The sequence below is a fragment of the Cupressus sempervirens genome, chromosome 2 (assembly GCF_028749045.1).
Source record: "Cupressus sempervirens isolate cs-2001-9-10 chromosome 2, ASM2874904v1, whole genome shotgun sequence".
In the NCBI taxonomy this organism is placed as follows: domain Eukaryota; kingdom Viridiplantae; phylum Streptophyta; class Pinopsida; order Cupressales; family Cupressaceae; genus Cupressus; species Cupressus sempervirens.
Genome location: NC_143119.1, coordinates 528,728,173 through 528,792,205, shown reverse-complemented (window position 1 = coordinate 528,792,205; position 64,033 = coordinate 528,728,173). Strand labels below are relative to the sequence as shown.

The 64,033-nt window shown below is 33.1% G+C and overlaps 2 pseudogenes; both read right to left on the bottom strand.

Annotated features, from left to right (window-relative positions):
- Positions 1-21,956: 21,956 nt before the first annotated feature.
- On the bottom strand, positions 21,957-23,349 carry LOC149573282 (RNA-directed DNA methylation 4-like; annotated as a pseudogene).
- A 5,589-nt stretch (positions 23,350-28,938) lies between these two features.
- LOC149573281 (RNA-directed DNA methylation 4-like) lies at positions 28,939-52,484 on the bottom strand (annotated as a pseudogene).
- Between the last annotated feature and the right edge of the window lie 11,549 nt (positions 52,485-64,033).

The following is a 64,033-nucleotide window of genomic DNA, read 5'->3' as shown; positions in this document are numbered from 1 at the left end:
TATAGGGTGGTTTTCACATCCATTGGAGCACTTCGAAAAAATTGGTCAAAACCTATATAAGGGCCCAGATGGTCAATTTCAAATCATTTGTGCATTTATCTTTTGTGAAGGAGATTTAAGGCAAAAATTGTGATCCCCATGCATACTCATCGATTTGAGAAATCCAAATGACATAACTAGCTGGTAGACTACGAGCTCTAATGAGTAGTTGAAAAATCCCTTGTAGATTTCAAATTTCATGCAATTAGGTCAATTTTTTTGTTTTCTCTTATGAATGTGAATGTTTTTGTTGTCAGATCCTCATGCGAGAGGTATTTTTCTTGCACGAGACTCTAGGGAAGTTCTCGCAAGGAAGTGACACTAGCAAATTTCTTACATGTAATGTGGGGTTTCCTCACATGGGAGGCACCCATCTCTCATGTGAGAAACCCTAGATTTGGTTTCTTTGGCATGAATAATAGTATTATGACTTGCACGAGACTATTTTCTCATGCGAACCATGGAGATTTCCTTGCATGAGATTATAAGGCATCCACAGGAGGTTTTGAGTGTTTTTATGTCAATTTGTGTTGAAAACGTCATGTTTTATTGTAGGTTTTGCACCATTGCCAATCATTGTAGCATGTATTTAAGATGTTTTGAGTGTAATAGTAGTAGCATATTTATTTTGAAAGAAAATAATGATCATGTTATGTTGTTTGCTTGTTAGCAGGTTAGTTTCCTAGATGTAGGATTTAGATCAAACCATCCCACCATCGAGGCACTCATTAGATAGTTAGATGTAGTAGAGTTAGTACACATTGATATATAGGGTCTCTTTCATCTTTTTGATATCCTTGATCTGTGGGTGAATTATAGATTAATGACAACATTGGTAGTGTGTTTCCACTTGGAGATGAACATGTTTCATTTGCATCTTGGAGAGATGACTATCACACCCAAAGACATCTACTAGATACTTTGGATTCCATTTGACAAGCCTTCGATAGAGTATGATAGACAACCACGACTAGGTACATTGGCACTAAGGGCCATATTTTAGGAGGATCTCATCATGGGTAGAGCTATCCCATGGGAGGAGCTAGTGCAAGTATATGGGCCTACACATAAATTGGTAGCGGTGCTTAGTAATTTCCTCAATTATTATCTAATGCCTAATAGAGGTTAGCATAGTTTAGAGTGTGGATGGGATCAGATGTTGTAGCCAATGTTGGAGTAGCCAACACATTTTGGGTGGGGTTAGTGCATGTTGGCCCACATGTTTCATGAGATTCAAAAGATTTCCTATAGAGAGGTGAAGAGCATGGTGGAAGGAATTTATGTTTTATAGGTATGGGCATGGGAGCATCTCCCCATTATGAGACCCATATGTGAGGATGATATGTGACCATAGGAGCCCTATATTTGTAGATACTAAGGGTAGATGATCCAAACTACTTTTTCTAAGGCTGAGTAGTGGAGAGCTTAGCTGAATGATTTGGTAGTAGTGATATGGAATCCTTGGAGAGAGACCAAGGCATAGGATGATGCCTAAGAACAACTCAGTTATATGTTTTCTTCATAACATTGATTGGTTGCTCAATCCATGTTATTGAGATAATTCCTTTGACATGCATGTGGTGGCAGTATGGTTGACCATAGGATATTTCATAAGAGTACTATAGGTATGCCTACTTCACCAATGAGGTGAAGAAGGGGTGGTCAGTGAGATTAGAGCCTAGGAGATTTGTGATTGATGCACATGCCTTTATGATGAATTGTTGTGATTACATGGAAGTAATCATAGATGGAGGGATGACTCTGGGGTATCGTGAGCATTATGTGAGTCATCCCTTCCTATGATTTACAAATCTAGTAGGGATGGTAGTGCTAGTGCAACCAACTTAGGCAGTAGTAGCCATAATAGAAACCATAGGTAGAGAGGTGTGGACTATATAGGTCCCTATCCCTCCACATCATATGAGAGTGGATCCAAGTGTTGGTGGTAGTGGGTCTGGGCATAGATGAGCTCAAGGTGAGATGTGCACCTTGGGTACAATTGGAGGTGACACACAGAGGCAGCAGATGGAGGATCAACCTGCTCAAGAGGAAGAGCATGAGAGTGGGTGATAAGGAGATGTAGGATCAACCTACTCCTAAGCCACAAGGAGGAGACATCTAGCACATATCCAAGACACCCTTAGGATATCCTAAGACCAAGTCCAAACAACATAGTGGCAGCTAGGAGAGTTATATATCTAGCTTGTGGTTAGAAACATGTGCTTAGCAAAGCAAGATAAAAAAAACCACAACCTCTAAGAGGAGGTGGAGTGCTATCAAGATGAGGCCCACACATACTTCAAGAGAAACATATTATTATGCGGCTTATTTTGATGTAGTTCCTAATGTAGCAAAGTAGGTGCCTTGATATTCAGAGTACGTGAGAGCATCAGAGGGTACACACCATCTAGCTAGAGAAGATGTTCCTTCTCCTCCTCCTCCACCCAGGGATGAAGGAGAGGGATGTAGTTAGCATACTTTCTTCTTTATTACATCATGAGCATGTATTATATGATGTATCAACATCATTGTTGTATCATTTTGAGATTGACAGTGCTCGCATAACACTTAGTTTTGGATATATATATATATATTTATTTATTTATTTATTTATTTATTTATTTATTTATTTATTTATTTATTTATTTATTTTAAATTTATTTATTTATTTATATGAGCTCTCATTTTATACCATTGCATGTTTCACACTTTGTTTCTTATGATTGTTCGTACATCAGTTGTATAGTTATATAATTATGAAGTATGAATATGTAATGTAGACAAGATAGATGTTGAGTATGTAAATGTGATTAATGAGATATAATGTATGCATATGACATGACATGATAATATGTAGATAAATGATATGGTATTACAAAATGTGTATGTACTAACATCTCATGCAGGATTCTCATCTTTTACTAATGACAGGTGCTTTGTGAAATGTAGAAGAATCAACCAAGGATCTGAATGCTTGAGTAGTATAGAATAAACATGAAATTGGAAGAAACCAACAACCTCTCAAGTTCAAAGATACAAGGAAATAAGTAACTAAAGATATGTCATTTTAAGGCAAGTAGAGTTTGAAAGGAAACCCTATGCTAAATGCAATCCCCAGGGCTAGTTACTGGACTCATAAGATAGTGTATCATCACAAAGCATATAGTTAGACCCACAAATGTCATACAATTCACACTAACATCAAAATAATTAGAATATGAATATGACATTGTCTTAGCCTTTTCAGGAGGAAATTTAAGCATTAAGGCACCAGAGGTTAGAATGACCAAAACATTTGTCCATTTTAATATAGCAATAAAACATAAGAATCAAAGAATGAACATTAGGAAGAATAGAATATTTCTTTCATGCAAACACACCAGATATGAGAGATATCCTTCTCATGCTAAATAATCAATAAGTATTTTGTCTGCAATGACCCTTGCATTCATAACTTGAGACAAATGTGTGCTAAGTATACTCACAATGACCCACATGTTCACATATTAGGATAATTATTAGTATTATACTGTAGCATAGAGAGTTTACTCAAATAGTCAAGGAGTAGAACCAACCTCACTAAAGTATCCATATAAAATGAGTTGAGGTATATGCAACCATCCAATACGAGATAGAGGCTCTTATAGTGGACACCCCTTTTATATGTATGCTTCAAATCATTCGAACTAAACCCACAAGATGAAAGTAAAGAAAAGATCATGCCTTCAGTCCTTACTTCTCTAGTCAAAAAAGACATCCTTGAGTTTCTTAAAGGGAAATGATCAAGCAAAAAAAGAAAAGAAGAGCTCAACATAACTCAAATAGTGCCCATGTTTCCATTTTAGTGTCAGTATTATTGGATTGATGTCAAGGGTCGATGTTCAATACATATAGTAAGAAATCTCTTTAGTAGAAGGATGATAGTAAACAAACTTAGTTAGGATAGCTGGTGACTAATGTCATAAAGAAATCTTTATTGAGAAGAATCTTGGTAGGAAACTAAGTGATAATAGATAGACATAGCTAGAACAACTGATGGCTGATGCAAAAGAGATCTTCTATGAGAGGAATCTCACTAGTAAAGTAAGTGACAGTAGAAAGATGCAAGTAGAACAACTGGTGACTAATGTGGAAGAGATCTTCTTTGAGAGGAATCTCGATAGTAAAGTAAGTGATAGTAAACAGATGCAGTTAGAACAACTGATGACTGATGCAAAAGGATCTTCTTAGTGAGGAATCTCAATAGTAAAGTAAGCCACAATAGATAGATGTAGTTAGAACAACTAGTAATTGAAACAAAAGAGAGACCATAGGGTGTTCCCCTCTAGATTCAATCCATGGATTCATGAGAGAAAGTAGCAAATTGAAGTAGGAAAGCAATTGTACAAGAGCCAGAACATGCACTGCTAGATGTAGCTTTTGAAACAAGGGACACCTATTTACTAAGTTTTCACCATCTTGGTAGAGATTCTATTTTTTCTACTGTGTTTCCTATTTTCTAGGCTTTCATTAATGACACTTTTCTTATTTTTTTGAATTTTTCAAAAAAAATAGTTTTTTCAATTTTTTTTAGTTTTTTTGACTTTTTCATATTTTTGGATTTTCCAAATTTTTAATTTTTTTGGTATAACCAAGGCACCTCTTGCTATGTTTTCACCAAGATAATATTTTTTTTTAGGACATTTAAGTATATACAAAGAACTTTAAAAGCATGTCATCTATAGAATCACTTTAGTTGAAGGGTGTTGATTGACTCTTTGAGTGATTCTCCCTCAGTTCTTGAAAGTTGATAAGCATCGGATCTAAACACCACAATGATTATGTATGGACCATGCTAGATAGGTTCAAATTTCCCTTTCTATAGTCATTATTGTTGATTCTTAGGGTTTTCCCTAGGGACAAGGTCACCCACTTGGAAGTCACATGGTTTGATTTTCTTGTTGTAGCTTTTAGACATTCACTTTTGATAAGATTAGAGATGATCATACACCACTAGTTGATGTTAATCTAGCAATTCTAGCTCTTGAAGTCAAGATATTCAGTAATAATCATCATTAATGAGGCCTTTCAGAGAGATTCTCAAAGTAGGAATCTCAACTTCAATAGGAAGTATAACATCTGCTCCATATACCAAAGAAAAGGGTGTTGTTCCTTTTGGAGTTTTGATGCTTGTCCTATAAGCCCATAGAGCCAGATTAATTTGAAGGTGCCAATCCCTTCCATCTTTATTTATTTTATGATATAGGATTTTCATAATACCCTTGTTGGATGCTTCTACTTGTCCATTACCCTAGGGGTAATAAATAGAAGATCAATTTTTCTTTATTTTAAACTTTTAGCACAACTATTTGAGATCCAAGTTCTTAAATTGTCCTCCATTGTCAGTAATGATGAAGGATGGTACACCATACCTACATATGATGTAGTTAAGAATGAATAGAGCTAAAGTTTTTCCATTAGCCTTAGAAAGAAGGAATGCTTCTAGCCATTTTGTGAAGTAGTTTGTAGCTATCATAATGAACTTGTGTCCATTCAAAGAAGACAAATGAATCTAACCTAATAGATCAAAGGCCCATTGTTGAAATGGCCAAAGCATGATAAATGGAATTAGCTCCCTGGCAGAAGCATGAATTAGATTTCCATGAAGTTGGCACTATTTGTAAGACTTGGCATATTTAATTGCCTCTTTCTCCATATCTGGCCAACAGTAACCAAATCTAATAAGTTTAAAAACAAGAGTCAAGTCATTATAGTGAGATCTACAAATGCCTTCATGTACATCAATTAATGTATGTTTTGACTCATCAAGTTCTAGATAGTTAAGGATTGTACTATCAAGACCTCTCCTAAATAATTCATTGGCAATGGTAACATAACATGATGCACTATAGATTAGGTGACATTTTTCATTTGGGGTTAGATCATCTAGAACTAGTTGGTCACTAATGGTAGCAGGAGGAATCGTGCCTATTACAGAACAAATCATCTAGGATTAAGGTAAATCATAAGAAGGATAGGGTACCATCTCCACTAGGAATTTATGTCTAAAATCATTTTCAAGAATCTGTAGCATTGAAGCAAGAGTAGCCATTGCATTAGCCACCTTGTTATTTGCTCGAGGAATTTTTTGAAAAGTGACATGTGCAAATTTTTTTTTTAAATCATCAACCATTCTTTTGTAATATGTCAACTTCTCATCCTTTGTTTGATAAAAATTGTTGACCTGATTGATTACCAATTGAGAATCACCAAAAATATTCAATTCATCTACTCTCCATTCAACTACAATCTTCATACCATTGATTATGGCTTCATATCCTACAATATTATTTGTACAAGTAAATAGAGTCTTGTATGCCTTAGGAAAATAATATTTTAGTGCTATTATAAATGAGAGTCTTGCACCAAATCCTTGTTGTGTGAAGAAGCCATCAAAGAAAATCACCCACATTTGATGTGTTAGCAATAAAATGAATTCATTAGGGAATTCAATATTTAGTGGTAGAAGACTTTGCATTGGTGCTTCTACTAATTGATCAATAATTGTGTATCCTTTGATATCCTTTCTTTTGACATATACAATATCAAACTCTCTTGGTATCATGACCCATTTAGCTAACCATCCTGTTAGAGTTGCCTTGCTAAGAAAATAATTCAATGGATCAATTTTCGTAACCAATTGCATAGTATGAGCAAGCATGTAGTGTCTCAACTTTTGGGAAGCAAAAATGACTGGCAAGCAAGGTTTTTCAATAATGGTATAGTTCATCTCATAAGAGATCAATGTATGACTAAGATAGATAGCTCATTCCTTGTTGTTATTATCTTCTTGATCTAGCAAGATGTCGAAAGATGACTCTATTGCAAAGATATACAAAATGAGAGGCTTCTCATAAATAGGAGGCATCAAGATTGGTGAATTGGCAATATACTATTTTATCTGCATTAAGCTCTTATCACAATCTTTGTTCCAATCATATTTGACATCTTTATGAAAAGTATTAGTAAAAGGTTGTGACTTATTTGCCAACTATAAGATGAATCTGTGAATGGATTGAAGTCTTCCTTGAAACCCCCTCATTTGACTAATATTATGAAGTGGAGGCATTTCCATTTTTTCTTGAACCTTTTCTAGGTCCATCTCGATTCCTTTTGTAGATAAAATTTAGCCAAGTAGATTACTTGATGTAACACCAAAACTGCATTTCTTATAATTTAACCTAACATTAAATTTCTCCATACGATCTTGGATAGATCCCAAGTTTTGAAGATGAGTGTTTTGTTGTGTACTCTTGAGCAACTTGTCATCAACATAGTCCTCCATCATTTTATGCATCATGTCATAGAAGATTGTTGTAATTGCTTGTGGATATGTGGCACCAACATTTTTTAGACCAAATGGCATCACATTCCAGCAAATAGTACCTATGCACATGTAAAAGCAATTTTTTCCTAATCCTTTGGTGTAATTTTACTTTTATTGTAGCTAGAAAAGCTATCCATTAGGGAGTAAATTTCATATTCTACCATCATATCCACTATCATATCAATATTGGGTAGTGGAAAGTCATCCTTTAGACATGCAATGTTTAGATCTCAAAAATCTATACAAACTCAAATAGACTTGTCATGTTTAGAGATTGGAACAATGTTTCAGATCCATTCAACATAATCAGTAGCACAAATGAAACTAGCTTTTAAGAGATTTTCTTGTTCAGCTTTAACAAGTAGTGCCACATGAGGATGCAACTTTTTTTCTTGGAAGAAGGCAACAAATTACTCTTTTTCTTCTATAGATAAAGATTGTGCAAGGTGTATTATATGAGGATATTCCACAGTTCCCAAGTTGATTGGTTGTGTTAGCTCTATTAACATTGATGATCTCTCTTGAAAATAACTTGGAAGTGCATCAAATATCTCATCCTTAGGCAACTCATAGAGGTTTTCACCTTTGGGTATGTGTTTTTTCTTCTACTATTTTGAGTTCTGATACTACTACAATGTGGTTTTCACCATTGGAACACTAATTTAATTTTCTTTTAATTGTGTGACTAATATATTTGAGATCAACTCTAGTCATATTGACACTCTATTCCCTGGAAAAGGATTTTATTCATTCCACAACATGCAGATACCAGGAAAGAGCATAGTCATTTTGGAACATAGGGACTTCACTAGATGTAGTATTGGAATTCTAGTCTATTACCTCAGGATAAGTGAGTGAGAGAGAAGTGGTAGGTTCAAAGGGGTTCATAGTATAGTCATCAAATGCTTGGACAAGTAATTTGAAACCTAAAATCATTTTGTCCAAAGTTATGTTCGAATGCCTTTGAATTCCAATGACATTAATGGAAGACTTGTTGACACTAGTAGGATGAGACTCATTCAACCAAGCCCTAGATTTCTCCCATATTTCAAGATGATTTTCATATATATATGAACTTGATATACATATTTATTTGAAGTTACCTTTGAGAGAGAATCAAATTTCCACTCTTGAGAATCTGTGCTACATGGAGTCAAAAAGTAGAATTCCCCAATAGTTATGGGGAACCATTCTCCACTTTCATTGTCATCTTGATTTTTACAAAGTTGTTCAATAGCTATAATATGACTAGACTTACCTTATTCTTGTTGAATTTTGGGAGTATTATTAGTGTTTTCAAAGGAACCACTATCAACATCAATAATACTAACACGTTGTACAAGGTCATCTAGTTTTTCAAAGAACTTAGAATGATCTAGCGGAATTGGATAAGGAAAAGTATCCTTATCATTATAGTTATTCGCTTGATTATTTGACTTAGTTTGTGACTCATGTTTAGATGAACTCTCAGATTCTATTATGAATTTATTGATACCTAGATGAAACTGAACCTTCTTGAAGCCTAGGCCCATTGTGTCACGAGGCCTCTTAGATATTGCTTTGATTGGATTAATTAGACCATTGTTGTTACATCTAATAGGACCATTACCTTTGTAGCCAAGGAATTTTATTAGTTTAAGACCTAGTCCATACCTTTCTAGACTTATCTCATGAGACTAGTCATTAAGATCAACCATGAATTCTTCTTTGTGTAACCACACAACTATAGCTCTATTTTTAGCTTCATCCTCTAGAGGTACAATATCCTTCACAAAGACACCACTAAATTTAATATGAGGTGATATAATCAAAGGTCACTTTGCTTTAGATGGTCTCCCATAATGACAAGGAGATTCAAGAAGAGATGTCAAAGATAAAATTGGTTCGATGTGATATTCACCCATTCTAGTTTCTGTTAACTTGAGAGTCTTCTCCATTTATTTTAGCTTGTTTACATGATTATCTATGGACTCTCTATTACTAGGGAAAAAACTATCAGTATATTTGAGCATGTTACAGGTGTAACTACTATTAGCAAGTATAGTAACTTTAGATCCTTGGAATGGAAACTTGATGCATTGATGGTATGTTAAAGATACTACTTGCATTTCATGGATCCATGGTCTGCCCACCAATATGTTATATGCTAGAGGAATGTCAAGGATTTGACAAGTAACATCCCTTTCTACTGGACTGACTCAAAGAGGCAACACAACAAGATCTAGGGATTTACGTTCTACTTTATCATATGCCTTGATGGTTATTTTGCGATGAGGATTGATAGACTCTTCAGAAAAACCTAATTGTTTAAGAAAAGTAGTAGATAGATATTTAGACTAGCTCCATTATCTATGAGAATGCAAAGAACATGTTTTTGATGTATCATGACTTCAATATGCATGGTTGATTATGAGGGTGAATCAATGAATTATCATCCTCTTTAGAAAAGGACAAATAATAAGGTGAGGTCAAGTGACCCACCATAGATTGAACTTATCAAGATTTGTTGATATAAGATTGTTTTGAAGAAAAGAACTTGTAATGGAATACTCATTATTTTTTCAATGATGTCAAACCTACTATCTACTAGTGAGACAATTGTTTTTTGGTCTGAAAGCTATCATTTAGTTGATTGATGAAGATGATTTGAAAAGAGGACAAAACAATAGCACCTAGAGAAAGGTTGAGTTATTTGGTATGTAAAAGAAGCACTAAGACCAAGTAAGACATTGATACTATAGTGTATTGCTTATCTACTTTAAGTTTGAAATGAAAGATTACTCAAGTTAAGACTAGAAGAAGATCAAGGAAAGTATCTATCAAGCCTTCTCGAGTAGTCAGTGCAAGCCAAAAAAAAATTAGTAGAAGCTGAGTGAAAAATAAGATGAGTAATTGTTAGTATATGCCAAGTAAATTTTAGTTGATGTCGAGCATTAGTAAACTTTATTGTTCACCGAGTGAACTAGTATTGGTCGAGTGAAAGAACAATATAGAAGTTGAGTGACAACATATTGATGTTGAGTGCCAGTAAATAGTGTTAAATCAAAGATTTTAAGAATCTAAGATGACTATTTTGTTTTCTTGAATTTTGTGTAGTGTGTGGAAGATAACTATGATGAGCTAGTGGCACAAAATTCAAGATACACCATTTTGAACCGAATACAAGGAAGATTGAATAAGAAGTTTCTAGAGGAACCAAATAGAAAAAAGGGTAGATTCATTGAATCCTACCTAATCCTACCTAACCATAAAAATGAGGATTAAGGTTAAGTGAAAAAATATCTTAATTATCTATTTATAGAGATAGCTAGTTAGAAGAAAAGGTTGTCATGTGCAAGAACCTAAGGAAGACAAGGAGTCCAGGGTATTGCTTCATTCAGTGGCCGAATTGAAGTGACTACAATTGGAATGCAAAGAAAGAAGGCTTAAGAGTATGAATTCTTGAAGGTTGAACAAGCTATCATAGATTAACTATGTGAATGTCAAGCAGGATGAAGGACTAAAACAAAGATCTGATATATGCAAGTGAGTTGTAATTTTTTATCAAATCAAGCCTTACTATTACTTTTTAATCATTGTATCAGTCTAGGGTAAATCCTTTGGATTAAGGTTGACCTAACAATCATTTGTAAATCCTTTAAACGGGTGACATTCTAATGGAATGGTCTAAAGTCCTTTGACAAGACTCACTCCTAATAGGGTGATTGAAATCCTTTAACCAGATTACATTTAATAGTGTGTATTATAACCTTTATTAGCGTTGGCCTTTCATAGGGCATCACCTTAGAACAGTGAGAATTAGTAGCATGTTACTAGTGGTTTTCCAAAATTTGGTTTCCATGTAAAATCCTTGTGTCAAATGTGTTATTGAATCTGTTATGTTTCATGTTTATATTTCTACAAAGTTGTTTTCACCTAAAATCCTTTAATAGGGTAAATCCTTGTAAATACTTTTTAATCATTGTATTAGTCTAGGGTAAATCCTTTGGATTAAGGTTGACCTAACAATCATTTGTAAATCCTTTAAACGGGTGACATTCTAATGGAATGGTCTAAAGTCCTTTAACAAGACTCACTCCTAATAGGGTGATTGAAATCCTTTAACCAGATTACATTTAATAGTGTGTATTATAACCTTTATTAGGGTTGGCCTTTCATAGGGTATCACCTTAGAACAGTGAGAATTAGTAGCATGTTACTAGTGGTTTTCCAAAAAGTTGTTTCCATGTAAAATCCTTGTGTCAAATGTGTTATTGAATCAGTTATGTTTCATGTTTATATTTCTACAAAGTTGTTTTCATGTTTATATTTCTACATTTAATAGTGTGTATTATAACCTTTATTAGGGTTGGCCTTTCATAGGACATCACCTTAGAATAGTGAGAATTAGTAGCATGTTACTAGTGGTTTTCCAAAATTGGGTTTCCATGTAAAATCCTTGTGTCAAATGTGTTATTGAATCTATTATGTTTCATGTTTATATTTCTACAAAGTTGTTTTCATTTAATATTGTGTATTATAACCTTTATTAGGGTTGGCCTTTCATAGGGCATCACCTTAGAACAGTGAGAATTAGTAGCATGTTACTAGTGGTTTTCCAAAATTGGGTTTCCATGTAAAATCCTTGTGTCAAATGTGTTATTGAATCTGTTATGTTTCATATTTATATTTCTACAAAGTTTAAGTATTGTATGATCTAATGGATACATGCATGACAATGTTTTATGGATATGGGTCTAATAAGCATTGAAAAGTTTTATTTGCACATCTAGACCTTGGATAACTAATTCACCCCCCTCCCCGTTATTCTAAAGAATTCCAACAATTAGTATCAGAGCCATAATGCTTAAGAGGACTAGTTTGAAGGTACTAGAAGGAAAAGATAAAGATTTCTAAAAGAGAGGTACCGAAGCTCAAAAAGGAGAAATTCACTGCATGAAAAATTCTGATGAAGCTACACCTAGGAGGTTTTGGAGACCGTGCACAATATACCATCACCACTGAGCATGTTGACCCTGTTGGAGCCCTAATTGTTGATGATCTAAAAAAGAAGAAAGAACACAATCAAACAATGTTGGAGATTGCCTTTTCCCTAAGTTACTCTAAGTTTGATAACATCAACAATTGTGATACTACAAAGAAGATGTGGAATGCTCACACACTATTTATGGAGGAGGCAAAGATGTTTTGAGAGCCAAATCTGGAAGTTTGAGAGGTAAGTTCGATGACAAGAGGATGCAATAAGGTAAGAGAATTGTTCAATATTTCTCTAGAATAAAAGATGTTGTTAATACTATAAGAGGAGCTAATGGTATCATTGATGATGACACTATATTGAGAAAAGTATTAAGGACACTACTACCCATATATGCTATTAGATTCTCTGCCATACAAGAACTAAGATGTATACCTAGTATTAATTTGTCTCTTTAAGGTTTGTATGTAAGCTCACTGCCTTTGAACTCTCTAATTATGATAACTTCAAATTTGAGAATGTTGAATATGCTTTCAAAGTTAAACTATCATTGAAGGAACCTAAAGAGAAGAAGAAAAAAGTAAAATGTGTTTCTAGTAATAGTGATACTAATGAGGAGGATGTAAAACAACTTAAAGCACCACTAGCAAGGAGATTCCATAGAGGCAAACACAAATTCAAAGATAAGCTACCTATCATGTGTTTTAAGTTCAATGAGGTTGGTCATATTCTTGCTAGATTTCTAGAGAAGAAGAACAATAGAAGTGGAGACAAGTACAAAAGTAAAAGAGATGAGAACAAAAAAGATTACAAAGATAAATGCAAGAAGTCTTGCTACATTGCAAAAGAGGAAACCAAAGATGACCATGATGAAGAAGTGGTGTATGTTGCAATGAAGGATGATTCTAGTGAGGATGAGGCAACTACACTAGTGTCTTATGTGAATAAGAATGGGAGATGGATCGTTGATAGTGGGTGTTCACATCACATGATTGGAGATAAATGTAAGGTCATTACCCTTGATTATTATGATGGAAATAGTGTAAGGTTTGGCAATGATACACCCTGTTTGATAAAAGGAAAAGGATCTATCAAAATCATAAGAAAGATCATGTGTGGCAATGATTATTACTTAGAAGGACTTAACTATAATTTTTTGAGTGTGTCACAACTGAATAGTTTAGGTTGTAAAGTTGAGTTTGAGAACAAGATAGCAAAGATCTATGACACTGTTGAGAAACTAATTGGGAAAGGTGATCAGACTAGAGGTAATCTATTTTATCTTGATATGAATTATGCTACTTGTCTTGCTATATAATTTGATGATGTGTGGCTATGGCACAAGAGGTTATGCCATGTTAATTTTGATAACTTGGTACTACTACTTGGATGTATGTATAATCAATGTCAACTAAGAAACAAATATCATTGATATGTTGATCCACTAGAGAATTTGGTATTTTGAGCCTTTGCTTCATAGACTTCTTAAAGTCTTCAAAATAGCTTGTCATTAAGGTTTCAAAATTGGCTCCCATCTGCTCTATATATTCATTAACTTGAACTACTATAGACCTATTTGTTTTCCAACTTATTTTACCAAAAGAGGGGAATTCATTCTGAATGTGGAAAAGTATACATATTAAAATTGATCCAAACTTACACTAAGAACTCTTGGATCTCCTTATTGCTCCTAAATTTTCCATAATCTATTGTAGTTACAATTCTACTAGATCATATGTATGATCCTTCTTGAAACTTTTGTATCCTAGATCAACTATAATGCATGGGACACTATTTAGTTGGCTTGACTAGTAGAATTTATGGGATATTATCCTAACATCAAATTCTACAAGTGGATCTCTAATTGTGTCTATTGTCATGCCCCTTTTGTTCCACTTAGCCCCAGTGTTCTTCTCTATGACTTCCTTTGAATCACTCCTCAAGTTTTTTTGGTCATTCTAATGTTGGGTACCCCGTTACCCTATGTATGATTCTCTTTGAGAATTTTATGGGTCCACCCTCCAACCATAGGCATCTATCATAAATTCTGCTCAACACTATTCTTATCCATTCAGTTTTAAAATTTGTGGGGAAATCTAGGGCACGAGTTAAGCCCTTTCTTTCAACAATTTGGAATTCCTCCTTTAATACCCTATATTCACAAAGTTTTTCATAAGCTTGCCTAATATCCATGTCACCTATTGCTTCAACTTTACAATTGTAACATTTTCTGACATCTTGTACCATAACAACCTTAGGTGGAATGATAGACAAAGCTCCAGTAGTCATTTTTGTAGGTGACTTTAGGAATTGGTCTAAAACCCAATAGTTTTACTTCATTGCTGACCAACCAAACCTCAAATAGTTCCTTATCCTTGGGGTTTCTAGAGCTAGATGCCATTTTTGAAAACTAGGGTTTCAAAATATAAAAATGTACGCAATTGTGTAGCTCAACACTTGAGTAAATACCTTAAATTGATGAAACAATGTTAAATCTTTGTTGGAATCTTCAAAAAAGCATCAATATCTACTTGGAAATTATTTGTGTGCTCTTCGTGCTCTCACTCTATGTTTGTAATGATGAGAAATGATCAAAAACTTGACCTTATACCCTTTATTTCATAGCATTTAATGCTTAGTGCATGTACAACTATCCACTCAGCTCCTTATGTAATTATGTTTCATTCGGCTTCTATTGATTTTCCAACACTCGACATCCACTGGAGTTTCCCTTACTTGGCTTCAATAAGAATTTTCCCTTTTACTCGACAACCATTACACACTCGGCTCATACTGACTTTAGCAGACAACTCGACATACACTAGGATTTTACTCGGCATCTAAGGGCACCTTTCCTTACTTGATAGCAGTATGAAAAATTTGAAGATTTAACCTTGCATCTTTATTCATGTTGATCTACCCTTTTCAGTGCTAACTCATTCTAGGAACTAATGTATGATAAAGCGTTTAAATATCAGTCCTACATATCTTCTTGCTTAGTTTGATGAAGTATGACCACTTCGCCCTTTAGGTGGCATGATCCCTTCATTTGATGTTTTTCTTCCATCTTTATTCTTCCATGTTTTATTCATCTCTCCTCTAATATGTTCAACATCTACCTTATTTTTTCGTTGTTTGAGTCAGAGTTAGGTGCCTTTGTCCTTGTTGGGTAGTGCTTGCTAATGTGACCAGTCTTTAAAAAGCTAAAGCATGTAGTTTGGCTCAAGCATCTACTATAGGTTCCACTAAAATATGTTCTTATGCAATTTTTAGGAATGTGTCCATACTCTTGACAGTAGTGACAACTATGTCTTGTGTTGTAATCCCAATTGTAGGAATTTTCATGGCTTCTTCCCTTGTTTGATGATCATGTAGGCTTGGATCTGCATTCAAAGGATTTATGTCCATACTTATAACAATTATAGTAGCATCCTTCAAATCTTGGTGCATGCATGGTCCTTGTTCTGCATTCATGTGCCTGATGACCTTGCTTGTTGCACTTGTAACAATTTTTTAGCTTAGCATTTTGATTGCCATTCTTGTTCTTGCAAACATTAGTTGTATGCCCTTTCTTACCACAAAAATGACAAGTGGGTTTGGTGTTCTTACCTTTTTCATTTCTTTGTTCAACAGTCTTGGATGATTCTCCTTCCTCAATGCTTCTATAGCCCAAACCTAATATGTCTTTACTGGATCTAGGGGATTTTCGTAGTTTCTCAAAGTACTTGATGGCTTCATTTGGCTTGTTGAAGCTTTCAAAAAACTCCTTCTCTCTTTTTAGGTCATTCTATAGTTCCCCATTTTGCAACTTCAATGTAGTTATTTCAATGTTCTTCACATTTAACTCATGATGTGCATTCATCATTTGGCTCAAGGTATTCAACTACATGTTTGAGATCCTAGGCAACTCTATTGACTTTTCTTCCAATCTATTTGAAAAAATTATTTTATCTTCTTCAATCATTCCCTTATCCTCAATGGATTTCTTCTTTTATTTAGTTACTTCACCTAGCAGTATTGCTTGTGATTCTTGCTTCAATTTGAGATTTTTGATCTCTTCAACTTGTGCTCTATTCTTGCCCATGAGATCTACAATTGTTGCATCAAACTCACATGAGTTACCATCTACAAATAACTTTGTTTTGGTGTCATTCCCCTTGTATCGAGTGTCATTCTCAGCTATGGTAATCTATTTCCTTCTCTTTAGCGATCTTTTTAAGGCATTTTTGGCTTCATCCAATTGTTACAGTAGGAGGTGTATCTCAATCTCCTGATTTGTAATGGTTTTTCCCAACTTATAGATTTCCATCTCAAGATCTTTTCTTCAAGCTATAAGGCTTCTCTTGATGAGAACTTGGCTCTATACCAATTTTTGGTAATTAACAAGTGAGAAGTATACTTCTGAGAGGGGAGGTAAATTAGAAGTATTAAACTTTAACCAATAAAACTTTTAACTTTAAAATATTTCATGCATAAACATATAAAAATAACATGTAAAGTAAATGCATCCACATAAACACTTGACACTAGATATGATTATCTAGAAACACTCCAATGAGAAGGTAAAACTAGGGTGGGGATGACACTCACAACTCTTCACTACTATAGCAATAAAATTCACCTGTTAAGGTTACATATTTTGACCATTCTCATGATCTGCCCTGTGAAAGGCCTACCCTATTAAAAGCTTACAAAGATTGTTAGATCCTACCCTATTAAAGGATTTAAGTGTACCTAGCTAAAGGATTTACAAAAGATTCACTTGGAATGTCACCCCATTAAAGGCTTTATTCAATGGTTATTAAACCAACATATCTCCATAGGATTTCATTCTACTAATACAATTGTTAGAAAGTATAGTAGAATGTTTGATCTAATTACTTGTAATCTGCTATTATTGACTTTAGATGCTTGTTCTATCCAATCTGATCCTCACTGATCTGGTATGAAACTGTTGTGACCTTAATTCTCTATTCTACTAACTGATACTACAATGTTGTCTGCCTTCTAAGTCAATTCACCCCTTTCACTTTCTTTAATTTTTTCTACTACTCTCTCCTTGCATGAATTCTCTTCTTGCACGCTCTCTCATACATTCTGAATTATGGAGTTTTGACCTCCTTAAAAAAGATTTTGTGACTTAGGGTTAGGTATGAATCTACAATTGAGATTCATCCATCTTTCCCACTCAAATCTTTCCATTTTTCTAATTGGTTGCATGTTGATTGCATTGGGAATCCAAATAGATTCATTCTTATCTTTTAATCCTTTGAGATTTATCCTTATGTCAACTCAAAAAATGGTTTACATCTAAGTTTGTGAAGGTATGAACTCTCATGATAATTCTACGTTACTCGACACTTACCGATTACTGATGCTCGATACATACTAAATTTTTCTTGCTCGGCACTTGGACTTTTCTTGGCATCTATTAGTCCCTTGGCATCTAAAACTTACTCTTAACTATCTGTTTGCTCAACATCTGAATGACTCAGCACTTGTTGAATTTTTGGCTTGGCACATACTATAACTTGACATCTATATTATACTTGGCATCAACTTAGAAAATTTCTTAAGTGTGTTGACACTCAATTGTCAAAACCAATTTGAGATCAACAATGATATCATATTTGGAGGTCAAGATACTTTATGTAAGGCATTTGCAATTAAATGAAGAAATAATTTGAGATGTCTATATTTGGAGAGATCAAGTTCTTTGTTGGTTTGCAAGTGCATCAAATGAAATATGGTATTTACGTCATTTAGTCTAAGTATGTGAAAGAAATATTAAAAACTTTTGATTTAGAGGATTCAAAACTAGTTAGCACACCTATGGTGATTGGATGTAAGGTCTCAAAGAATAATTATTCTAGCGATGTGAATCAAACATTGTACAAGTTTATGATTGAAAATAACAATATGTAGTACATAGCAGACCTAACATTGCATTATTTATTGAGATTGTTGCAAGATTCTCTACAAATACTAAGAAGAATCATTTGATGATTGTTAAGAGAATAATGAGACATCTGAAAGGAATAGAAGATTATGGTCTATATTATAAGAAAATTGAAAATTTGAGTTGAGAACCTACATTGATGCTGATTGGGCTAGAAAAATTGATGATAGAAAGAGAACAAGTGATGGAGCTGTTAAGCACTAGAATTTGCACCCAGTACTAAATTGAAACAGTTCAGTACTTCTAGTATAACATGGGAATCACTTCTTGGTGAGACATGTAGTGAAGTGAAACCTCCAGTTTCTAGGCCAACTCCTATTGAATATTGAGTGAAATTTCCATGAACTTAATCTAAACTTGTGGGAAAAAGGGGAGAAATTACTGAAAATAAACCTAAAAACCTACAGTTTAAACTAAGAGATGGGTGATACACCAAAAATGATATGAAAGTTTTGGTATAAATGACAGAGAAGGATTATTCAGCTACTATAAGCACAAACAAAACACTTCTTTTGTGTAAAGATTTGCATCAGTAATTTGTAATAAGGCTTAAAAAATAAATTTTTCAAAAGGAGAATATAGATACCTCTCTCTTATCAATTTCACCTTTAAGAACTCAAATTACAACCTGCAAATAGACTTACTCCTCTACAGCCAAGTGCTTGAATGAGACAAAATAACAAGGAACAATAATAGTTCACAAATTGTCTCACCAAATCATTCTGACACTACACACAGAATTGAAGAAAGAAAAAAAGTTCAAAAATTGACACAAATAGCATAAACTCAACTGTTGTCACCTATATTAAGTGATGGGAGACCCCTCCAACATGGCCAATCATGGCAAGAGTTTGCAATAGTGGAAAAATTTCAAATCTGGGAACCATGGGGTACAAATTGTTTATGAAGTAGCAATATTATGTTTTAATGGTGAAATATAGCATTAAAATGTATTATAAAGGCATTTCCCTTGTATTAGGAAAGAGATCTCCATGAGGAGACAATAATGCATTAAAATAGGAGGTATGGTTTTAATAACCAACCTTGTATAACCACCAGCAACTCTTTAAAAAGAAAGAGTGGGAACCGAATGGGCAGTTGAAGTTAAGAGGAAAAAGTGTGGAGAGGAATTGATAAGGGATAGAGACGATAGTGGAAAAGAGGGAGTGAATTGTAAAGGAATTCACATGGCTCTCTGGCGACAGCCAGAGAGCCATACTCTTACAGTTTGTAATTAAGCATTTAATGGAGTATGTGTCCTTGATTTTTAAATAATGTCTCTGTCTTTTCTTTATTGATTCTTGCTTAGTTAGTACTTCCTTGCATTCGGTTATAGATAGTTTTTGTGGGTAGTTTCATGGTGATGGCTTCTTTGTCTTTCATCGACAATATGCAAAGAAACCCGAATGTTGTTTTATGAATTAAGGATCGGTTAGAAACCGATGGCAAGTTCTTGCTTCAAAATGTTAATATGAGGAAGAAACATGTTGTTCTTTTTGTTTGCAAGTACATTTTTGTGTTCATGAAAGGGTAGCGGATGGAAGTTGCACAACCTAACTTCTATTTATAGTTTTACTCCTACTTCATGAGAGCCCGATAATGGAGAAAGAGAGTAGTCGGGTTCAAAGTAGGGAGAAGCCGAGTGTGGAGATAGCTCATTGAATTAGATACATCACTGAATAGATATATCATGGGATTTTTGGAGTGTAGGTGGAGGATTAAAAACCCAATATAATTTGGGTTATGAACCCGATTGTTATCACACCCTAGTCATAGCAAAAGGTGGCGGAATGCATCAAAGCTATAGGTGGCTTGGTAGTTAGGAATGGGAAGTGTTTGGGCCATGAAGGGAGACGATATGCAAGAACAGTAGTAGAGCCTGATTCTTGTAAATGGAAAGGTGGTAGAATAGACATTATGAACTGAGAACATCTCCACCATGCATGTGTATGTGGTAAGAGACTGGCCACAGGTGCGGCTTCATTATTTTAAGCCAGTAACTATTCAAAAGGAGACCACGACTTGGAGGGATGTATTGTCTAGTTGCAATGACAGCGAACCAGCTATGATGTGTGAGGAGCCTAATTATTATCAAATCTTGATAATGGGAGCAGCCAAAAACAAGAAGATGGTAGTCGTGGAGAGAATCAATATTGTGACAACAGTAAGTGACAAGCCCGTAAGGGGGAACACATTAGTGGCTAAATAACAGAATTAGCATGGGCATGAGTTGTGAAGTGAAGCCAAGCATGGCTATGTTGAAGAACCAGAAAAGTTGAAGTGGTCTTTTTAATGAGCATGGGTAACAATGGTTTCCTGTTACATCATTAAGCTTCCAAAGTGAATTACAAACTTTTGGAAATAAAAGCTAAGGACTCAAAAGTACTCACAAAACTTTCTTTGCATAATCAGAACTCTCTAAAATGAGTTCAAAAACTCACTAAATACAATGCCCATCTATTGGGTCAAATGCAAAAGGATAGCCCAAAAATGAGGACTTAGAAACTTCTAAAAATGAAGTCTCATTACTCATTAGATTCCACTAACTCATTATGAAACCTATAACTCATCTTCAACTATCCATAAAATGCTCTAACTGTCATCAAGATTCCCAAACTGACTTAGTAAAGACAAATCCAACCCATCAGTCCTATATCCCCTCCACATGTTTCCAAACTGATTCTAGCTTCAATCAAATAATAATATCAACAATAAGTCCTAGGATATAACTCCCTAAGACTTAACATTTCTCAACTATCAAAATTTTACCTATAAACCAAAAACTTGTTTTATTTGCATTTAAATTAACAAAAAATAAAAAATGATTTATAATTATCATTTAATATTTTTGTTTTACAAAACATTATATGCAAATAAAGCAATCATTAAAAGAAAACCCATCCCCTCTACACGACACAAAACACTATATTTGGGGACTTCAAAAAATATATATAGAAAAGCAAAAAGGGCAAGTTATATGGTTCGAAATCCCTAAAAAGTCTTCATTTTTGTTTGCATTTTACATTTTGCATTTTTTCGGTGAAGAGAGGAAGAATGAGGGTTTCATAAGGGTTTTGTTGGTTCTTTGCACGTTGCCATGCATATTTGCTGGTCTTTGAGGATTAATTTTTAAATGGTCACCATTATGTGAGCTCGCTCCCATCTACCTGCAATTTGTTTTGAGTCAGAAGTTACTGAGAAAATTAGGTTTTGACTAGTTTTTTGCAGCCACCATGAATGCATTTACAAGGTATTTTGAAACATTTATCATTTTGCTGTTCTGGGTTTCTTGTAAATTGCCATTGCTGAATCATGTCTTCATCCACATGTTTTTTTAAAGTTTTTCAATAGGTGTGCTTCATGTTCATGTAGATTTGTATATTGTTTTGTCAGAGCTTCAATCTCATCATCTTGTTGTATAGCATCAGGTCCATCCCCATCTCCCTTAAATTCAATTTCATCACCAAAAGTATCTTTAGAATCTCAATGTGTAGCACATGATCTATTCCTTTCGATCCCCTCTCCAAGCAACTGTCATTTTTATCATCTTCACCATAAGCTTCATTCCTATTGCTCTTCTGACTAGAATATTATGGTCTTTCCAATTTTATGTTTGGTCATAGCCTCAATTGTCCATCTTCTAGAAGAGAAGTAAGAATGTCAGTATCTACCTTATGACCATCTTCTCTATCACTTTCATCAAAGAAGTATTTTGTTTCTTCCCCAAAGCTTGCATCATCAACTTCATCTTCAATATTGAATCTCTTGGAAGCTGACATGTTACTCTTCAACAATCAATTGAAATTAAAATGATTCTTTTTTAATTCTTATTCCAGGTGCTTGTTAGATTCATAAAATCTCCTAAAAATGGAAGCATTGATGCAACAAGTGTGTTGATTTTCGGGTATGTCCCTCTTTCCCATTGTTGAGTCATGCTTACTTCTTCCTCACTTTTTTCAGTTTCTATATCAAACTATGCATTATCATGCTATCATTTTCTAGGTAAACATTTCTTGCTTTATTCGTAAGGAATACACAATATTTAGGGAAGGTGATAGGTCTTTTGCAATAGAAGGGTAGTAAAAATTGCCGACAACAATTATGATCAAGAATAAGTCTTTTATTTCCTTAATGGTAGCATATGCACATAATTTGATTTTGAAACATGCTTATCTAATTTTCCCTCAATCCAAAGACACCTCTTTGATATAATAGCCTTCATAATGAGTTAACCTTTCTTCAAGCTTTTCATTCGGATGCCTTCAATTTTTTGAAGCTATAGTCCCAAGATAAAACTTGCTAAATTTTAATGATGATATTCCTGGAGGATGACACTCTTCCAAGAGTGGGTTCCATAGATTCCTTAATCAACATTTCTACTACCTTACTTCCTGGAGTTTTGATATGAATGAAATCATGACTTTTAGCTCCTCTAAATCTTTCACATAGTGTAGACATCATAACATAGACATTTGTTTCACTAGTCTTTGATAGATACAGTTGAACTTCAAACTCAGCTATAGCAAAAGTAGATATTCTCTCATCAAAGGTAGATAATTACATAACACTTGATTTTCATTTAATGTAGCTTCACTTTTAGCTTTTTCTTGGCTTGAGGAATTTGAGCCCATTTCTTTCTCATTCACATGAACAACATAATAAAGATGGTATAATTCATTGATGGCACTCTTGATAAAGCATTCAGAAATTTCCCTGTGGCTTCTCCAAACTTGCTAAAAGCAGGCATTTTTGGCATCAACCTCATGCTTTTGCTTTGCCGATAACCATAATCACTCCTATTTATCCTTCGATTTCTTTATATCTTCCTTTTTTTCTTGCCCTTTTTTGAAACACCTTGTCCTTTCTCATATTTTGCAAAACTAATTCTAGAAGTTCTTTCTGTTCATTTGAATAATTCATTGTCTCCACATGTTGAAACAACAATTTCTTGACTATTGGTACTCCAGTTTTTAATGATGTTTGAAACTGTATTTCATGAGGTTTGAGCATGGGCTTGTGACACTCATAAACTATGCTTCTATGATTTTCACCTACTGCTTATGAAATCAACATGCTTGCTCTTGATTATAATGAAAGGTTTCATATCAGAATTAATATGTCCCTTTAACATGATATTTTTTGCCTTTTTGTCATTTAAGCATTACCATTTTTTATATGTATTTGAAATAGGAAAGATATTGCATGTGTGGGTACATAGTTGCAGATAATTAGTCATTTTTTAGATCTTTTAAGATCTAACCCCACCTTTTCCTATGTAGGAGAATGAAGATTAGGAACTGCCAGATCAAGAGCTAGACTAGGAACAACACCGAAGATCATGTAACCAGTCAAAAGTTGAAAAAGCAATGACTGGTTAGCTCTAACTCTACCTTCCTGTGTTATATTTTTCTTTTTCTCAATATGTATAAAAGGAAGTAGCTAGACTCACGGCTTGTGCAAGAATTTTTATTTCCAACATTTTCCATTTATTCCACACTTTGTAAAACTAAAAATTGTACATATCAATTGATGATTTATACAATGAACATTGTATTTCCTTTTGCTCATGATTTCTCTATGATTGAAAAATTATGAAATGTGGATAAATAGAAAATGATTGATTTAGATGTTTGCTTTTGCAATGTTACTATTAAGGTAAAATTCCAGCACATGTAGAATTTTAGTAACATTTTTGGAGACCTCTAATGTATGTCTACTTGCTAGATATTTGACCAATTTTCTTTATTCATTGGGCATTGAGTCTGAAATTATGCATCCCTAGCACGTAGACCTAACACAAAGCGACTTCTAAAGTTGCTAGTTAGTTTTGAATGCATGCACGTGAGCTTAATAAGACTCTTATTAGGTTGACGGATATGCATGACCAAACTCAAGTATCAACTTTAGAAGTCAAAACCATCATAGCTAACCATTTTGATTATGTGTGGAAAAATGCATGGATTTGAATAGATGCATGTATACGGTAGATATATAGATATGCATATATGTATGGTTAGCAACCTAACTTGTATAGCTACAGTAGTATGTATATGCATATGTATGTGTGTACTAGGTACAAGTAGACGTTCAAACACATATATTGATGCATGCATAAATGAAATGGGTAGAATATGATAGCTTAACAACATAAACTAGAAACTTGACTAACCTAAAACTAAAAAATAAGAAAACAAAAATTGACATGTGCTTGGACAGCACTTAGGAAAAAAAAAGAAACACCTAACCTACCCTAAACTAATTAGTACAAAAAATGGTCAAACAAATCCATTCACTTGATAGTTAAAATAGCTACCCTTCCTCTTTAGGATATAATACTTTACATGCATGAGGACAACTAATAAGAAATGAAGTACATGCAGTTGTGCAAAGAACTGATGCACTACCTCTTGAAAGACATGAATAAGTTGACTCACCTCCACCAATAGATTCTTTCTTTGCATTATCCAAGAGCAGATAAGTGAGTTGAACTTGTTGTTGCTGGACTATAAGTTCTCCTTCAGTTTCAGCATCATTTGAACATTCATGTTTGAACACAAATAGGACTAGTTTTTGTGGCTGGCCTCCATTCTTGTTAAGTACCTCAAAGGGCAACCTCTAGAAAGAATGAACTTGGTTCTCTTTTTGCTACTTTTAGGCTTTTTAACTACCATTTTGTGCTGATGAGCTTCCTCTTTTACAACATTTTTTTTGATCAAAGCAAGCTAACTCGAGTGCCTTAGGTGGAATAGGCCAAGACAAATCTCATCATGTTGATTACTAAGTAATAATTTTGGGAAAGTTGGTCTATTATCTAGATTTAGACAAAATTCCTCCAACTCATCCCAAAACTAGTCTTCCTCCTTACTTTCATGTTGAATGTTGAATGTTGTCAACATTTTTAGCAGCATGTTTTTCCTTAGGAAAATGTACTCTGCTCTGTCCTTCAGCAACTGAGAAATGAGACACATTATTAGAAGTATTGTGCCCTTTGACAAAATAAGGTAGCTCCTTAAAGAAATCAGACTTCAATATGATTGTCTGCTTGGCAACATTTTAAGATTCATTAGGTAACTCTGATATAGTTTCCTTCCTTTCTTTACAAAGAGCTTTTTCAAGTTGTATCTGATGAGCCTCTTTATCATTTGTACCCTTTAGAATCAGGAACTCTATTGTCACTCTATACTCTTGTAATTCTTTGTCATGAAATTCATCATGAGCTACTAATGTTATCTAAAAATCTTCTTTCACAGCTACAATAGCAGCAACTTTTATCAATTCTTCCTCACAAACTTTTTGCAGTATTGCAAGATTGCTTGTAAGGGTTGCTTGACTTTGTTGATGTCCTATAATGACCTCTTCATACTACTTCCATTTTGCATCAGATTGCTCCTTTGCTTGTGTTCGCATATGCCTTTTCTATGTCTCCAATAACCCTTCATAGTGTTTTCTTTGCTCTTGCATCTCTTTATGATGTTGCTTCTGAATAACCAACATCTCTTGTTGTTGGTTATGAGTTTGAAAACCAAGCTCTTATTGTTGCATGATAAATTTATGTTGCTCTTCCAATTAATGCATCTCTTCATGAGGTTGATGGTATGCATATTGATGCTGCCAAGACGCTTTAGTAGGGGTGGGTGGGTGGTAAGCATGAGAAGAACGTTATCCTTCAAATTTTGGCATCAAACCAACAATACAGCTATTTTGAGATGACTGAAATTCATAGAATGGAGGAAGAATTGGATGGTAATCCATTTTAAGCATTGAATCTACTTAAAACCAGTAGATATAAACTCGAAGTCGCTAGATGCACAAAATAATGACCTCTCAACGGTCTGCAACCTACTGAATGCATATCAAACTAGCAAGAACTATCAGAATTGTGCCAAAATTGTTAAGCACCAGAATTTGCACCTAGTACTGAACTAAAAGAGTTATTAATTCTGGCATAAAATGGGAATCACTTCTTGGTGAGACATACAATGAAGTGAAACCTCCAGTTTCTAGGCCAGCTCCTATTGAATATTCGGTGAAATTTCCATGACTCTAATCTAAACTTGTGGAAAAAAGAGGAGAAATTACTAAAAATAAACCTAAAAACCTACAGTTTAAACTAAGAGATGGGTGATACACCAAAAGTGATAAGAAAGTTTGGGTACAAATGACAGAGAAGGATTATTCAACTATTCTAAGTACAAGCAAAACACTTCTTTTTTGTAAAGATTTTCACAAGTAATTTGTAATAAGGTTTGAAAAATGAATTTTGCAAAAGGAAGAATATAGATACTTCTCTCTTATCAATTTCACATTTAAGAACACAAATTACAACCTACAAATAGACTTACTCCTCTACAACTAGGTGCTTGAATGAGACAAAATAACAAGGAACAATAACAGTTCACAAATTGTCTTACCAAATCATTTTGACACTACACACAGAATTGAAGAAAGAAAGAAGGTTCAAATATTGACACAAATAGCATAAACTCAATTCCTGTCACCTATATTAAGCTTCCAAAGTGAATTACAAACTTTTGGAAATAAAAGCTAAGGACTCAAAAGTAGTCACAAAAACTTCTTTGCATAATTAGAACTCTCTAAAATGAGTTCAAAAACTCACTAAATACAATGCCCAACTCTTGGGTCAAATGCAAAAAGATAGCCCAAAAATGACTTAGAAACTTCTAAAAATGAAGTCTCATTACTCATTAGACTCCACTAACTCATTATAAAACCTATGACTCATCTTCAACTATCCATAAAATGCCCTAACTAGTCATCAAGACCCCCAAACTGACTTAGTAAAGACAAATCTAACCCATCAGTTCTATATCCCCTCCACATGTTTCCAAACTGATTCTAACTTCAATCAAATAATAATACCAATAATAAGTCCCAGGGTATAACTCCCTAAAACTTAACATTTCTCAACTATCAAAATTTGACCTATTAACCAAAAACCCATTTAATTTGCATTTAAATTAACAAAAAATAAAAAATGATTTATACTTATCATTTAATATTTTTGTTTAAACATTATATGCAAATAAAATAATCATTAAGAGAAAACCCATCCCCTCTACACAACACAAAACATTATACTTGCGGACTTCAAAAATATATATAGAAAAGAAAAGAGGGCAAGTTATATGGTTTGAAATCCCTAAAAGGTCTTCATTTTTGTTTGCATTTTACATTTTGTATTTTGTTAGTGAAGAAAGGAAGAATGAGGGTTTCATAAGTGTTTTGCTAGTTCTTTGCACACCACCATGCATATTTGCTAGTCTTTTAGAGTTAATTTTTAAATAGCTACCATTGTGTGAGCTTGCTCCCATCTACCTACAGTTTGTTTTGCTTCAAAAGTTGCTAAGAAAATGGGGTTTTGACCAGTTTTTTGCAGCCACCATGAACGCATTTACAAGGTACTTCATTACGTTTATCATTTTGCTATTCTGGGTTTCTTGTAAATTGCCATTGCTGAATCATGTCTTCATCTACATGTTTTTTTAAGTTTTTCAATAGGTGTGCTTCTTGTTCATGTAGATTTGTATATTCTTTTGTCAGAGCTTCAATCTCATCATCTTGTTGTATAGTATCAGGTTCATCCCCATCTCCCTCAGATTCAATTTCATCACCAAAAGTATCTTCAAAATTTGAATGTGTAGCACAAGATCTTTTCCTTTCGATCCCCTCTCCAAACAACTGTCATTTTTATCATCTTCACCATAAACTTCATTCCTATTGCTCTTTTGACCAAAATATTGTGGTCTTTCCAATTTTATGTTTGGTCATAGCCTCAATTGTCCATCTTCTAGAAGAGAAGTAAGAATGTCAGTATCTACCTAATGACGATCTTCACTATCACTTTCATCAAAGAAATATTTATTTTCTTCCCCAAAGCTTGCATCATCGACTTCATCTTCAATATTGAATCTCTTGGAAGTCGGCATGTTACTCTTCAATAGTCAATTGAAACTGAAAAGATTCTTTTTTAATTCTTATTCCAGGTGCCTATTAGATTCATAAAATCTCCTAAAAATGGAAGCATTACTGCAACGAGTGTGTTGATTGTTGGGTATGTCCCTCTTCCCCATTGTTGAGTCATGCTTACTTCTTCCTCACTTTTTTTAGTTTCTGTATCAAACTATGCATTATCATGCTATCATTTTCTAGGTAAATATTTCTTGCTTTATCTGTAAGGAATACACAATATTTAAGGAAGGTGATAGGTCTTTTGCAATAGAAAGGTAGTGAAAATTGCCAACAACTGTTATGATCAAGAATAAGTCTTTTATTTCCCTAATGGCAGCATATGCTCAATATTTGATTTTGAAACATGCTTATCTGATTTTCCATCAATCCAACGACACCTCTTTGATATAATAGCCTTCATAATGAGTTAACCTTTCTTCAAGCTTTGCATTTGGATGCGTTCAAGTTTTTGAAGCTACAATTCCAAGAAAAAACTTGTTGAATTTTAATGCTATTATTCCTAGAGGATGATACTCTTTCAAGAGTGGTTGCATAGATTCCTTAATCAACATTTCTGTTGCCTTACTTCCTAGAGTTTTGATATGAAGAAAATCATGACTTTTAGCTCCTCTACACCTTTTCCATAGTGTAGACATCATAACATAGACATCTGTTTCACTACTCTTTGATGGATACAACTGAACTTCAAACTTAACTGTAGCAAAAGTAGATATTCCCTCATCAAAGGTAGATATTTACATAACACTTGATTTTCATTTAATGTAGCTTCACTTTTAGCTTTTTCTTGGCTTGAGAAATTTGAGCCCATTTCTTTCTCATCCACACAAACAACATCATAAAGACAGTATAATTCATTGATGGCACTCTTGATAGAGTATTTAGAAATTTCCCTATGGCTCCTCCAAACTTGCTAAAAGTGGGCACTTTTGGCATCAACCTCGTGCTTTTGCTTTGCTGATAACTATAATCACTCCTATTTATCCTTCAGTTTCTTTATATCTTCCTTTGTTTCTTGCCCTTTTTTGAAACACCTTGTCCTTTCTCGTATTCTACAAAACTAATTCTAGAAGCTCTTTCTATTCATCTAAATAATTCATTGTCTCCACATCCTGAAACAATAATTTCCTGGCTATTGGTACTCTGGTTTTTAATGATGTTTGAAACTATATTTCATGAAGTTTGAGCATAGGCTCCTGACACTCATAAACTATCCTTCTATGATTTGCACCTATTGCTTGTGAAATTAACATGCTTACTCTTGATTATATTGAAATGTTTCATATCAGAATTAATATGTCACTTTAACATTATATTTTTTACCTTTTTGTTGTTTGAACATTACCGTTTTTTTATATGTATTCAGAATAGGAAAGTGTTAGAATTCTTTAGAATAATTGAGAGGGGAGGGGGGGGGGGGGGGGTGAATTAGTTATTCAAGGTCCAAAATGCCCTATTAATACCCTTTTAATGAATCTATACCCTTTTTATCTGTTCAAACTTAAATCATTCATGTAAGAAAATTACTGCAAATCAACATGCAAAGATTAAACATTCAAGATCAACACATGACACAATGATTTACATGGAAACCCAATTTGGGAAAAACCACCAGTAACATGCTACTTGATTCTCACTCTTCTGAAGTGATGCCCTATTAAGAGCCTGCCCTGTTAAAGGCTTACAACACACTATTAAATGTGACCATGTTAGAGGATTTCACCAAACTGTTAGGAATGGGCCTGGTTAAAGGTCTTTAGAACATCCACTTGGAATGTCACCCTGTTAAAGGTTTTATCTAATGGTTGTTAAACCAACCTAAGTCCATAGGATTTATCTTATTGTTACAATTGCTAGAAAGTAACGATAATGGTCTTTTGATCTGACATAACTTACAACATACTTTGCAGATTTCAGATCACTCTTTCAGTTCAATCCTTATGCTTGGCTTCAATCACTTCAGCTCTGACTTGCTTGTCTCCCTCTCAAGCTTCATCTCCTTGAGTCTTCTTACTCATTCTACCAATGCAATCATCCTTGTGGTCATCTTATCCAAATAGATTTCCTGTGTTATCTTCTCATTCTTCAGCATTTCATGCTTTTTATGCTTAACCACAGCTCTTTCTCTCACTATCCCCTCTTTTTCACTCTCTTCCACACTATTTTCCATCAACTTATGTCTTCTTATATATAAGTTTGATTTGCCTTTGCCGCTCAATTCTCCCTCTCTAATTTTAGGGTTTCAAAATGGATTAGGTAGGATACAATGTATCTACCCCATATCTTGTTTTCTTTACCAACTGTATCTTGAAAATGTTCTACATGGTGTTTTGTGCAACCAGTTCATCATTCTTATCTTCCTTTTAATTTACAGATTTCTAGATAATAACTTTTTCGGCTTAGATCTGGCGAATCTTCGATTTCTTAAATAATGCAGCAACTCGGCATTATTGAGTTACTGGTGCTCGGCACCTCTGTGTTACTTGGCATCATTGAGTTACTGGTGCTTGGCACCTCTATGTTGCTCGGCACCTATACCTACTCGGCACTTAGTTCTACTCAGCACTTGAACTTGCTCGGCACTTGGTTCTTTTCAATAAACTTAGCTAAAACCTTAGATCTTTGATATGTTTCAATGTGCTCATTCTTTGTATCTTTTAGTATGTCATCCAATACATTGTTTCATTAATGGCTTGACTGATCCTTGTACTTCATTACAACATCATAACTTCAACCTTTCTCTAGGTGTTCTAGTTACATCTTATTGATTGCCTCCACCTTGACAATCAACTAATTGATAGTATTTGGATCACTAAAGCAATTGTCATCCCTGCAAGTAGCAAGTTTGACATCAATGAAAAAACAATGATTGAGGACATTCTTTACCAGTTCCATATATTATTCCAACAATTGTTCTTATGATCATTTCAATCATTTCCAACAGAAAGATATTGCATGTGTGGGTACATAGTTGTAGATAATCAGTCATTGCTTAGATCTTTTAAGATATAACCCCACTTTTTCCTATGCAGGAGAACAAAGATCAGGAATTTTCAGATCAAGAGCTAGACCATGAACAACACCAAAGATCATATAACTAGTCAAACAATAAAAAGGCAGTGACTGGTTACCTCTAACTCTACCTTCCTGTGTTATATTTTTCTTATTCTCAATATGTATAAAAGGCAGTAATTAGACTCATGGCTTGTGTGAGATTTTTCATTTCCAACATTTTCCATTTATTCCACACTTTGTAAAACTAAAAATTGTACATATTAGTTGGTGATTTATACAATGAACATTATATTTCCTTTTGCTCATGATTTCTATATGATTGCAAAATTATGAAATGTGGATAAATAGAAAATGAATGATTTGGATGTTTTCTTCTTCAATGTTACTATTAAGGTAAAATTCTAGCATGTGTAGAATTCTAGTAATAGGAGCATTTTTCTTAGGAAAGAGATTGGTCACCTTGATGAAGGGTACTCCCCTTAAGACCATAAACAATAATAGAAAACAAAGAAACAACAACAAATACAAGAACAAAATATGGACTTCTTATTTGCTCCACAAATGTAAAATTATAGAATTCACAAGTATAGTATGCTAACCCACATGAGCACCTTCATTACAATAATCTGTAAGACAAGCTACGAACTATCACGTAGAGCTATTCTAGACAATGTTTGGGCCTTTCTTAAATAAGCAATTTTATGCTACTAGAGAAGGTTCTAAATGCTCAAACTTAATACCTAGGGCCAATAGACCCTAAAAATACATATAGAATCAGTTCAATATATTTTTAACAAATTATTTTAAAAAAATTGGTAGCCCGACTTTGGAAGGCCATAACTCTCATATTGTTGCTCTGATTGGCTATTATAACCACTTTTCAAAAATGCCAACTCTTGATCTATAGGATTAGAAATTTGCAAGCACCCTTCTTGTTAAGTTTTCAGACCTCATCTAGGCACTCTAAGGCCTCCAACAGTGAGCTTGAAGAATTTTTTGCAAAATTTTCCACCAAAAATCGGCAATAACTTCTTTGATACTAAAAATGGAGAAATGAGATTTTTATGGTAGGCTTATAACTCTAAAATGAACCTTCCTATAGAAAATGAGAACATTCCAAGCTCATATGATGTAATGTCCCCATTTTAGCAGTTGACCAAGTGTGTGCGCGTTAGCCTTGTTCTACATGGTCCCGAGGGCTAACGAAGGGTTTAATGGGATCTTGGAGTGTTTTGGCCTAGTCATTTCCAGTTTGGGCCAAAACGAAGTTGATTTACTCAGTTTCAGGCATACTTACTATTTTTAGTAAGTCGGCAGGACACAGTGCAGGTCAATTTTGGGGATTGGATTCGATACTCCTCAGTGAGAGCTTTCCGATGAGCTATCACTCACATTATTTGGAGTCCGATTGCTAATACATTTTAATGCCTGAAGTTTTATTAAAGTAACGTCTAATTTAATTGTAAAATATTAAAGTGTTACTTTAATATTTATTTTATGGTGATGTGTACCCAAGAGAGACATAAGGGGTATTTTAATATATGTTTTATATTACACATCTTTTATCCCACATTGCCCATATGAGTTGAGGGGACCCGTGGGAATAGAATAAAAGGAAGCATTTGTGGCTTCATTAGGAAGGTTGAATATGAGAAGAAATTGGTGTGTGAGTTGCAGTTTTGTTCTTGGCATTTGAGGATGTCTATCCTCTCTTGTAACGTTCTAGACGTCATTCCCTTGGGGTTTGGCCTTTGGAATTCTTTCTTATTGGCTTTAGTATCAGGCAGTTTAGTTGCATTTCCGGCTACAGGCAGATTTGATATTTTGCTCATATCTTCTTCACTACTTGTCTGACGCTTATGCCGCTTGAAGGGAATGGTATTATGAAGGTAGTGGACTGATTGGAGGACAAAGTATTGTAGCAGCAAGTTCGTAAGCATGGGCTGGAGTATTATGACAATATTGCTGAAGTAATTAGTGAGTTGATAAATCTGCCATGTATTTGGTTTTATGAATTCTGAAAATAACATTTTATTAGCAGCAGTTCATTTCCACTTTGCATATTGTTGTAGTTTCTCTCTTGTTTATGTTGTATGATACCAATTCCATGCACGAAACACAACAAACAAATAAACGTTTGATTTCCAGAGTTATAAGGGGTTTTAAGAGGTTGCATGCAAACTGTTTGACAAAATTCATTTCAGCAAATTGGTTTAGTTTTATGGGACATCCAGGGGTGTCCATTACATATGAAAAACTTACTAAAATTAGAAAGTTCCCATAAATAGTAGCCACCCTATCTACTAGCCCTTACAAAAACAAAAAAGACTGGAAAGAAAATATTTTTGGGTTATCTCCTACCAAACATCTCAGCAAATTTCCCAAACTCATATTCACCACTTCTATTTGTCCATCAGTCTATGGATGATGCAATGAACTGTACTTCAACTATGTCTTCATTTTCTTCCATAATGTATGCTAGAAATACCCAACATATTTGGTATCTCAATCTTAAACTATACTCTTTGGCAGATCATGTAGTCTCACCACTTCTCTAAAAAACAACTCTACCACATGAACAACATCACTAGTCTTCTTGCAAGGATAGCTATCATCCAATCCTCTCTAGTAATTTTGTCCTTTCCCTTTTTATTTCACTCCAATTAAACCTCCTACCACAAGATCTTTGCATGTCCCTTTAGTTTTGCCTTTGCAATCTTGACCCAATCCAGATCCTCAATACCTTCATACTCAAAGTACTCCTCCAGTTCATTGATCCAATCTATCAGCTCCTCTAGGTAAAAATTTCTTGAAAATGTGGAAAACTCAAACTTAGGTCTTTTTCCAATCTTAGAGATGGCCCTAAAAAGCCTTTCTTCCTCTGGTTTTAGAACTGCCTCCACTTTGGCATTTTCTTCTACTTTGTCCTCATCCTTGCTTTCATCTCTTACAAGAAGATTTATTCCTCTACACATTTTTTCTGCCAATTGTTGCATGTGTCTTCAGAGGCTCGAAAACCCTCAGGTGTAACACCTACAACTCTTTTTCCATGCTCTCTTTGTGGAGGCATTTTTGTGCTTTAGCTAAAATTATAGTGCAAACTACCTCACAATCAATGATCTATCTACACACTTAGCCCAAACCATGATCCTAGTGTGAACTACCTCACAGTCGGTGATCTATCCACACACTCAAGAACTCTAGCTCTGATACCACTTGATGAAGGGTACTCCCCTTAATACCATAAACCATAACAGAAAATAAAGAAACAACATCGAATGCAAAAACAAAATATGGACTTCTTATTTGTGCTACAATTATGGAATTATAGAATTTATGAGTACAATATGCTAACCCACATGGGCACCTTCATTACAATGATCTGCAAGACAAGCTACGAATTATCACCCATAGTTGTTCTAGACAATGTTTGAGCCTTTCTTAAATAGGAAATTTTATGCCACCCAAGAAGGTTCTAGATGCTAAAACTTAATATCTAGGGCCAATAGACCCTAACAATACATATAGAAGGTTCTCTTTGGAGCTTGAATGAGAACCCACCTTGGGAAAAAGCCTGGTTACTTGGCCTTACTCCAAAGATTAATATTTTTTCCTAGCTTTGGTGCTACAAGAGAAAATTATTACTCAAGAAAATTTGATTAAAAGAGGACATTATATTGGAAGTAGATGTATATTGTGTAAACATCAAATGGAAATGGTCAATCATATGTTTATCCATTGTCCTTTTTCCAGGGAAGTTTAGGACAATATTACTAAGAATTTTGGGGTTGGTGCAAGCCAAGTAATGTGGTTGATTTCTTTTTTCAATGAAATAACATGAATAAAGGTTCAAATTTGTAGGATTTAAGTACTTGGTCTTTTCCTCATTTCTGTTGGGGAGTTTGGAAGGAAAGAAATAATCAAATTTTTAGGGATAGAGAGGAACCTACTTTTGTTTTGGTGGATAAAATTTATAGTAATATAAAGGAAAATTACCAAGTTAGAAAGGGGGGAGACATTGAAGATGGTGGTAAGAAAAAGGAGAAGGAAAAGAATAGGAGGGCCAAAAGATAGGAGGTGAAATGGATGCTCCCTCCTGAGGGATGACATAAAGCAAATTTTGATGGTGTGACTAAGGGAAACCTTGGTCCTTCAAGATGTGGAGGTATCATTAGAAATTGTTATGGTGGAGGGATTGCGGATATATCTCACCCTTTGGGATATCAGACTAACCACTATGTAGAAGTTAGTGCAGCTCTCCACATAGTGAAATTAGCTTTAGATATGGAAGTCAAAAAATTATGGTTGGAGGGGGATTCAAATAACATCATAAGGTGTATTAAAGGGATTACCCAACCAACATGGACCATATCTAATATCATTGAAGAAATTCATTCTATTCTTGGAAATTTTGATAGATTCCATGTCAGCCATGAATACAGGGAGGAAAGCTCTATGGCAGATTGGTTTGCCAATGAAGTAGTTAAGCTAGAAAAGGTGATGATTTAGAACTTAGGTGGGGACATCCTAAAAGATGTGAAAAGTTTTATTGAGCTAGAAAGAATCTGAGCCAGTATGGGGAATATCTAAAGTAAATTGTGGTTATTAATGTGAGTAAGGATTTGAGTAATTGTAATAATGGAGATTACAGAAGGTGAAGTCAGGTGATGTTATCACTGTCAAATCGACACATTTCTTGGGTCAATTTTTTTCTTCTTCTTTACCATTTTTGGGGAAGATAAAGACAAATCAGTGATTATCAGAGAGGTTTCCATCAGGGTTTTTAGAGGTTTAAGAAAGGTAATCAGAGGATGAAGTTTATGAGAATCTTTAGTGTTGTAAATACTAAAATGGTGGGAGAAAGAAGTAGGAAAGAACTGGTTGGAGAGGTAGACAAATGGAAACAAAGGGCTAAAATATGGGAGAAGTTAGAGAAGGGAGGTATAGCCAATTATATTGCTAAACTTCATGGATTCAACCCTGCGATCACTAACAATATGGTAAATTCTTGGAAGAATGAGAGGATTAAAGTGGATGGAGTTTCATTTCAAGTGACTGGGGATATAATTAATCATGTAACTGAATTCTAGTTGAGGGGTTGAAGTTTTATAGAGATAAGAAGGTGTTAGAAAATGCTATGAAGGACTTTGCAAACAATATAGAGGAGAGAAAGGAACTGGTTAAGAATGAAACTTACTATGAAATGGACTCTATCAAGAAATTATTGAGGTATGTTTTGAGGGCTATTATAGAGTATATATCTTTGGACACTAGATTTGATAGAGTAAGAACACACCATTTTGTTTTACTCAATCATTTTTGCTATGGTGTCAAGGTTTCTTTCCCTTTTTATTTATATATTTCCATGTGTAAGGGTATTTCTGGGCACAAGAAAAAGCCCTTTGCTAATCCAACCCTACATGAGGGCTTACTAATTCTGATATTTATGCATTTCAAGGCTCAGACCATAAGCAAAACCCTCACCTAGGTTGTGGATGCTTATGTGGAAACAAGAAGTTCTAGCTTCTATCTGACTCAGAGAATATTCAGAGTATTAGTTCGAAGGATGAAAAAGATACATTTCATCTAGTAAGAAGACCAAGGTTGAGGAGAAGAAATCACCCTCATCATCAAAAACCTTGTGCAAGAAAAGCCTAAGAGGGCTAGGGCCAAAAACTTTAGGTCAAGGAGATGAAGAATACAACAAAGAAGGGGAGGATATGAATACTGATGATGAGAATGATGAGGATGAGGATAATATGATGGAGGATCTGGTGGCTAAAAAATAAAGGAGGTCTATAGAGAAGGATTCTAAGGGGAATTTGGATTCTTGGCCAGAGATCTCTACCATTCCTCTTTCCCCTATTCATCCTCAGGAACATGACAAAGAGAAGAATGATGGTGAGGGTGGAGAGGTGGTAATTAAAGACAAGTGCATGGCCTAGAAAAATTTCAATGCTAGAACTTCCAAAATGGGTATTTTTAGAGAGGTAATGAACCCCTAAATTCTCAAAGAAAAGAAGGGTTAGCTCTAGATGGAGGATCTCATTAATCTGGCCATGGTGGCCATTACAGATAATGCAAGGGAAATGGGCATGAATTTTCTTAATAATGCTAGAAATAGTATGATTGACAATTTCAGGTCAATAAAATGGCTATACTATGAATTGGAAAAGTTTAGAGAAAGAATGAGCAGCTGGAGAACAAAAGGAAGAAGCCAAATAATGGTGATTTGAATGACCAGGAGAAGTGCCTTAGCTTGGCGTAAAAGAGAATTTAGAATTTGGAAAATTACAACCATAATCTGGCTAATCAGATGATTTCCATTCTAACTTCTATAAACGATAACATCTCTTCCCTTGCTAGAATGTTGAAAGCCAGAGGTTTACTAGATGAAAATGAGTAAAAGGATAGAGCTAGAGATAGAATGGAAGAGGACATGATGACAGACATTACCTTCAGCAGCTTGGATCGAACTGGTCAAAAAGGAATTACACAAAGCCTATGAAGCGGTGGAAATGATGCAAGAACTTGAGAGAAAGACAAAGGAACAACTTAGGTTTTTCTTTTCCTGTCTTCTGGACTATTATACTTTTATAGTTTTTTGATAGTTGCTTTTTTGTCTGTCTATTATTCTAGCTTTTTGCTTGTCTGTTGTACTGGCCTTTTGGTTGGCTATTGTTCTTTGGCTGGGCTTTTGTTGCTTATTATCAACCATTTGAAATGTTTTAACTTGTGGGTTTCAGGATCCCTGTAAACCTATTTTTCTTATCAAAAATAATACATATAGAGTTGGCTAAATACATTTTTGACAAATTATTTTAAAAATTTTGACAGCCCAACTTCGAAAGGCCATAACTCTCAAACTGTTGTTTTGATTGACTATTATAACCACTTTTCAAAAATGTTAGCTCTTGATTTACAAGCTTAGAATTGTGCAAGCACCCTTCCATCAAGTTTTTGGACCTCATCCAGGCACTCTAAGGCCGCCAACAATGAGCCTAAAGATTTTTCTGCAAATTTTTCCACCTAAAATCTGCAATAACTTCTCTGATACTTAAGCTGGAGAAATGAGCTTTTTATGGTAGGCTTATAACTCTAAAATGAACCTTCCTGTAGAAAATGAGAACATTCTCATCTCATATGAAAAACTTACCAAAAATAGCAAGTTCTTATAAATAAAAACCACCTTGTCTACTAGTTCTTATTAAAATAAAAAAGATTGGAAAGAAAATATTTTTGGGTGATGTAAGATTGCTCTTACACCCAAGATGCTCCTGCATCACACCTAGACTAACAAGAAACAAAATTGCATATCTTAATCTAATATTGAAGCTAAATATGTGGCTACTATAGTGAATTGTATAAATGTGGTATGGATCAAACAACTACTCAAAGGTATGAAGGAGTAAATCACTAAACTTGTGGTACTTTATTGTGATAATACAAGTGCTAGAAATATATCAAAGAACCTTGCAGTGCATACAAAGACGAAGCACATTAAAATCAAGTATCATTACTTGAGAGAGTTAGTTCAAGACAAAGAAGTGAGGATGGAAAAGAACAAATAGTTGATATCTTCATAAAAGCTTTACCTAAGGATGCTCATGAGTATCTAAGAGGTAAACTAGGGGTGACACCCCTATCCAAAGCTAATTAAAAAGCATAAGTAGTGCCCTATATCAATTGAGATGAATGTTGACTCTTACATCTTGATGTACTGGATATTACTTTAGGAGCTGCCTAAAGTAATAAAGGAGCTAAATTAGAAGATTTATAGTCACATGAAATGTGACAGAGGGAGAATTTGAAATTGATTATATCTACATACAAAGATGAAAAGTCTTTGGCATTGTTGTCAAAGAGGGATTATTAAAAGCATATACCTGGTAAGAGGAAGAAATAATCTGAAAGAGCAAAGTACATAGAGATGGATACAGCTGAATATTAGAAAGAGGGAGAGATACTCTAAAGAGGGAGGTATAACGGAGAAGAAGTAGTAAAGGAACTTAAAAAATCTCACATTACTCTACACAGAGGAAGGACATATACTACACTATAAGAGGGAGAAATTTCAAAGATCTATTTTCTTTTTGGTATTGTTCTTGGTATTGGTTTACCATCAATGCCAAAGAGGGAGATTATTGATATAAGATTGTTTTGAAGAAAAGAACTTGCAATGGAATAATCATTATTTTGTCAATGATGTCAAACCTACTGCCTATTGGTGAGACACTTTTTGGTTTCAAAGCTATCATTTAGTTGATTGATGAAGAGGATTTTAAAAGAGGAGATAACAATAACACCTAGAGAAAGGTTTAGTTATTTGGTATGTAAAAGAAGCACTAAGACCAAGAAAGACATTGATATTATAGTGTATTTCTTATCTGCTTTAAGTATGAAATGAAAGATTACTCAAGTTAAGATTGGAAGAAGATAAAGAAAGATAAGTGTCTACCAAGCCTTACCGAGCAATCAGTGCAAGCCGAGCAAGAATCAGTGGAAGCCAAGTGAAAAATAAGATGTGCCGATCAAAGATGAAAAATAGTGCAAGCCAAGTGATTTTTAGTATATGACAAGTAAAGTTTAGTTAATGTCGAACATCAGTAAACTTTAGTATTTGCCAAGTGAACTAGTGTTAGACAAGTAACATAAGAATATAGATGCCAAGTGACAACATATTGATGTTGAGTGTCAAAAAATATGTTAAATCAAAGATTTGACAAATCTGAGCCAACTATTTTATTTTCTTGAATTGTATGAAGCATGTAGAAGATAACTATGATGAGTTGGTGGCACAAAATTCAATGGTAAACCATTTTGAGTTGAGTTCATGGAAAATTGTAGAAGTTTCTAGAGGAACCAAATAGAAAAGTGGGTAGATTCATTGAATCCTACCTAACCCTAAAATAGACAATTAAGGTTAATTGACAAAAGATCTTAATTCTCTATTTATAGAGATAGCTGGTCAAAAGAAAAGGTTGTCATGTGTGAGAACTTAAGGAAGAAAAGGAGTCTAGGGTATTGGTTTATTCAGTGGCCGAACAAAAGTGACTGCAATTGGCATGCAAAGAAAGAAGACTTAAGAATATGAATGCTTGAAGGGTGAACAAGCTATCAGAGTTGAAGTGTGTGAATGCCAAGTAGAATGAAGTACTAAAATAAAGATCTATAATCTGCAAGCGAGTTGTTATTTTTTATCATAACAAGCCTTACTATTACTTTCTAATCATTGTATCAGTCTAGGAAAAATCCTTTGGATTAAGGTTGACCTAACAGTTATTTGTAAATCCTTTAACCGAGTGACATTGTAATGGAATATTCCAAAGTCCTCTAAAAAGGCTCACTCCTAATAGGATGATTTAAATCTTTTAACCAGGTCACATTTAACAATGTGTATTATAACCTTAAATAGTGTTGACCTTTCATAGGGCATCACTTCAGAAGAGTGAGAATTAGTAGCATATTATAGGTTTTTTTTCTCAATGTGGGTTTCCACATAAAATACTTGTGTCAAATGTGTTATTGAATCTATTATGTTTCATGTTTACATTTCTACAAAAAAAAATTGACCTAGGATAGTAACCTACAAAGTTTAAGTATTGTATGATCTAATGAATGCATGAATGACAAGGTTTTATGGATATGGGTCTACTAAGCATTGAAAAGTTTTATCTATACATCTAGATCTTGGATAATTGATGCACCCCCCCTCTCAGTTATTCTAAAGAATTCCAACAAGGGGTAAGTGCAAGAAGTTGGGACTCACTTTTGGGCAAAAAGTGGAAGTGTTTTTCTTATTTTTGAAATTTCTTGTCAATTGATGTCAAAATTTGACACACTTTGATATTGAATATTAAAAAAAATTTAAAAATAAAAATTGTAGTTTTCAAAATCTACTTTTTGAATATGTAATTTATTTGTGTACCCATATGATATTTTTTTTGGTGTGGATCTTTAAAAACCACTTTTTCAAAATGCTTGTTTCAGGACCATACCACACTCGTGTATGGACACCATAATTTGACACAAATAAATATTTTTTTGTAAATCCTTTTAAACAAAGTTACTTAACATACCAAAGATTGATGATAATATTTTTTCCTTAATTTTTTATTGAATATTTTTTTATTATTAATTTTTAATTGGCTATAAATGTAAATTTTAAAACCTCTCATGTATGGACACCATAATTTGATAAAAATTTCACTTTTTCAATTTTTTTAACTTCAAAAGAATTGGATGTAGATTGATGACATAAATTAATTTAAGAAAAATCATAAAATAAAAAAATTATTAAAGTTTTAGTGAACGTTGCTATTTTACATTTAGGTACCACATTTGATTAAAAAATAATACAAAAATAGTAAATAAAATCATAACACTGTAAAATTTATATTTCTAAAATTAGGACAGTGGGAGCTCTAATGGGTTTTTGTTTCGTAAAAAAAATTGATCGACAAGACCCTCTAAAAATTATGGCAAGGCATGAATTTGTCAGTTCAATGCCTTAGCCAAATCTTGAGAGGCCAAGGCATAGGCTTGGTCTCACCAAGCCTATCTCAAACCAAAATCTGAGGCAAGAAAAAAAAAATCCCACCTCATGTTGTTAGAAATGGGCAATCATTATTTGAAATTAAAAAATGGGTACCCGTTTTGAAAATTAAAAGCGACATTTAAAATCCCCCCAAAAATTTAAAAAATTTGAATTTTTTAGAAATGTGTACTCATTTTTTACTTTAAAAAAATGGGTACCCAATTTTTTTAAAATGGGTACTCGTTTCTAAAATATTCAAATTTTTTATTTTTTCAAAAATGGGTACCCATTTTTTGAAAATAAAAAATGAGTATCCGATTTTTTTAAAAATGGGTGCCCATTTTTTTAATTTAGGGTTAGGTACTAGAGCCAAAAATAGGTGCCTATTTTTTTAAAATCGGGTACCCGAGCTGAAAATGGGTGCCTATTTTTTAAAATCAAGTACCCATTTCTAATAGGTCTCATTCCACGGATTTGACTTCCGTGGAATTGTGACCCATCTTTGTGCATTCACCCCAAGATCAAGATCTTGAGGTATGCTTACCTCATTGAGGGCTTTGTCAAGAATATACCTATGAGTAGGTGATATTTTAAGTAATTCGAAGATTGTTATTTGAGTATTTGTTCGTTGCAATTGGTCAAGGATGCTATAGTTGGTAACTGTGGAGGATGTTGCAATTTTTTTAAATTTTTTCCTAGATGGACCATCAATAGGTTTGTCTTTATGTTGATTTACCTTGGGGGTAGAAGGCATAGGGCCTTTGAGTACTATCTTGGCATGAGAATGTGTAACAACATTGGCACAAGATTGTGATTGTTCGTGATTAGATGTAAGAGATGTAGCACCACTTAGGACAAATGGAGTCTTAGGTTTTGTATTGTCATGTTTTATTTTAATTGTGATAACATCACAATGTTTAAATTCTAAAGGTTCAACCATGTTAATAATGTTATCACCATATGTATATGTATAGTTTACCTTGTTATTGGTTTTATGTTTAGAGTTTTCTACCTTGTCATAATGTGGAAATGGTTCCTTAAAAGCTTTGTGATCTAAATTCTTGTTATGTCCACCCACAACTATTTCACCATCATCAATGAGGTCTTAAACTTTATGACGTTGACTAATATAGACCACATCTAAAGGTTCACCCAGAGGTGTGTATTCACATTTGGGTTGAGTAACCCAAGATGAATTCGTTGTTTGTTTCCAAATGTTTTGTTATCTAGATTAGATGTGTTAGTAATTTTAGATGCATTGATATTATCTATGATATTAAAAGTCATCTTAGAGGGTTTGGGAGTGATATTATCTACCATGCCATCGTGTAGTACCTCACAGTTCTTGTTAACATACTTGGATTTGTCTTTGTTAGAGATAAACCCTTGTTTGATGTCTTTTTGGAGGGTTAATTCACCCCTTTTGACCATGAATTTTTGTATTCAAATGGATTGTGTAATCATGTTTCCAAAGGTATGTGGACCTTGAAGTTGTATTCTATACCTAAAATTAGGTAAAAGGTTATCCATGAAGATATCAAGTTTTTCAGTTTTGAGAATTTTACATGAGTATTTGGTATACAATTGTCACCATCTTTGGAGAAGCATTAGGAAAGGTTCTCTAATTCTTTGTTTAAGGTTACATAGATCTCATATGTTGACTAGATGTTGTATATTATGTGAGTACTGCTGAATAAGCATATTATAAATCTCATTAAATGTTCAAATACTAGTTGGTAACCGTGAAAATCACTCCATAACTTGACCACCTAGACTTCGTGGGAAAAGATGCATAAGATATGTTTGATTGTGCATGAATTCCATAGACAAAGCACAAAACTCCATCAAATGATCTTGGGGATCAAATGTTCCTAAGTGCATGTCATATTTGGGTAGTTCAACTCCTCTAGGAAAAAGGAGGCATGTAAAAATCCTTGTCAAAATGAAATGGACAAATAGTGTCTAACGTGTATTGTTTAATTGATTTATCTTTTTCTTTCATCATTTGGGCCAATTTCTCTTGCATGGCTTGGAGTTGTTTTTGTAACTTGGAAGTTTTAGATTCTTTCTCTTGTTTTACAATTGTTTCAACATTGAAATGTTGAGGTAGTTTTTCTCCTTGAGTGAGTTTGACAAAATATTTTTCTTTTTCATCATGGAGCAATATTTCCATCATTTTTTGGAAGTTTTTATCCTTACAACATTTCTCTATGTCTTCTAGGGGTATCTCTTCAGTATCTCCATACTAATTCATGTAGGTGTAAGGTTCTTTCATCCTTTCATTTCTTTGGGAGTCTTCTTAGTATTATCTCCTACTATTTTCCCCTATTTTTGGATCTTGATCTACCATTCTAGGGGTGTAGAAATTTTCAGTTTGTTTAGGTTGTATAGGTGTTTCAATTGGAAGTTTAGCTATTTTGTTTAGAGATGTAGGTATCTTGTCAATATTTGGATGTTCTTGGAATAACAGATTTCTAACTTATTACAAGTTTATTGAAAAGACTCTTCAAGCACTAGGTGGACCAATGGGTGAAAGATATCATGACAACCCTTCACTAAACTTAGACTGTATATGAACCTGGGAACAACCTCTATCATGGTTTCCACCTCGATCTCTAACTCGTCTCGATTTATGGGGAGTAAACACATTTCCACTCCTAGTCGCAATAGTCATAGACAATGACTTATGACAGAATTTGAACAAGGATCACATGGTACATTGTCTCAAAGTAAGTAAGATTCAAAAAGTGTGTTGTATATCTAGGTACAAATAATCAAAGAAATAGCTAGAACAACCAAGAGTTTTTTTTACTATCTTCACACAAGATAATACAAACACAAGAAAGAAAATAGGACAACCAAGTAAGGAAATTAATTCATACATGGATCAACTGATCAACTAAGCAAAATGTCTAATTTTTAGACTATTGTAGATAGAGGAGCAACTTAATGTTTTCAAAAAAAGACCAAATTTGGATCTAGTTTTGATAAGAAAGCTCAAAATAGTTCATTATTTTTAGCCAATTCCCTATAGACTCACATTAGAAAATTGCTTTGATGTGAGTAAATTTTGTTAACCAGGTGAAGAAACAACAATTTTGATAATTTATAATCCAAAGCTCGCACAAGGATTTAGGCTAAGCCGTGCGAGGAAGTACAAAGACTCATGCAAAGATTTAGGTCAACAAGGATTTAGGGCGAGCTATGTGAGGAAGTACAAAGACTCATGTGAAGATTAAGAACAACAATTTTCTTGCCATTTTCTCATGTGAAGATTCGGCTAAAGCCATTTGCAGAAATGACTGACTTGGTATTTTAGCAACTATTTTGATAGTTTATACCAATTGGTAGTGTTTTGGTATATTCTCGTGTGAGGATTCTCAAGTTGTCATGTGAGGAAGTACAGAGGATCATGTGAGGATATGTAGATTGAAAAACTTATTGGTAGGTGATCACACAAAATATTGTAGATGTGTAGGTGAGTAAAGGACAAACTAACAAGTTTTGACTATACTTGAATAGATTCTGATGGATATTGACAGTTTCTACATAGAGTACTAACAATATTTTGTAGTTTTTAGTCAAATATGAACATTGTTTTTAGATTTGGACATCATATCGAATTACAAGTAGATAGTTGATTTTTAGACAAGGGATGCAAACAATAGTCATAAATAATCCAACCGAGGACAAAGCAACTCAGAGGGATGGGGGAGTCTTGCCCTTTTCTTGTTTGGACATTTTGGACAATTTTTAGACTAAAAACGATAATTTTATCCCTATAACTAGAAATGGTAGAGACGGGAAAATCTTTGTCTCACAACTTATGTGCATGCATTCACATCACACAACCATGTCACCCCACTAGAGAGCACCCATTTTTTGGGTGTATTCTAAGGACTTAATAACATATATTTCAAAGGTTACCCTTGAAGCAAGGGCTAATGTCATATACCACCTTCTAGCATCCAAGTACATGCCTATGGTGAGGATCTACAAGAGAGATTCTTCCCCCTCATTGCACAAAGATTCTGCCACCTTTCGGAGGTAAACTGGGTAGCAACTTACTACAAATTTTTTAATAGGATTCCATTAATATTAATCTCCAATGGCCCTGCAAGTGAGGTTAAGGCTAGTAGCCCACACCGATATCTAAAAGTGCACACATTTGACTAGCGAGAATGGGGTTGGCCCTGCCTAGTGCAACAGATAGAGCCTGTTCTTGATATGTGATATCAAAATCAAGAAGAAGAAATTAACATGGATTTGGAGTCTCTTGCTTTGCAAAGCTTCTTTATTATAGTGAGTTGGAATCACTGGCATTAAGTGTGTGCTTGCTTGGGTCATTCTCAAAGGTTGGCTCACTTTGATAGGCCCTCTAAAGGTTGACTCATACTTAGCTCAGATTCAAGGGTCCAAATTTTTTATTTTCTCAAAGGTAAAAGAGCATACTCCTCTACCTCTTCACCTTAACCAAATACACAGAACATGATAATCATAGAGCTAGCTTATCAATCCCAACGTGTCTTTTCCAAGATTTTGATTTTCCTAAAAGGAAAAGAGCACCATCTCTTCATAAAAATCTTTACTTGGGAGAACCACTACCTTTCTTGCCTCCCTCAGGTACCATCTTCCAAGGTGTCTAGGTTTCTGATTTACTCTTGGGAATCACTTCAAAGTAGCAAAAAGCATACTCCCTTATTCATTTGTCTAGAACCCTACAAAGTTCACAAGCCCTATTAAACTATGTATGTAGGAAAGTATTAAAATAACACATTGTTTGAGTGGGTTTCAATTTGTGCTTTGACAAGCGTATCTTTGACAAACTGTCCTACAATCAAACTGTTAGCATTGTTTGTATGTTTATGACAAGGTGTCTTTGACAATTGATCTGCAAACCATTGTTAAGCTACATAAGAAATGAGAAATCATAAAACATATGCTTCAAAAAAGAGGTTAGATGAAAGAAATCATGAATTCAGACTTAAACAAGCAATTTTTTAATTTTTTTCTAATGTCAAGTTCCACACAAGATTTCGTAGCTTGTCGCGCGAAGATTCTCTTTGTGTCGTGTGAGAAAGTACTTTCTTCATGTGAGCATATGAGTTTCCATGTGTGAAATCCTCTTGCTGCGTGAAAATTTTCTATTTGTATGAACATAGAATACAAAATGAAAAAAATGAGGCCAGAAAATTTGATTTTTTCAAGTCTCACGATGGGCGCCAGAAATGTGAGTGTTAAATATGGGCCTCTAAATCCACACACACTTCAACATGATCATCATTTGTGATTAACACCTGAAGATGAACATGAGATTTTCCATTTGACATGTATGCACAAAGTGATCTATTGCCTTCTAACTAGATGAGATTTGACTATTCCCTCTCAGAATTAAGAATTTAGTAACTAAACCAAACTAGTACGAAGCATTTATGAATGCAAAATGTAATCTATTATATATTTTTGATGTTTTTAAAATGTAAAGATGTAAACTAATCTAAATTAATTTTAGATTAATATAAGAATATTGAATATTAATTTAAACTAAATGAGTTCATTTTAGCCTAAATAATGAGCATACACAGGCAAAGTAAATTTGAATGCAAGAAAGCTTTGAACAAATGATTCAACAAGAATTTGATACTATTCATGTGTCCTCTCAAAATGAGAGATTGAAGGATTCTTTTATAGAATATTGGAAGTGATCAACGGTCAAGATTGATTTAAGTGTATGGTCCAAATCAAAGGTGATATTTAGTCTTCCATTTTTTATGGGGTTTAATGTGATGAAATGGGAGATAACCTTGATCCATTCAAATATGTGGTCATAACTATTTTTCTAATTAATTAAATAATAAATTTCAACAATTATTAGCACATATTTGATTTAATCAACATTTTAAATTCCTATTCCATATGAGATGAATTAGCAAACAATATTGATCCATTCAAACATGACATCATAATTGGGTTTTCTAATCAATTAAATAACTAGTTTCAATAATCATGATATATATTTATTTAAACCAAGGTATTTTATTTCCTTTTTTATGTGTATTAGCTAAAGAGGGTGGATTTAATTTAATTAAAGTACTTAGGACTTATAATTAAACTAATTCAATTAGAAGATTCCTTTAGCTAATTTTAATCAATATTTAGGAATTAAATAAAGCATGTGATTAATATAGATTAATGATTTCCTACATTTGACACTTAAGTCAAGTAAAGAGGATAAGAATCAGAAATGCCTAGTACAATAAGGCTTAGTTGATTAACAAATAGATGTTGTGAGATTGATGCACCAAAATTGGTTCAGAATGTTGATGTGCCAATTTTGGGGTATTACACCTATGTGTCTTTGTTGCTTCTGGGATTAGATATTACTTGTGTTTTGGTACCTTTGAGATAGATTTCTATTAGGTTTCCCTTGACCTAGATGTTGGTTATGACTTTTGGGATTGATATCCATATGAGACTTGAGATTATCTCCTTAGCACAGTGGAAGTGGTCCATTTAGGTTCCACGAGGTCGAGTGGTAGTGTTTCTTATACAATTGAGATCCAACAGTTGGATGTCATTGCTAGATGTAATTTTGTAGTTGTTCTATTCCTTATGTTCTTTGGTCATACTCTAATGTATTGTACTTGATTATTATAGATCTTGTGAGATGTGGTATTTATTCATGATGTATATTCTTTTAGCATTTCATACCTTGTGACTTGTACATAGGATGATTATGCATTTTGGTTATGTCATGTGGCATCTTATGTAATTGTATATTATTTCATTAGATTTGTACTTGTGATTATTCTATGATGCAGATTTGTTATGTATCGAATTTAGTATTAATAAAACTTATATATGTGATTCAACATCATGGAACCCTTAAGAGATGTTGTCTATTTATAGTTTGTTTGTATGTATGTGAGTTATTGCTTCCACTATATTATCTTTTGTTATAATATTTCAAAAAGAAAAAAATTTGACAAACTTAGTTAAAATTTAGTTTAATTTCTTTTGGGTTTCTTTGTGGGGCATTATATCTGGTATGAGAGCCCAAGTTTCTATATTGGTAGCTCTAGGTATATTGGAACATCATTAGATGACAAGTAGTTAATTGAAACAAAACTTAAAATACTATATGTATCCATTACAACTTGAACACTTTTAATTTCATAATCAAATACTTGAAACATAAAAAAAGACAAAGCTTGAATAACTCTTGAGTTGGTTTTAAAACATGTTTTCCAATGAATGTTCTTTAAGGTTGTATGGCTTTGTTGACTTTGTGAGCATTTGTTTTATTTTTTCTTGGGTGTTGTAGGAGGATGGTGTCTAAGACTAGATCAACTATTAGAGGTCATAATGTAGGATGAGGTAGAGTTCATGGGAGAGGTAGACATGATAGTCCTCTTTCGACTCATAGAGAGATTCCTATTCAAGAAGAGAATAAGGAGGAGATCCATAGAGAAGATCATGCTAACTTAGATGAGGCTAATATGAGACAAATGATGAGGATGAGCTTACAGTGCCTACCTCCTCCAAGGGGTATTGAGAAGGAGGAATCACATCATGCTAGGAATGAAGAAGGGTGGAGATCTAGGAGTCCTCGACTAAGGCTACTCAAATGAGGGATCTATAGAGGTCCAAGATCAAACCTTTTAGTAGAGTTGGTATAAGATATGTGGTAGAGCAGTGGTTAATTTCATTAGATAGATTTTTTGTTATGTAGGACTTTGACTCTAATGTCAAAGCAAGGTATCTCATCACAGACCTAGAACTCTTTGGGGCTACATGGTGGAACATTTCAAAGAAAAGAAATTGGGTTGAATATGAACACTGTTACTTGGGAGTTGTTCCTTGAAAACTTTTGTGATCGCTTCCTACCAAAGGAGTGACACTAGTAGAGGGAAAATGAATTTCATATTCTAAGACAATATATCATGACCGTGGTAGAGTACGAGCATAAATTCTATGAGCTCATGCCTTATGTAGGGACCAATGATAGTTCACCACTGATGGTTTAATACTTCGTTCAGGGTTTGAATAACCATTTCATTGGAGGTGTAAAAGTATTCTAGCCTAAATCCCTCAAGGATGCAGTACATGAGGCTATTCTTATAGAGAAAAATGTCACTTTGGGACATGGTGGTTTTGTGGGAGCACCTACAGCATCAGGGTTCAAAGGTAACCAGGGAACGAGTAGTAATAGGAAGCCTCATTCTTCTGGAGGCAATCAACAACAATAGCAACATGGAGGATCTTATCCTCCAACATGGAGTGGTAGTAGTGGTTCACACTCTAGGGATTCTCAATACTCTTAATGCAATAGGAACAATTAGTACGACCAACCATTACAGAATACTCTTTATTTTGCTAGTGGGTGTAGTTTTCAATAGTCTAGTGCACCTAAAGTGCAGGAAATTTTGACGGAGAATGTTTTTCATGTGGACAATGTGGGCATAAGTCATCCCATTCTCCTCAATGGAAACCACAATTCTCAAATTAGAAAATTATAGTTTCAGAACCCATAGTTGGAGATATGGGTAGATTGCAAAGGGTGTTTTCAATGGAGTCTTATCCTCTTACAGGGGGAAATGGTCCAATGGGACCCACACATTGAGTGCTTGAGTTTTATCTTCTTTGTAGGCTTCTAGAAGTAAGCCTAAGTCTAGGGAGGTGGATGTAATGCCTACCCCTAGTTTACTTTTCATGTTATTTTGTTGAATTCTTTTAGGCCATCTTTATGGTTATGTCTTATGATTAGTGGTACTTGGTTACCTGATTTTTTTGGGTATTATCATGCTCAATTTATATATTTGAGGAGTCACTTGATACTTAGTTATTTCAGGTGTTTATGATTATTCTTTCAATGATGATGCTTGTATATAATGATTTTAGTTATTTCATGATGATAGTTAGATGGATGATTCATATGTAGTTTCCTATGGTTACTTACCCCATACTTGCATGTGTATGGTGTACATGCATGTTTTACTTTATATTTGACATTTCTAATGTGGTTGAGGGAGGGAGTCATAAGCACTTGCTACTCGAGATCTATACAATGAATCACTCCCCACCATTTCTTGTTTAGTTTAGATTTATATGTATATGTACATGCTCGACTTTTATGCAAATTGTAGGTACCAATCATCGACTTCCCTAAATTGCCAAAATGAGTGTGCCCTATTGCAGTATCTCAATGGTAAAGAGGGGCAATAGTTCTTGAGTCCAAATCCTAACCCTAAGCCAATTGTCCTAGAAAGCAGGACAAGTATTTGAGTTATTTACACTCCCAAATTTGTCAAGTGACATGAATTCGAGATTTTGACCCTTGGATTTGAATCTATACAATTTCTTTAAAATGATTTTTCTTATTTAGTTTTTTGGGTTTGTTATGATTTTCAGTTATAATTAAATCAAACAAAAAGATTATTAAATAATTTATTTAATAAAAATTTTACAAAGAAAAATTAAATTATAATTATATTTAATTAATTAAGAAATTAATTAAATAGAAAAAATAATTTAAAAGATTTAAGGTCCAAATTTGGCATGATAATATTTATTAATTTAATAATAATTAATTTAGTAGTTTCATTTTAAATTAATGAACTCTAAATATTATTATTTAAATTAATAAATATTATTAAAGATGTCTTATGATTTAATAAAAGAGAGAGATAATAAATTTAATAAAGTTTATTTTAATTTAAAACACAAAAAATATACATGAAATTAAAATAAATTAAAATAATAAAGAAAAGGGTGTGCATGATTGCAAAACTGAAACCCTAAACAGAGAAAGCTCTTAATTAAGAAATTAGAGCTCATTTCTCTACACATAGGTTTGGAGGAGCAAATTTTGAAGAAAAGGGTTTTCAGGGAGAGAAATTCTTGCAACCTCAAAGCATTCATTTGGTTAGCATCAGATTGAGGTAAGAATGTTGCTTATGGTTATCGTAGTAGTTGTTTGTGAATCTTTCCTCTATCTTCTTCGTGCTTGTGTGAGAATATTCTTTTTAGAAATGGAATTTTTGAAACCCTTATTTGAGAAATTTTGTTTTCGTTATTGAATTATCTGTGAGAGAAATCAATTGAAAATTCTTATTGGAAATCAAATTGTTTTAGTACAACTAAGATCAAGGTAAGGTTTGGAAAAGAATACCAAAAATTAAATTAGCAAATTTGATAGTTTGCATTTGTTTCCCTATCATATCTATACTAGGTTCTATTTAAAAATATATATATTATATAAAATTTTCATAGTAAATATATTATTGTGGTAATATTTATATTAAAATGAAATTTTATTATGCTCGAAAAGTGGGTTTCATATGCATTGAGCGAGGGTTTCGTTTGTTTGAATCACAATTGTTTTAAAAAATTAAATAAAAAAATTAGGAGGCGAGCCATTACCCCCACCTCCCCCCTTACCTCTCTTGGTTGTTGTTGTAGCTCATGTTGTACACACCAACCGTGAGTTTTGCAAGCAGCAGCTCATACTACTATATAGTAACCGTGAGCACTGCAAGTAGTAGCTCACACTGCTTAGCAATGGTGAGCGTTGCCTTGCAACCTCACGCCTAGCGTGCAAGCCCATTGGACTAAAAAATAATAATAATTTATTTTTATTATTATTAAAAAATTATTATTGTTATTATTATTAAAATTTATAAATATTTAATTAATTGGCCATATTAATATTTAACAAAGTATTATTTTATAATAGTAAAGTTAATAATTATTGTTATTAATAATTTAATTAATATTATGTTATTAATAAACCAATAATAATAAGTATTATTGATTTAATATTTTTTTATTATATCTTAATAATGTTTAGATAAAGATTTGTATAAATGGTTTACTTTTTTATATAAATATATAAATTAAATGGATAATTGTAATTCAATTGGAAAAAAATTGATTGTTTTTAATAAATCTCAGATTTTGTTTAGAGGGTTCATTTTATATGAAATATGATTTTAATACTAAGGAATTTTTTATACTTACGAACTTGAGAAACTTTGTCAAATGTGACACTTTGAAAAAGAAACCTTGAATCCATTTGTAAAATTGAACTTTTATGATTTCAAATCAAATGAACTATGAAACTACACTTATTATATACTTGATGTGATGTTGGGTTCAAGTTTGACTTAGTATGTTGGCTAGTTAGGATGTTTTTACTAGAGGCTTGGGAGATTTTGTTCTATGATGATGTTATGTATAATATTTTTGTCGCGATCTTTTATTTCCAACTAGTGTTATGCATTCACATAATTTTGTGATGCATTTTGATTAGTTATTTGCTAGAGCTTTCTAGTTGCTTGTATAGGACTAAGGTGAATGGTGTGATTTTCTTGGTGTAACCTTTAAGTTTGGATCAATTATCTGTTGATACTTTCAAGTTGCTTGTATAGAACTGAGGTAAATAATGTGATTTTTCTTGGGTAACCTATGAGGTTTCAATTAGTTATCTTTTGGTGCTTTCTAGTTGCTTGTATAGGACTGAGGTGAATATTGTGATTTTATGAGTTATTATATTTATGAGCTTAGTGTAGGTTATCTGTGTGTATATTGGGAAGTGGCTTGCAATGGAGCCTGAGGCCCTAAAGAGGTTTTCTGGGTAACCCATTGTAGGTTGTATTAATAAGCAATAATATTTCATTAAATGTGTTTAAAATGAATTAATATGAGTTAGTGTTTTACCTTGTCCATGTCTCGAGTGATAGTATAGGATAGGATGGGAGTAGATAAGATGCTCGGTTGTGATCTTGCCTCGTTAGAATGCCTTTTCTATATGGAAGGGTATTGATGCCGCATAGAGTCACCAGGGAGACAGAGTCAAGAGAGGTTGCCAAGGTAACCTTAGAGTTGACTCATGCAATGACACTTGCCCACTTATATAGTAGATTTTGTATGTGTCTTTGCTGCCTCTGGGATTAGATGTTACTTGTACCTTGGTACCTTTGAGATGGATTGCTATCAAGTTTTCTTTGACCTAGATGTTGGTTATGAATTTTGGGATTGATATCCATATGGGACTTGAGGTTATCTCCTCAGGATGGTGAGAGTGGGCCATTTAGGTTCCATGAGGTTGGGTGGTAGTGTTTCTTATACCATTGAGATCCAACGATTGGATGGCATTGTTGGATGTACTTGTGTAGTTGTTCTATTCTCCCGATCTTGTGATTATGTTCTCTAGTCATTATTTGATATACTATACTTGATTATTAGAGATCTTGTGAGACATGATATTTATTCATGGTGTATTCTTTTAGCATTTCATACGTTGTAACTTGTATAGAGGATGATTATACATTCTGGTTATGCCATGTGGCATCTTATGTAATTGTATATTATTTCATTGGATTCATACTTGTGATTATTCTGTGATGTGCATTTGTTATGTATCAGATTTAGTATTAATAAAACTTATATATGTGATTCAACATCATGGAACCCTTAAGAGATGTAATATGTTTATAGTTTGTTTGTATGTGAGTTATTTCTTCCTCTATATTATCCCTTGTTATAATATCTCAGAAAAAATGTTTGGAAAACTTAGTAAAACTTTAGGTTAATTTCTTTTTGGTTCCCTAGCAAGGCATTACATTTCTTGTCCATATCTCTTCTTTGCCACGTCTCTTCATTTTGATCTCTTATTGGCTGATTTACACACTTTCACTTTCACTTAGCACTTCCTCTTGTTTGATCTTTTCACTTATTTTATACTTAGTTCATCTGTTGTCTTCCTTTTTCACTTTAATTTGCATAATAAACAACAATCAACAACCAAAAAAAATCTTGTTCATCTCCTTAAATAGATAAATTTTTCCTTCTGCAATCTTCCATGATTTTACCACTTAATCATGATCATAGATCTCAAATTTATTACATTTAGTTACTCAAAAAATAGACTTCCCTGAACTTTGTGATATTATTCATTTTGTTAAATATCCTTCATCATATCTTTATTACATTTTTTCAGTTGTAGACCTCATTAGTAACATTTACTTTATCCTTTGAACTTCTTGAACATTCTTAATTTTTATCAAATGTCAACCTTAGATTAAATATTTTTTTAACTTGTTGTTCATGTTCAATCTCAATGAACATTACAACTTTTCTCGAGCAATACATCACTCAATTAACACTAAACTTAACCTCTTCTTTGTCAGGCACTTGGTGAAAATTGTAGTGTCTTGGTTAATATTGCATTTCTTCTTTCACCAACCAAATTGTCTTGCACATACATGATCTTAATGACTTAATCACAACATTACATTATTGTAAAACAATCGATCAACATTATACTATCATAGTCCAACTCATTCAAGTACCCATTGAATACCATACACTTATCATCATACTTTCTTCAAATCCTCTTCATCACTCAAATGATATGGTACTCTACTAAATTAACATAATTTCCAACCAACTAAGGCTTGATATCAATGACAACATAATGATTGATATGACTCTTTCACATACACTACCCAAATTATCATTTGGGGCTAACATGTAACTCTAAGAAAGGATAATTGGGAGGTTCCTTTTTACCAACTAGCCTTGCATCATCAATTTGTAGGAGCATTCAAGGAGAAGGCATGTGGAAAGAAGTTTCATGGATAAGACATCACTTATGGTGTTGGGGATTAATAGAGAAATGCAAGGATATGCAGAAAATGGTTTTAAAAAATAGGGTTGGATAGTCCAACAATAGATTGAAGAATAAATTTCTGGTAGGGAACATATTGTCTCCTTTAGTTGCAGAGACAAAGAGTAACAAAGGGTCATAGATTGGGAAAGTGGAAGAGAGGCTAAAAGATCAAATAAAGGAAAGAAGTTGTACCAATAGGATAACAAAGGTTGTCATGGAGAACAAAAAGGAACAAGTTTTTTGAATCTAATTTCTTGTCTGAGATGATTGTTGTAATGCCTACCCCTAGTTTACTTTTCAAATTATATTACTGAACTCTTTTAGGCCAACTTTATGATTATGCTTGATGATTAGCGATATTTGATTTCCAGATTGTTGGATATTGTTTCATGCTCAATTGATTATATGATGAGATTACTTTGGTACTATTTATTTCATGTATGCATGATTATTCTTTGATGATGAGGATTTTATACAATGATTTTAGTTATTTCATGATGTTAGTTAAATGGATTATTTATATACATTTTCTACAGATACTTACCCCATACTTGCAGGTGTATGGCGTACTTGTATGTTTTACTTTATGTATGAGGTTTTTGATATGGTTGAGGGAGGGAGTCATAGTTACCTGCTAGTTGGGATCTACACAATGTACCACTTCCCACTATTGTCTATTTAGTTTAGATTATATGTGTATGTACATGCGTGAATTTTATGCAGATAGCAAATATCGGGTATCGACTTCCTTGAATTGCTAGGATGAGCATACCCTATCACAGTATCTCAATGGTAAAAGATGGGAGATAAATTCTTGAGTCCAAATCCTAACCTTAAACCACTTGTCCTAGAAAGTAGGGCAAGTATTTGAGTTGTTTAACTTTTGAATTCGTCAAGTGACGTAAATTCGTGATTATAACCCTTGAGTTTGATCTAGTTTTCTGTATTTTCTTATGGGTTTTCATATTCAGTCTTGTGGGTCTGTAATGATTTTCTATTATAATTAAATCAAATTAAAAGAGCTTTTAATGATTTAATTTAATTGAGATTTTATAAAGAAAATTCAATATTTAATTAATTAAGAAATTAATTGAAATAAAAGAATTAAATTTAAAGATATAGTTATAATTCTAATTTTGATGTGTAATCATATTTATTTAATTTAATAATAATTTATTTAGGAGTTTCAATTTTAAAATAAACTCTAAATAATATTATTAGTTAAATTAATAAATATTTTATTAAAATGTCTCGAGAGTTAAATAAAGAGAAGAAATAAATTGATTTAATAAAAGATATTTTAATTTAAATTGCAAAAGGTTGCACATGAAAATTAAAATATAATAAAATAACAATGGAAAAGGGTTTTTCACATGATTGCTCAATTAAAGCCCTAAATTTGGGGGAAAACTCTTTATTAGTGATAACATTTCATTAAATGAGAGTGAAATAAATTAATAAGAGTCATTATTTTTCCTTGCCCATGCCTCAAGTGCTTGTACAAGCTAGGATGGGAGTAGAGAGGATGCTTGGTTGTGACCTTGCTTCATTAGTATGCCTTGTCAGTATGAAAGGATACTAACGCTAGATAGAGTCACTAGGGGGTTAGAGTCTAGCAAGGCTACCAAGGTAACCTTAGAGTTGACTCATGCGATGACACTTACCCACTTACATAGTATATTTCCTATGTGTCATTGTTGCCTTTGGGTTTAGATGTCAGTTGTGTCTTGGTACCTTTGAGATAGATTGCTTTCAAGTTTTTCTTGACCTAGATGTTGGATTTGTCTTTTGGAATTGTTATCCTATTTGGGACTTGAGACTATCTCCTCAGTACAGTGGGAGTGGACCATTTAGGTTCCACGAGGTCAGGTGGTAGTGCTTTTTACTTTTACCATTGAAATTTGATAGTTTGATGTCGTGGCTCGAGTTCCCTATTCTATATTTCCTTTCATTTTGTTCTTGTGTACTATGATGGATGATTATACCTATTGTATTGTATTTTATTTCATGGATCTTAAGAGATGATGTAATCTATTTTATGATGTATATTCTTTCAACCTTTCATACCCTGTGACTTGTATAGTGGATGATTGTGCATTCTAATTATTGCCACTTGGCATTTGAAATAATTGTATATTATTTAAATGGATTCATATTTGTAGTTATTCTTTAATGTGGATGTGTTATATATATTGGTTTTATTATTAATTAAACTTAAATGTGACTAAACATCATGGGACCCTTAAGAGATGTAATTTGTTTTATGTTATGTGTTTATGTGTATGTTATTGCTTCTATTATATTGTATCTATTATTGTTAAGTTCTTATCTTTCAAAAAAAAAGTTTGGAAAACTTAGTGAAACTTTAGGTTAATTTATTTTGGGTTCCTTGGCAGGGCATTACATTTGCAGGTGGAAGATCAAATCATAGTAGGCTATCATTGCAACAAGTGTCTAGAAAGGGAACACATATTAAGTTTTCATTAAGGAGAATTAGTGGAGTGAAGGCAAGACATCTTACCTCTTGGGGCAAGAGTTTTTTTCAGGTGGGATGTATGGTGCAGGAGAAACTAGAAGAGTAAAAATTCACATGAAGGAACATTACATGGAAGACTACTTGAAGGCATTAGTAAATTCTAATTGGGAAGTCTTAAGGCTAATCATGGCCATCTATAATGATCAAGTTGATGTAATGTTGAAAAGTCCCAAAGGTCCTTATAAGGACCTTAGTACCAAATTGCTTGTAAGGGTGGCCAATAATTCCTAAAGGGGATCTAGATGGATAGAAGGGTCCTAGATAGGATAATTAGATCTTAGAATGAAATCAGAACAAGATTTATAAGTTACAAATCAAATGAAGTCATTAAGCAAAGGTTAGAAATTCATTTTTTTGAAATCTAACAGTTAGCTTGGTTCTAGAGGGAAAATATATTTAAGACCTTAATTGAGTTTTTAATGCTTTACAAGTAACTTTGATTAGTTGATATAATTGGGAGGTTCCCTATATAGTTGGGTCAATGCATGGGGCAATAAGTAGTGTATGGGTTGGAACAACATTTGTAGAGACAAATATATCGAAAGGAAATAAAAGAAAATTATTTTACAATTTCCTTATTGATAACTGATTGATCTTACATTTCATGCATTCCTTTAAGGACATCAATAAACCATTTTAAGAGCATTGTGCATGATCTAATTTCATTTTGTGTTGATTTTTTGTTGGTCTCTAAGTTCTTCACAAATCCTTGACAGTTTGAGTTTTCACAAAGGACATTGATCATTCCATGGATTTTTTGACCTATTTCCCATGGAATAACCATGATCTAACATGTATTATGTGATACTAATCCTAATTTGTAGATAAGGGTTGGAGTATTGGTGACCACCATAAGGTTGGGTGTTTGAAGGAACACTAAATTTGATGCAAGGGTATAAAATTAGAGGTTTTAACCAGTGGAGGAATACGTTTTATAATTGAATCAGTTAGGATGTGTCAAGGAGATGGTGAATGTACTCTTGTTTGGTCATAGTTGATTTGGGAAGGGCAAAATTGAGAAAGCCCTAGGTTTGTGAGGGTTTTGTGGAGTGATTTGGGGCTTTTGGGTATAGGAAGTTGGTAACACTAAATTGACTTGATTTTCTTCTGATTGGAACCATAATAACATTATATCCATAGTTTCAAGATCAAGTGATGAGTTCATGATAGGGTTGCTTTGTAAAAGTGCCCTCATTTTAGCCTAAAAGTAGTCATAGTTGACTGGTTAAGGAGATCGGTCCCAAGTATCCTATAGTGAGTTTGGAATATATTGAAGAAGATCCAAATGGGTGCTCAAATTTGTAAAAAAATTTAGACTTATTGGAATTTTTAGAGAAAATAATCAAATTCTATCTCTAGGGGCCTAGTAGGACAACATATTGGGTTTTTTCCTTGTAAATAGACATTTTAAACTTTTCAAGTTAATCATTTTAGTTGTATTGGGGGATTGGAGACCCTCAAAATCATTTTTGGGTCCTTGGGAAGGCTAAGTGCATGGTTTAGGTGATTTCAATCAGTGTATGTGAAGGTATTATAGAGCAACCCTTGTTTTGAGATTTGAAAAAGTTGTAAAGCCCCAATTTACCTCCTCATGACAAATCTATCTTAATACTTTTCATTGTGATGTATTTTACAAAAAAATAAAAGACTTCACAAAGTCTTCAAATTTGACACTTCCATAAGCATATGTAGGGTGTATTTGTTATTTAGTATTTCGTTGATCTATTTTGCACTCCAAATTTCTCATTTAAGTCATACTAAGGGGCTACTACCTCATACTAAGTCATAAAATGTTATGAATACCTTGTACAAAATACTCTAATCTATATAGGGGAAAGTATTCGATAGCTACTTAGGCTAACTTCACACACTTAGAACTTTTAAACTTAAGTCAAAATTAGTTGTTTAGGCTAACTTCACATATTTAAAACTCTTAAATTGTAAGTCAAAAATAGTTAATTTTGTTGACTATCTTTGAATGTGAATTAATAATTTAGAGTTAAAGTTGACACGCTTTCTTGACAACCAATACCACGATTTAAAGTTTATTTATATAAAAAAATATTATCTTTATGTGTACCAATATAGTTATTATGTAAACATTATCATCACATGTTTTCTCAATGAAATAAATCAATGAAAAATAAATGGTTCAAATTCATTTTAATAGTTGTTGAGTGGATATCTCCAACTCTCAACCATACGTAAATAACTTATGAGTGGGTGAATGGCTAAATCCAAGGGTAAAAAAATGTTTGATTGTCTGACCTAGTTTGTTGGAGATAGTAATCCCAGCTACCAAGTAGTAGAATTATCTTGAAAACCTCTGTATACACAAAATTAAGACATATTGAAAGAAGGAAATTCATATTCTCTTGAATTAATTAAAGTTGAACCAACAACCAATGATACAAACAATACATTGCCAAACAAAAGTACGTTGTGATAAAGATTTATTTGGATCTCTTCCAGCCTGGACACAAAGTATGAGTAGCATCTTATATAATTTTATATTTTTGTTCTAGAAGTTTCTCTATGAGTTGATTAAAGAAGTGGTGGAGACAAAAAAAAGGTGTGTATCTGTAAAGTTTGAATATTGAAAGAAATGACCTTTCAGCCATTATTCAAAGGAAAGACCCAAAGAATATCATTCAAAGGAAGCATTGAGCCATCACGACATAGAAAGGTAAAGAAGGCACACTAATTATGCCGAGAGGCATTCTATACAATGGCAGCACAAATGCCCAGCACAGGAATATGCCAAGATTCCTTGTCAATAAAAAAGAAATGGCAGGAGTTACAAACTTCTAAATTAAATATTAAATTATTAAATCATAAAATAAAAAATACACCCGAAATAATAGCTGGCCGAAATAATAGGATGTCAAATGGAGGCCGAAATAATAGGCCCGAAAAGATAGGGCCCAAAAAAGTAGGACCCGAAAAAATAGGCCCAAAAAATATGCCCCGAAAAATAGGGCCCGAAAAAATTGGGGCAAACCAATTTCAATATGATTTATTTTTTTGTTAAATATAATATTGCATGCAGATTCATGCTTCTTTTTTGTGTGGAGTGGAGGAATTTGAAATAAATTCGTGGAATGTGAAGAGATGTCTATTGGGGGAGATGAGGAGTCTCTCACAAGCTATAAAACAAAGGCTCCTCATTTCATTTTCATTTTATGTTTTTGCAAGAAGGAAGAGGTGGAGATTATTGGAGGATTAGATTGGAGTTTTTGAACAGGAATAGATTGAAGTTTTGGAGTAATTTTTTTGCTGATGAGATTTCTATTTTCTATTTAGAGTTAGATGTAGACATAGATTCAGATTCAAAATTAGTTATAATATTCTACTTTGATTTAGATTTCAATTTCAATTAGTTCCATTTAGATTTTTAGAATTATATTCGAAATTGTTTACGCTTACATTTAATAGTTTAATCTTGCATGTTTGATTTAGATTTAGATTTGCATTCAAAATCTTTTGAGTTATATATTTTATAATACTTTTCATTTGCATATTTTAAAAGTGCATGTTTCAAATTAGTTTTAGATTTGCATGTTTCATATTAGTTTTAGATTTACATATTTCAAAATAGTTTTAGTTTGCATGTTTTAGATTTGAATGTTTCATAATAGTTTTACATTTGCACGTTTCAATGTATTTATATTTTCATATTTCAAAGTATAATTTTATCATTTATGTGGATGACAATGTCACCATATCAATACAATTTATATTTTATTAAAGATAATGATTTATTTAAAGTACACAAATCATATAGTTGGTATATATTTTATCATTATTAGATTGTAAAATATAGAAAAATTCTCCAAATAATAGCTGGCCAAAATCATATGAAGCCAAATGGATGCTAAAATAATAGAGCCCGATAAAAGGGGCCAAAAATAGGACCCGAAAAAATAAGGCCAAAAAAATAGGGTTGAAATAATTTCATTAAATTTTTAAATATATAATATTTTCTTTTTGTTAAATTTATTTTTGCATGCACATTCACACTTATTTTTCGTGGGGAGTGGGGGAATTTGAAACAAATTCGTGGAATGTCAAAAGACATCTATTGGGGGATATGATGAGTCTCTCATGGGTTATAAAACAAATGCTCCACGTTTTATTTTCATTTTGTGTTTTTATAGGAAGGAAGAGGTGGAGATTATTGGAGTGGATTAGAGTTTTTGAAGAGGAGTAGATTAAAGTTTTAGAGTATTTTTTTGCATGTCAGATTTCTGCTTTTAATTTAGTTTTGCATTTAGATTTAGATTTAGTTATGTATTTAGATTTAAATGTAGATTTAATTTCAAAATTAGTTATAGTTTAGCCTTGCATGGTTGATTTAGATTTAGAATTCAAATTGAATAAAAATATATTTGATTTAGATATTTGATAATACATTTCATTTGCACATTTTTAAAGTGCATGTTTCAATTTAGAATAATATTTGCATGTTTCATATTAGTTTTAGATTTTCATATTTCAAAATGGTTTTGGTTTTATGTTTTAGATTTGTATGTTTCATAATAGTTTTATATTTGCATGTTTCAAAATATTTATGTTTTTCATGTTTCATAATTAAATTTTATCATTAATGTGGATGGCAAGGTCACCTTATCAATAAAATTTTTATTTTATTAAATTTAATGATTAATTTAAAATAAACAAATCATATACTTAGTTTATATTTTATCATTATTTAATTAGATTAATTATGTGTTTTATTTAAATATTTTTCACAGTATATATAATTTTTTATTAATATTTATGTTTGTAATGTTTGAAAAGTGGAAGACAATGGCACCATATTTCAAGCATTACAATCAAACTATTTCATTTGAAATAGTTTTGATTTTTATTTATGTTATTTTAAAAATTATTCATTTGAAAGAATTTGTGTTAATTATGAATACTTTTTTATTCTGATAATTTCTATATGTTGGTGTTTGTTTATAAGTTTGCAAGTTAATATTTGAGTTATGGATGCCTCGAACAAAGAATCAAACATTCTTTGATACTAGCCTGACTACTTCAATAAACTCAAATGATTTCTTTGAGATCGAGTTTGACAAATGCCTACAAATAATTAAAGAGATGTGCACAACTATAATTAAAGTTATGGAGAATGCAATATTTCCAATTGACTATGTTGGGGAAATAGAAGTAATGCATATGAAAGACGCATAAAAATTCATATGTGACACATCTACAAAAGTGGATGGGTTTCCCTCAATGATGAAAGAAGTCTTTCATGATCATTGTTCAAACAAAAGAATCCTAATCATTTAAGAATGTGACATGTATTTACACCATTACAAAGATTTTTATTTTTTGTATATGGTTCATTCTTGTCTCCAATTTTAGAATTTTACTTCTAATTAGTTGTATTGGTAGTTTTGTTTCCACATTGTTCTATGTAACTTTCACGAAGAAGAGAACAAGAAAAAATAAATTTATTATTGTACAAAATATTTCTTTAATGGATGTGGCTACTAAATATGTTAATTAAGAAAGAAAATCATAAGTCTAAATAGATGTCCTTAATGATAAGTATATTTATTGATTACAATTCTTAATCATTGCAATAAAAATTGCATTAGCATTATTAAAAATTCAACAATATATAATGTTCTCACATTATCATGTAGAAATAATTTTCATAAAATTGATTCTTATATATTATTTCACACTTTTTACATCATCTAAATAGTTGTGTTGGGACTTATAATTTCCCTTTCATGAATTTAAAGGTTTGCACTATTTGAGTCATTTGTATAATATATATCCCAAATTTGACCATAGTTGTACTCCAAATACTCCAACACTACACCTAAATCTCATACTTCCCTTAACTATGTCCCTTATCTTAGTGTAACATTTAACCACTTACTAACCTTAACCATAACATTGAGTGTCATATAAATGAAACTGTAAA